Source organism: Ursus americanus, chromosome 7 (genome assembly GCF_024610735.1).
Source record: "Ursus americanus isolate L20-20 chromosome 7, mUrsAme1.1.p, whole genome shotgun sequence".
Lineage (NCBI taxonomy): Eukaryota > Metazoa > Chordata > Mammalia > Carnivora > Ursidae > Ursus > Ursus americanus.
The window spans coordinates 65,423,384-65,482,979 of record NC_142133.1 but is presented as its reverse complement, the minus strand read 5'-3'; the positions used below and the strand labels follow the sequence as shown (position 1 = coordinate 65,482,979).

General features: G+C 47.4%; 1 protein-coding gene across 2 annotated transcripts; it reads left to right on the top strand.

The window, feature by feature from the left end:
- The first annotated feature begins 7,531 nt into the window (after positions 1-7,531).
- MAPRE3 (microtubule associated protein RP/EB family member 3) lies at positions 7,532-58,386 on the top strand. 2 transcript variants are annotated; one of them, XM_045809235.2, is made up of 7 exons: positions 7,532-7,697; positions 53,732-53,859; positions 54,497-54,642; positions 55,241-55,397; positions 56,735-56,889; positions 57,011-57,163; positions 57,434-58,386. In XM_045809235.2, the coding sequence occupies exons 2-7, from the start codon at positions 53,739-53,741 to the stop codon at positions 57,500-57,502; spliced, it is 801 nt and encodes a 266-aa protein (XP_045665191.1). In that variant the 5' UTR covers positions 7,532-7,697; positions 53,732-53,738; the 3' UTR covers positions 57,503-58,386. The 2 variants fall into 2 exon arrangements, with proteins under 2 accessions (XP_045665191.1, XP_045665189.1); XM_045809233.2 differs by having other exon boundaries at positions 7,533-7,697; positions 55,241-55,442.
- Positions 58,387-59,596: the final 1,210 nt, after the last annotated feature.

Below are 59,596 nucleotides of genomic sequence, written 5' to 3'. Positions count from 1 at the left end.
TGCCCCTTTCCCCTAGCTCTTCCTCTTGGGGCACACAGAACAAACAGCCATCCCATTCATATTTGCTCATTGCTGTGGGCTTCTCCCCTGCCCACCCTACACATCTTTCTTCTAAGTGTTCTCAAATGTCAGCATGAGCCAGAATCACCTGGAAGCTTTATTTAAACACAGCTTGCCAGGCTTCATCCCCAGACTTTCTGACTCAGTAGGTCTGGTGTGGGGCCTGAGAGCGTGCATTTCTAACAACTTTTCAGGTGTGCTGAGAACCCCTGCGAAGCAAACAGCTCCCCTTTCCTCAGCTGTCGTCCCATGGCAGTTTCTCCATGCTGCTTACCCTCATCTTAAAAGGTGGCACCAAGCCTCCAGAGTGGAGGTAATGATCCTTCTCATAAGCCAAGGACTTCCAGCCTGGGGAGGAGCAAGGAAGAGCCGAAAAGGCGGAGGGTGGTGAGAAAGTGAATCTCTAAGCAATGGCCTCCTGTGGAGGGCAAGTGCCTCCAGTTCCTAGGCAGCCAGAGCAGCAGCCGCAAGCTGAAAATGCCAGGAAGGTATGTCTTCACCTGATCCTCTCCACTGCGAGACTGGCCTCTTTCTACCCTGTCTCTGCCTTGTTTGACCTTTCCCGGCTCCCTAAAATCCTGGGTCCATGGGATGACCCCTGACCACAGTAGTAGTACCCAAAAAGGCCTCCAGGTGGCGCTTTAAGCTCATTAGTGGCTGCTTTTTCCTCTTCAAGGTGCCAAGCGGACCTAACCTAGGAGAACAGGTAAACCGCCCCCCCCCCCCCCCCCCCCGGAAAGGCCGACCCATGAAGGTTACCATGGCCTCAATCCCAGCCCCCAGAGCAGCTGCGGATCAGGTCAGTCTTGTGTGTGAGTGAGGGGTCATAGCGGCCCTTCTGCCAGGAGAACCCCTGCGGCCAATCTCAGAGTTTAGGTTAAGGTCGCCAAATTTAGCAAATAAAAATACAGGATGCTCAATTACATTTGCATTTCAGATAACAAATAATTTTTGGGTTTTCCTTCATGTAGATGTGTCTCAAGGTGTGTGTGTGTGGCATACTTACGCTAAAAAAGTATTTGTTGCTTAACTGAAATTCACATTTAACTAGGCATCTTGCATTGATTTATCCGGCAACTCTAGTTTAGGTTTACTTACCCTTTTCCACCTACCACACCATGCACGCTTATGGAATACGTGTCAGGCACGTGTTAGACACTACAAGAGGGAAGCAAGTGTAAAGGAAGCATTTACAGATGAGTTTGAGGAAAAGACATATTGACAAATAATTATAGTACAGAAAGTATAGGAAGCAACGGGATAATGGAAGAAGTTCAGGTTTTGGTGTTGGCTTTAGGTTCAAACCATGCTTCTGATGTTCACTAGCTGTGTGATCTTAAGCAAGTTCATTAACCTCTCTGGGCCTCAGTTGTTTATTGTGAAAATGGGAATGATCCCAACCTCAGGAGGTGATCAGGGAGGTTTTAGGAAATTAATCCAATGAGGCCCAGCCTTGATTACCCCTCTGATCGTTACGGTGGGCATTTTCCACAAAAAGCAGGGTAACATCTTGCAATCTAAGCCCCGGGTCTAGGGTTGCTGTTCATTCTGGATACAACATGTCATTCATGTTCACAGGTGTGTCTTAAGACCTTCGCAAATTCTACATTTGCACATTGGCTACTATACGATTTAATAGGATATAACTGAGGGGGGGATCAAGTGACCTCCTGACCCTCATGAAAGTTTGGTTATTACTCATAGTTACCATTTATTTGGGTATTTACTGTGTGTGAGGCACTGCTAGGCATTTTTATACATTATCTCATTTAACCATCACAACAATAGATGAGAAAAACCAAGGCCCAAGTCACATAGCCAGGAAGTATCAGCCCCAATGCTTATGCAACGCCCCCGGGGTAGAGGGCTAGAGTCACTCTCTAGATAAGGTCTCATCTGCTTCATGTCATGTGATTAGAATCCATCCCTCAGCAAACTTACATATTGCTTTACACAGTTGTAAATTTTAAAACCATGTCAAGGCTTTCCTATAGGTGGGAATCAGTCCTATTCGAGAACTTGTTGCACTTTTAGCAGGTTTCAAATGAATCATGAACATCGTTCCTAACACTTCACAGCATCAGAGCTCCCTGTCTCCACCTCATCACCAGGCAGAGCCGCCCTGCATGTTCACCCCTAACATCTAGCCCCCACCAGCCAGAGTTAACCCATTCACTTAGATTCCCGCCACCACTTGGCTTCCCAGTCACCCTGGGAAAAGTGCAGAAAGGTCAGATTGTTTTTAACTTGCTTGGCTGTTTTCAGTTTTGTGTTCGTTGCTAAGAATACAAAAGTAAATAAAAAGCGGTCTTTCAGTTGAGGACCTTCGGTGGGGCAAGAACTGAACGAGCATGGTAACACCAGGTGAGAGGGGACCATGATAAAGAATGTGCCTGGTCCCAAGGAGAATGTGTCAGCTCTCTGGGGGAGGTCCCCGTGTCCCAGGGGAGATGACACTAAAGCTTGTCTGGCAGAATAAGACTTTGCCTAACAAAGAGAAAGGAAAGACTCCAAGCAGGGGGAACCTCCTAACACAGGCTTGGCCACAAAGCACAACCACTTGCTTGGTTCACAGCAGGTGGCTTTGTGGCTGACATACAGGGCAAGAGGTGATGAGGCTGGGGTGCACAAAAGGAGAGGCAGGTGAAGTGCGAATGGCTGGTAAAGACCAGATTATAATACAGCTTGTCCACCATGTGAAGGAGACTGAACCCTATCATTTTATCCTCGCCAGCATTTCTTAAACTTTCTGCTAAAGTACAGACATGAAGGTATCTTGAGTTCAAACTCGTCTTTGGGACGCCTGGGGGGGCCTCAGTCCGTTAAGCATCTGCCTTCCACTCAGGTCACAATCCCAGGGTCCTGAGATCAATCACAACAGCAGGGCTCCCTGCTCAGTGGGGAATCTGCTTCTCCCTCTCCCTCTGCCCCTCCCTCTGGCTTGCACGCGCTCTCTCGATCTCTTTCAAATACATAAATAAAATCTTTTAAAAATAAAGTCGTGTGATTCTTACATTCTTGTTCATCATATGTCTGTCTTCACATTTGAAAATGTTTTACTGAATCTCCAAGTAAAAATTAAACCCAAGGAAGATGTAACTATTCTCTAGCTGCTCCCCTCCATTTCCTTACATGAATCCCCCATGGCCAGAGGTTGCTTCAGCCAATCTGAGAAGGGCAGCCATGAGGATTTAAGCAGAACATATGTGATAAGATTTATCTTCTAGAAAGAGCCTTCTAGCAGTGGTGTTGAGGATGGATCGGAGGTGGGAGAAGTTGGAAGCAGAGACAGCAGGGGGGAGACCCTGCAACCGTCCAGGCAAGAGATGGTAAAGGTGATGGAGAAAAAAGAAAGGTCATATCTGAAAGACATTCAGAAGTGGAACGGGTAGTGTTGGAAAACTGTTCTGGTACAAGGAGTTGGGGAGAAGGTGTGGGATAAGGTCATCCTCGGGTTTTTCTTAGTGATGCCATTAACAATAATAGGAAATACAGGAAGGGTGGGTTTGGTGGAGGAAGGGTAAAAAAGTTTAATTTAAGCCCACTGAATTTGAGGCGCCTATGGAACATAGGGTTGGAGATATCTAGAAGGCAATTCCATATAGGTCTGATAGCTGGGAGAGCTGCTTGGGTCGGAGATACAGCCCCAGAAGTCACGGGAATAGATGAGGCCACTCAGGGAGTATGTATAGAGGAAGGAGAGAGAAAAATGAGATGGGAACCCAGGGAATCATCAGTGTCTAAGGGCAGATTTAGGGAGCAAGGGAGCAAGGGAGCAAGGGAGCAAGGGAGCAAGGGAGAATGGAAAACGGAACGTCAAAAAGTCAGGAGGACCCATCGTTCCCTGGTGAATGGCCAATTCCAGGGGTGGGGCGGGAAAGGTACAAGATGAGCCCGGAACATCTTGTGTCAGAAAGCAAGGAAATGTTCAAAGAATGATGAAAACAAATCCAAAGGGCACATGAGCCAACTTGGAATTTCTTCCGCTGGCCAAATCTGTGACAAATTGTGTATCAAAACAAATAATTATAGGACAGGATTATAACCCACTGGGAGAAAAAGATCCATGTCAATGCTAACATAAGTAACTGGGAGTGGGTCTGAGCCCTAAACCAGGAACTGGCAACATGTGCCCGGCTGAACTTCAGAATTGCTATGAACTGCAACTAATGTGTTTGCCTTCTACTTTTCTCCTTTTTAAAAAAAGATTTTATTTATTTGACAGAGAGACAGCCAGCCAGATAGGGAACACAAGCAGGGGGAGTGGGAGAGGAAGAAGCAGTCTTCCAGCGGAGGAGCCTGATGTGGGGCTCGATCCCATAACGCCCTGAGCCGAAGGCAGACACTTAACGACTGTGCCACCCAGGCGCCCCTGCTTTTCTCCTTTTTGAGGTGATAACGTCCATAGCAATAATCCCACGCCCGTGCCACTAGTGTATGCTGGGCGTATACGAGGCACACGATGCGTTTCCTTACTTTGCAACGTCTTCAGATCAAGACGATTGATACTCAAGGAGCTATACCCAAGGAACTAGACCTGAGGAGCCATACCCACATGGGGACCTGATTTAGGTGATGAGATCCTGGACTTCAAGCTGGTGCTGTCATGGAATGAGACGTGGGGTCTCAGGGGTGGGGATGAATATATTCTGCGTTGAATGGGATGTGGATCGTGGTCATCAGAGGGTAGGGTGTGGCAGATCGTATTTTCCAAAGATGACTTCAACAGTCTCTCCCATCCATGTGCTCATCTTATATGACTTGGACATTCCTCCCATTGAGAGGTGGGGTCTATGCTCCTTCTCCTTCAAGTAGCCTTTTGTGACTTTTTTTCCCAAACAAAAAGATATGTCAAAAGTGATATCTGAGGCTAGGTTGTAAAAAGGGATGCACTGTTTCACTTAGTCACTGTCATGCTCCTCCTTGAAAACTTCAAGTACCATGTAAGTAGTCCAACTGCCCTGAAAGCTAGTTCTGAGACAGCAGGAGGAGAGGAGAGCGGACTGTCTAGCCGCCCCCCTGGCTGTTTAAGCTCCTGCCACCATCTGACTGCACTCACAGGAGAAACCCTCAGCCAGAACCACCCAGCTGAGCTCTTTTTGCACCCCCATCCCACAGAAATGGAGATGATGAAATGGTTATTGTTTTAAACCACTAAGTTGGAGAGTTTTGTTTCGGAGCGATAGATAACTGGCACATGGTGAAATGCTAACATGGAGAATCTGGGTGAAGGGTATGCAGGAAATCTTTGTTACGTGGTCCTCTATCCCATGTGTGGTGAACAGGTGGAGCTACAAGCACAGAGTCTCTTCTCAGGATTACTCAGTGCAGTCTATACCACCCCGGTCTATACCGACAACCATGGAGCTGAGCTGGAACTTCAGAATGGGGAAGCAAAATCAACTGAATCTGAAATTTTCCCCTCGTCTTTATAGCATCTAGATGCCCCATGGATACGGTGAGGAGCAGCTTCTGTTCTCCAACTCTGTAGCTAGGAAAACATATAGCCTGGGTTTTCACTCTCCTTACTCCTTGATTTGTCCTGGGAATTATCCTCCACAAGGAGCCCTCTCCTTTCTGAGTTACCTTGGATAGGAGGACAGGGTCTTGACAGTCTCTTTTCTTACTTTATTTGTGATAGCTGCCTCCTCCTTCTCCCCCAAGAAAATGGGTTCAGTCCGAGTCCTTTGACACCAATAGTCCTGGGATGGAATCTCTGGGAGCTAAACAGGGAGACTAGGAAGAATGAATTCTTACTTCTGAGTCATTCAGAGAGAATGCAGCATCTCCAGTATGCCAACAAGCTCAGCAGAATCCAGTGATGTTCACCTAGAGAGCTCGATCCACGCTGGGTCAGCAGATGATGGAATGGTAAGGTGTGAAGAGCTTACACTGATTATAGAGGGTGACAGGAGTCATGGAGGAGGTCAGTACCCAGTGAGGAAATTTACTCTAGTGGGTACATCTGGGATAGTATAGAAGGGGACTAGCTAGGGGCAAGGGTTCAGGAAATACAGAATGCCAGAGTCTCCGATAATAGATGACTAGAATTTTGGCATTAAGATGGAGAGCTAAGGGAGTGAGAGAGTTATAATAGTAGCAGTAGTATTAAAGATTAAATATGTGTAAAGATCATAGGGAAAAGGCTGAGACTCGGAGGCAGCCCAGTCAGAGAAAGCGAGAAAGAATGAAAAGAAAATTTTTTTCTGTTTACATTTTTACCTTTTGACTCCCTTCACCTATTTCTTTGGAGTCAAAAAAAAAATCTTGTAGAATCTTTGAAGAAAATCTTTGTCTTCACTTGATTCAATTACAGACACACGTACTGGAACTCGACATGTGTCACCTTCTGTGTCACATTCTGTGCTAGATGCTGAGGGAGCTGATGAATAAGATAGAATTCCTGTCCACAAGGGGCACATAGTCTGATTGGGCAGACAGACATGTAAACCAAAGACAATACTGTAGGATGTGTGTAATAAAAGAGATATGTATGTTCAAGGTGGGTACAGAGGTGACCTCAGACGTCTGTGGGAATGAGGGGTGAGGGAGGGAGAGCCAGAAACAGATCATCTGCGGGAAGAGAACCACGCCGATGAAATCACAAAGGGCGTGAGCATAGTAGAGCCCTGGGTAGAGCACTGAAGGACAAGGACAGTAGGTGTGGACAGGGAGAAGAGGAATCTAGAAGAACTAGGGAGAGCCATAAAAGCAGACTTGGTATATGGAATTTGGGAACACCAGTGAACAACATATCGAGGAGGGAACTAGTTATGAGAAGGCAGAATCTCAACCAGCTAATAGGCAAGATGAAGAAACAAGAATTGCCTACAAGTGCATCGGGAGACAGACAATAAGGTTGATAAAAACTCCAGTGATACGTGTATAGACGATTTTGTTAGCTCAGTTTGGGGGTAAAGGTATGGACCTGGTAAGAAATGAAAAGGTATATTTAACACAGGTAGGAAAAAATTGAATTTGGAGATTAGAGTAACGGGCTGTGATTAAAAACCATAAACCGCGAGGAGATCCTCAGCTCTCTCGTGTTGCTGGAAGAGAAGAAATATGCTCAGTTTTTCCTTTGCAGTAGCCCTGGGGCAGATAGGAATCCGTCATCTGGCTACTACGGAATCAGGTGTAAACGGTTGTTCCTTCTGTGATTAGTTAGGCAGGGTGGAGGAATTGTTACCGTGTTGCTAAGGAAAAAGGAAGGGGCTGTTCCCAGTTGCCATGGTGACAAGGTAAGAGAGTTCCCTCGGTACACCATAAATTTATGAGGCGGTTTCTTCTCCTTGTTGCTATGGCAATGTAGAGGGACTGTTCTCGTCGCCCCCCGCCTCCCCGCCGCCGTCGCTAAGATAAGGTGGAGGTTGGGGTTGTCCTTCCCTCGCCGCCCAGTTGCCGTGGAGACGGCGGGTGCCCTGGCCCCGCCCCGCTCGGACTGACAGCGGTGGCCGCATCGCGCCTGCGCAGTGCTCTCTTCCCCCGCAGTCCCTGTGCGTTGAAGCCGGAGACCGCGGCGGCCTCTGCTAGGACCCTTCGCCCAGAAGCCGCCGGCCGGAGCCGCAGCCTCAGCCGCAGCGCCCCCGCCGCCTGTCCCCCTCCCCGCCGCCTCCGCCGGAGCAGCCTCGCGCACTGTGAGTCCGGGCCGAGGCGACCGACGCCGTGGGGCTGAGTCAGCGGGAGGCCCGGGCCCGGGCTGGGGGAGGGGAACCGGGCTGCCCCCCTCGCCTCCCTACCGGCGTACCCGCCCCCCAACCGCGCCTCACCCCCGCCGCCTCTCTCCCTCCATCCCTCTCTCCTGGGGTCCCCGCGGCGGCCGTCAGGCCTTCGAGCCACTCCCCCTCCCTGCCCGCCCTCCGGACTCACCTCGGGGGCTCTTCCTCACTAGATGTGGCGCCACCGCACCTCCACCCCGGACTGATCTCCCCGCATCGCCCCAAACTGCCTCCGGTCCGCGCTTGTCGCTTCTCCGTACTCCTCTTGGGCCTGACACCTCCGGCCTCTCTGGTTTTCCCCAGTGATATGCCAGAAAAAGAGTGACAAGGGAGAGGGCGAGGGGAGACTTGGGGGAGGGGGGGGAACATTCTGCCTGGCCAAATCTTGGGGCCTCAGGTTTCTTACCCACACACTCCTGCCCTGGTTGGTGTGGGGAAGCAGGTCTGGACAGTTCTCACTGACTGCTGAGAGCTTGTGGGGCTTTCAGAATAGATTTTGCTGAGAAGGACTCAGCCCCATGATGATCAGCTAATGTTGAGTGAACACCCGCTAGTGCATGGTGGCCTTCTAGTGGGCTGGGCTATTGCCTTGGCTGGTGCCACGGAGGGGGACTAGAGGTAGTGGAGGGAGGGAGGGGGGAAGATTTCGTTGGGGAGCTGAAGTTCCTGCGCTTCCGCTGTGTTGTTGTGAATAAGCATCTTGCAGTACTCTTCAGTATGCATTTTATTTATTTATTTATTTATTTATTTATTTATTTATTTATTTATTTATTTTTGCAGTACAACCCTGGTATAATGTGAGGCCTGATACCATCCATAGCAAGAGCTTACTGTTTGTATGTTGAGGGGTTGCGGCAGGACTTAATCTCTGATACCTGTAAATTCCATGTAGTAACCAACTGGGTGACAGTGAGTTTTAACATAACACGTGCAGAGTGGAGAGGAAGGAGGAGAGCCAAGATTTCTCTATGGTATATAGGTCTGCGGCCTCTTCCCCCCGCCTCCTGCAGCTGTGAGTCTTTGTGGGGGCTGTCACCCGATAGGGGTTCTAGCACATTTGGACAATTCCCTGGGTTAGGTTTGCTGCCAGTCCACCTGCCCACCCCACGTTGCCTGATCTTGGAGGATCCCAAACTGTTTTCTTTTTCCAGCAGAAATTGAGCTGAAGTCAGAGTTGGTGCCCGCAGCCAGAAGCTCTCTTAATAAACGTGCCTCAACTTGAGGGCTCCTAGCTACTATGCATGTACCTCACTGCCAACTTCCTTTGATTCTTTTTTTTTTTTTTTTTTTGGCTTCCAGATTCCAGTGTCCTGTTAGCAAATATATGTAAATATCAGGCAGTTAAACCCTACGAGAGGCTTTGTATTTTTTTACTCCAGCTTGCCAAAGGAGTAGATAGTTTACTTCTAAAAATCATAGTGAAGGACCTACTAATTTGCAGTTTGGGGGATTGCAAACAATGAGAAATAATGATTTTGCTCCTTGACTTTGCTCAATCATGGCCTATTGGCAGCCTCCTCAGAGCCACTCCCCACCCCCATGCCCATCAGATTAGTTTACAGTAGCAAAGACGGCTGTCGCCCTAGTTTTAAACATAGAGATGAAGTTCAGGAAAACTACAGCCCCCATGTAGCAATTCAGTTTCTTCTGTTTCGAATGCCAGTCTGGGGTTTGGCGGGATGCACCTGCCGGTGGGGCGATGGGAGCTGTGGGGCTGAGAGTTACATTCCTTCTCTGTGGTCCTCTGTGTTGCATAGCTCACCGAAATACCCGGGCAGGGCAGGAGCAGACAGCTGTGCCGGAGAGCTGCTCCTCCTGGGTTGAGTGTATTTTGGGAATCAGCAATATTACAGGGGGTGGAGGGTTGTGAATTAAGAAGCAAGAAAATGTGTCAAGGCTAGATAGATGAGGAGGGTGTGAGTAAAATGTTCCCTTTCCAGTTTGCTCTGGGACAGAACATTTTCAGAGCATCACAGTGGTTTTTATATGGGTTAATTTGCCTTTGAAATCTGTACCAGTGTTTTATGAGATAATGATGGCATGCTTTTTAAATGGCTACTACTGGGAAACAGACTAATACCTGTGTCTCACACGTTGCCTATCCTGTTGTTACTGAATGTAATTGTTAAGATCTGGGAGAGGGACATGGTTTGAATGAAGTTAGACCTAAATCTATGTAATCTGTGTTGTGGTTTTGTAGCATTATATTCCTTTGATCCTAAGACACACCAGCAATTTACCAACAGTTTTTAGTAAAACAATTTAACACAACCAGACCAAAATATATCTGTTGATTCTAAGGCACATCCTAATTTCGGAAACAGTAAAACAGCCAGGAAGTGGCAAGACTTGAAGGAGGGATTTGTGTGTTTTAGAACCGAGAAAGGGTGATATTTATAATATTTCTGGCTACGTGATGATGCCATTACTGACCTACCATCCTGAGAGTGCGTGCACTATGCGGATGGATTTCTTCCAAGTCCTTCCTCCAAGCTAGCCCACTTTATGGGCTTATGTGTGTAAGACGATGGACTGCCATTAGGCACAGTAGTTGGCTATTGAACAGAGGAAAGTTCCTATGTGGGAATCCAACCCAAGGTCTTACTATGGTACCTTCCAGAAGCTGAGCCAACTAGCTGGCAGCAAATGTCTTATGAGCTATACATGAATTTGGCTGGGTCATATGTTTCAGAAGCTGAACAGAAAATATTATTTTTCTCAAGCAGAATGCATCTGCCCTGATTTGTTTACAGACACTTTTGTAAAGGTCCTAAAGTATATGCCCAACCCCTGTACAATGTGAGGAGTAGAGGGGACTTCAGATGATACAGCTCAGTGTTCTCATTTACAGATTTTTAGCATGAGACACCAAGAGTTCAGTGATTTGTCTAAAGTCACCCAACTAATGTAGAAAGTATGTGAAAACACTTTGTAAACTGTGTACACCATAGAAATGAGTGGTGGTAATTAGTGGCTGAGTCAGGATTAGGACCCGGATTTCTAGAGCCAGTCTACAATGCTACATTGTCTCATCCCTCATGTTTCATACTCCAGAGGGTTTTAATAAAAATAATTTAGTAGTCTGTAATTAGTCCTGTAGACAAGGACTTGTTTTATTGTCGGAGATGTTGCAGAGCTAGGTAAAATGTAGTGTCACACTGTCTAATTAAATATTTATTCTTGCCACCTTAAAAATAATAATTTTGCATCACACACTCTGACTTGAGGAAGGTTTTCCGTTCAAAACTTTGCATCATCTAATATAAAGCAAACGTGATGTTGGGTGTGTGTAGACCTCTCAGTTTGTCATCTGTGAGGCTGCCGCGTCCCAGGAGGCAGGGTGCAGAGGGCTGACAGGGGCCAAGAGGAGCAGTAAATTGGATTATCTTCCAGCTCCCAGACTGGAACCTTCTGTAGTTCCCGGAAGCCCCAGTGAGATTTCTAACCCTTCTCCCGGAGAAAGTGAAGCAGTCTGGCCTCCGAAAGCAGACAGACCCGAGTTCAAATCCTGGTCCTATCACCTCCTGGCCATGTGGCCTTGGGGGGGCTGTGGAACCCCTGCGTGCCGGTTGCTCCCCTACAAGCCTGGGATGATAACCATGTTTTGCCAGGTAATCATGAGGGTTAAATGAAAGAAAGTATGTAGCATGCCTGCTTACCAAGACGTAACAATCACTATTTCCTATTGCTAGGGTATCAAATTAAAAAATAAAAATACTTACAAATTTTTATCATGACTTAAGTCCATCTCGGACCCTCAATTCCCAGCAGCACACTCGTGGCGTCTGACACGCACAGAGATATCTGTCCCCTGAAGACCGGGCTCTTGCAGTGTTATTCCAACTGCCAAAATAGGAGTATATGAAATGCCTCTTTGTATCCGTGTATTCAGCTGACCTGGTTCTCTGAAAGTCTAGCAGGCCAGGAGCACTTGCCTGGGAGAGCACAGACTTGGTGTGTTTTTGCGTGTCTTGGGGGCGGTCCATCCTCCAGTTGCGGAGGCCAGTCTGGGGAGCGAGCTTAATTGGACATGAAAAAGCTGCTGAGCTCTCCCTTGTGACTAAAGCTTCCCTGGCCTTCATTCACTTTCGCTACTGTTAGAGGTGTAGCTCTGCTCCGTGACTTTGCTCGGATCGGCTTCTGCATCTGTCCAAGAAATCTGGAGGGCTAGGCGAAGGAGCCTTCCCTCTTAGCGGGGAAACCTCCTTTCTAGTGAAGAGAGGTAAAGGGAGATCATTTCGGATGGCAACATTTCCAGATGGGGTCAAGGCCGAGACTACCAAGTAATTAAGGAGCCAGGGCAAGCCATTCAGGAACACAAAGGAACCTAAATTCATATAAATTTCATTTGGGAAGAAAATACCCAGGTATAGGCAGCTAAAGACTGAAAAGATAAACACAGTTTTTACCTCTTGGAAGCAGAATTTGGCTGTAGAGGAGAGAAAGGGAGATGCAAAGGAGAACTTTTACTTTATGTGCCTCTGTATGTGAATTGTTATAAGCAGCATGTATGTTTTTGTAAATTCGTGCAGACCAACAGAGTTAGCTGTGGCTGTTTTTCAGTGAGTACATTTTGATACAAAAGAAGCCTTTGCCCTTGCTTGGAGCCTTCAATACGTGGGGCAGTTAAGGTCAGGCTGCTTCCCTCTGGCAGGCCACACCGGTTTGCACCAAGCCCGCCGCACGTGAGGGCAGGAGGCTCCAAAGTGGCCGCTTCCCTGGCAGCCCAGGCTGCTTCATTGACCTGCCACCTCCCCACTTCTTCCTCCTGTTTTCCTTTCCTTCTTAAGAACAGTCCCCTCCTCTTGCCCAGCTGAAGTCATCATTACTAGTCCAATATGCTAATTTAATTTACAACTGTTGATGAAATACCATCTGACCAGATGACCTTTATGAAAAATCCACGACCCTTACTTTACATCAAGGAGGTTTGAAGTTTAGGGGGCCTGGGTGGCTCAATTGGTTAGGCATCTGTCTTCTGCTCAGGTCATGATCCTGGGGTCCTGGGATTGAGCCCCAAGTCAGGCTCTCTGCTCAGCAGGGAGCCTGTTTCTCCCTCTGCCTGCCACTCCTCCTGCTTGTGCACACCCCCCCGCTCTCTCTGTCAAGTAAATAAATGAAAAATCTTAAAAAAAAAAAAAAAAAAGGAGGGCTCGAAGTTTAAAGGACCTCCAGCTAAAGTGCTGACAGACTCTATGGCATTAGCTGCGTTTTCGATAGAGCACAGCTTTCACACAGCTGATGTGCTACTGCTTCTAGGAAGTACCGATAAACACTGACCGAATACTCACGTACTATCGAGCTTTCATCTTCTCATAAGTTGGTCAGTTGTGTTTCCTGTCCTATTTATTATAGAAAGAAGACCTATCATTTGGACACGTGCTTTGGCTTGCTAACTAGGAGTGGGGATGGGTTATGCTGAGTAATCCACATTCCATCGCCTAATCTTCCCTTTGGCCAAGAGTACAAATTTGGGACAGTTGGCCAGGGCTGGTGAGGCATTCTGTTGCCAAGGATGGTTTTTCCTCTGTGTTGAGTTGACCAGCCAAGACTAGTCTAAGCCCCGTATCTTTCTCACTAGCATCGTGTCCCACCAACTTTGCTAAACAGGCATGATGGAACATTAGCATTTTGAGCTCTAGATGCTTCATTTGCCTGAAGTAAATAGGACCTGACCTATCTAAAATGTTTCGATTCCAAGTAAAATCATTTTTTTTCCTGAAGCTATTTCCTGTATATGGGAGATACATACCACTGTGTGATATGTTTAAAATAACCGAGCGAGAAGCATTGCTTCAAATCTGACGAGTAATTTTGACAACGTATATCATAAAGCTTTAAAAGGACATACATCCTTCAATCAGAAGCTGCGATTCTAAGAATATTTAGAAAATCGAGGGTGTTTATAAAAACACTGTATAAGGATTTTTATTAATGTAACTTTATTAATAATATCTAATAGTTAAAACAACGAAAGGGTCAACAATTAGGGATTGGTCAGGTTTACCCAGATACAATCCTGCGTGAGCGCACACACACACACACACACACACACACACACACAAACTGCACATACATTAAAAATCTTGTAGAAGAATATTTGTTGATACCAGAAACTTTTGATACAATAAGTGAAAAACAGATGCAAAATAGTCTGTTAAGAACAATACCATTTTAATAAAGAAAAATGTGAAAAAGTACCAGGGGAGCATCTGCCAACCATAAGTGATAATCTTGAAGTAAAGGGATTATAAATGAATAGGTTGTTTTGGTAGTGCTTTTCACTATTTCCCAAACTTTTCTGTGTTAAGCAATTATAACTTTTATTATAAAACTTTTTAAAAAGATTTTTCTTTATTGGAGAGAGAGAGAGAGCATGAGTGGTGGGGGTGGGGGCAGAGGGAGGAGGAGAAGCAGGCAAGCAGGCTCACCACTAAGCAGGGAGCTTGATTGGGGGGGGGACATAGGGAGGGGGTTCGACACAGGGCTCGATGCCAGGACCCCAGGATCATGACCTGAGCCAAAGGCAGATGCTTAACCGACTGAGCCACCCAGGTGCCCCATTATAAAACTTTTAAACCAGTGCTTTACAGATTCCATATAGTAGAGTAATCTCTAAGAAAATCACAAGATATTTAATTTACTTACTATTATTTTGTTTCACCGTTGTCAAGATTAATGAAAAACACATCTCTAGGGTGTTTCTTTAGATACTACTTTATATTCTTTGAAGGAGAACGTGCCTGGAGTAGTACTGTGTGGGTGTGTGACCTAAAACATGGCCTAGAAATGCCGGAGTCCATCATCCAGAGAAGTAATCTCTCTTGACTCAAATGAGATGTAAAAAAAATTTATGAAAAGAAAGTATCTTAAGATAGTCTTCTTTGCCTCTTACCTTTTGCTGTTTAAATTTATCAGAAGATTTCAGTAAAACCCTGTATATAGGGCTCTGTTTTGGGTGGGCTTTCTTCCTCCATTTCTATTCAGATTCTTTGGATTCCCAGTTCCCCTGTGTCTTGGGGACCTTATCCGAGGCTTGCTCTCATGTTTTGGTGGTTGTACACCTATCTGAACTCCTTTTTTTTTTTTTTTTACGATTGTTATTTGTTTGTCAGAGAAAGAGAGAGAGAGAGTACAAGGAAGAGGGGAGAAGCAGGCTTCCTGCTGAGCAAAGAGCCCAATGTGGGACTCGATCCCAGGACCCTGGGATCGTGACCTGAGCCGAAGGCAGCCGCTTAACCAACTGAGCCACCCAGGTGTCCCGATCTGAACTGAAAGACCGTGTTCCAGCCTCCTGCAGGCTCCTTCCTGCCTTTGCTTTTGGCCATATTCTGGTCAGCCATCAGCTCAGACGTCCTTTTTCCTCCAAGGCTAGAGAAGGTGGGATGCCCACCACTAGCCACCTGATGGGCAGAAGCCCTCTGCAGGGACAGACTGGGCAGTTCCCTCTTTGCTACACCAGGTCCATGGCTGTGAAGGGAGGGGTGGCCCAGTAGCTGTCCTCTCGCCTCTCTTCCCCATCCACACACACATCGCACCCTGCTTCCATGGCCCAGCCCAGAAGACTGACTCCTGCCTTCCCCCAGTGGTGGTGTCGGCTCACATCGGAGCCCTGGGGATCCAGGTTTTAGAGTTGAGGGACATATGGCCTGTCACACAGTTCGGCCTGTGCTGCCATAAATGTTTGCAGAGCAGACTCTGTCTTCTTCCAGATGGTTCTGACTACCCAAACATTTGTCCCAGATGGGGTGGAGGCCTTCCTACCCTCCTGGGGTTTTTAGTGAACAAGTCTTTGGGTATGGCTAGCAGGAGACACTCCCCACTTGGCGAGAGTGATTGTCAGAGAGGCATCCGTCTCCTCTGGAGGGTGTGGTTGTCCTGGTCACCTTGTCATTGAAATGGGGTTTCCTGATTGGTAGGAAATGAAATCTTAGCCGCTCTGAGTCAGCAAGATCGTAGTTGGACTAGCGTGTGTTGGGCCATGTGAACGGGGCAGGCCTTGCACCACTGGATGAAATTAAATCTCTCTTCCCATGTGAGGAGTGTTTCGCGGAAGGCTTATCTCCCCCAGGGTAATATGCGCTGTGTAGCCAGACTTTTCTACAGCACCAGACTCTTGGCAGATGACTGCCACCCCCAGCCCCTTCCCTGTGGATTATTGCCACTTACCAGGGACTCTGATTTAGTCTCTGATACGTTCTGATTTTAGACAGGTGGAGTTCACAGCTGAAAGCTCCCAGTTTGGGCATCCTATTAACACCTTTAAGTGACAGGACCACTGCTAAGTACAGAGATGTGTTATGCTGGCCCCAAAATAGCACGGTGCAGTGTTTCGAGACTTGACAAGACTTGTATTCCCCAGAAAGGACCATTTCCAGGTTTATAGGTTATTCATATACATTTACATATTTTCTTCTCAAGGCTTTATTCTAAGCACACCCTCAACAAGTACTCCCCAGGTCCTTTCTGTTTTGTATTCTTAGTCGCCATGGGATTTCAAAGAAACGAGACTTAACTCCTGTCTCCATGAGGAGATTGCAGTCTGGTTTGGAAGATAAGATGCATGTGTGGAACGACTCGTGTGTTTGACGACATCAGATGTCCGCAACACATCAGTGATGCTTTGTTGTGTAAGATGTGGTCTTTGCGCTTAAGGAACTTAGCTAACATTCTGCTGAGAGTTGGACGAAAATGATGTAAGTCACTACAATACAAGGGGATGGGCACTCCAGCAGCGATGGGACGGGGTGCTTGGGTAACCCAGGAGGAAGAGTGACCCTGAGCCTGTGAGAACTGGGAGGGCTTCAGAGAGGGAGATGCAGGAGCCTGCCCCCCAGACGACAGGTGGGTAAGAGAGTTCAGGTAAACGATGTGAAAAGAACATTGCATTGTGTGTCCTTAGTACTATAGAGTATTAATTCAACAAGGGTTCTGAGAGGAAAATAATCATTGTGAACTGAGGTAACTGGAAAAGACTTCACAAAGCAAGCAGAGCCTGAGCTTGCAGGCTTTCAGGAGACAGGACAGCGGAGAGGGCTCTCCAAGAGGCAAGGCATCCACCAAGGAATGACTGGAGTGAGTGTGATGAGGACCATAAGCAGGTCACCCTTACCACATTGAGGGTGTGACAGTTTGGGACAACATCGGTGACATTAGCCAGAAGTTAGGTAGTTGAAGAGACAATTTGGAGAGAAGTTTCATTTCAGACGTGAAGAATGAGAGGTGACGGTTGGAGGCCTCCAAGTGGAGTGATCCCATAGAACCAGAAGCCGAGGGTGCGGCTGGGACGGAGCCACAGACCTGACAGTCAGTGACACAGGAGAGATGCCCTCCCTGAAAGGGGCTCTGTTCAGAGGGCTGGGTACAGAGCACGGCAACCAGCGCCCCAAGTAATAGGCTTCAAGAATTGTCCATGATGAGGAAAAAAGCAAAGAGGTGTGGGGAAGTTAGGATGCTTCAGCAGCAAGGGAGGAGAAGAGAAATGTCAAGAAGAGCACTTCAGTGCTGTTGGCTGAACTAGACTCAAGGATCTATCCAGAAGAAAATCATGATGATTGCTGAGGGTGCAAGTCCAGTAAAACACTGAAGATGGAAGCCAGGTTGGGGAGTGTGAAGGGGCAAATAGGATAGAGAGAAAACGAAGGCAATGGATGGTCACCAGAGAGCGGCAACAGGAAAAGGGAGAAAAGTAGTTGCCAGAAGAAGCAGCAAGATCAAATTGTTTGTTATTGTCATTCTCTCCTTTATCAGCAAATGTATATAAAAAATTAATAAGAGTGTATTTTTTGCTTATGTAATTTTTATGTATTAAAATGTGCTTCATCTGCAGATTTCTCTCTATCAACATAATCCACGTATTTGTCACTTCAAATATCCCATTCCAGTACGCTTATCTTGATGAGCACTGAGTAATTATATGGAAGTGTTGAATCACTCACTATATTGTACACCTGAAACTAATATAACACTGTATGTTAACTACACTGGCATTAAAGTTAAAAAATAAATAGTAAAAATAAAATAAACAGAAAACAGATATCCCATTCCTTCTGTGGTGTTCCATTGTACTGATAGCAAAGTATGCTGAACCATCAATCTATTATTGGGCAATTAGGGTGTTTCCAGCATTTTGCAAGTTGCAAGTATAAATATCTCTGCTGTGAACATCACTGTACAAGGCACTGTTTTTCTTTTGTGGGTTATTTTTTCAGAGTATATCCCATAGAGTGGAATACAGAGGCAAAGGGTACAAACAATGCTGGATTTTGTTTTGTTTTGTTTTGTTTATGATTTTCCCGTTTGGCCCATTACCCCACCCCTCTCCCTCTGGCGACCTCCAGTTGTTCTCTGTACTTGTGGGTCTTTTTCTTCAGGGGTTTTTTAACTGAGATCTAATTGACTCATAACATCGTAGTGGTTTCCGGTGTACAACATAGCGATTCGCTATTCACATGTATTGTGAAATGATCGCCACAGAAAGTCTGCTTAACATCCATCACCACACACACAGTTACAAATTGGTTTTTGTTGTGATGAGAACTTTTAAGATTTGCTTTCTTAGCAACTTTGAAATATACCATACAGTTGTAACTACAATTACGACGCTGTACATTATATCCCCAGGACTGGCTTCTTTTGTACTTTTTGACCTTCACTCATGTCCCCTAGCCCCTTACCCCATCCCTGGCTCCCATCTGTCCGTCTCTGTATCCATGGATTTGGTGTTTTTAGATTCCACATGTAAGTTTTTGTCTTTCTCTGTCTGACTTATTTCACTTGGCACAGTGCCCTCAAGGTCCATCCATGTTGTTGCAAATGGCAGGATGTCCTTGTGACAGTCCAGTCCGTATATTACCACATTTTCTTTATGCATTCGTCCGTCAGTGGATATTTAGGTTGCTTCCATGTTGTTGTTTTTATACTAGGCTTCTTATGCATTGTTCTCCATGGTGATCCAGCCAACTTACAATTAGAGTAAGAGTATGGCATTGACTTAGAATGCTTTGTGATAATAAGGAGATCTAAACATGTGTAATGGCAAAAGGAAAAGGAGTTATTTGAGGAAAATAATTTGAATGTAAGAGAGAAAGGGAGCAAATGGAGAAGATCTTGGGGACACCAGGGAAGGGGTAACTTTGCAGAGGAAGGTAGGGCTCCCTTCCACAGACTGGTAAGGGGAGAGGGTGTGGCTCTTTCTACCCATGACTTGGAGGGTGAACCCCAGGGGAGATGACTGGCATTCCTGCTAAGAAAAGACCTTTTCCTCAGTGAAATGGAGCCAAGGCCACTTGCTGAGGTAGGGGGTGAGGTCTTGAAGGTCTGAATTAACCGCTGTAAGAAATGAGCCTGGGCGTATGAGAGATGAATAAACGTCTTGTTCAGGGCCGAGGGCTGACTTGGACCCAGGGATTCCTAACGGGCTAAGTCTCTGAAGTCCTCTAGCCTGGGGAAGCAGCAGTGAGTGGCGAGCAGCAAGGGTGGGGGGCATGTTCGGCCCAAGGTTTCTGAGGAGGCAGGATCTAAGATGGCATTGAAGCAGCTGGCCCTAAGGTCAGAGGAGGAGGGAAGCCTACAAATATAAGAGAGGCCTTGGCTGTCAGCAGAAGGAGGGGGCAGAGTAGTTACCAGCTCAAGTGAGAACAGAAAGGTTTGGAATATGAGTGATGAGTGGTTAGGAGATTATTGACAGAAGATTTTAATTTTAAATTTTGGAAGAGACCACTTTTACTTTTCATTATTTACCTTTGTGTAATGTTTGCTGTCTTCTTACATGAGCACGTATTACCAGTAACATTTTTTAAAAAGATTTGTTTATTTATTTGAAAGAGAGAGAAAGTGAGCAGGGGTTGCGGCAGAAGAAGAGGGAGAGAAAACCTCAAGCAGACGGCACACTAAGCGGGGAGCCCGATGGAGGGCTCGGTACCACGACCCGAGATCATGACCTGAGCTGAAACCAGGAGTCAGATGCTTAGCTGACTGAGCCCCCCAGGTGTCCCATCAGTGACATTTTTTTTAAACTAATTTAGATCTCAGGAGTAGAGCTGTGCCTCTGGAGTGTCGCTGGACTAGTCTGAGATTGATGAAGGAGAAATAAAGACGCAGGAGGATCCCAGAGTCTGGCTTGATGAGTGTTAAAACTGCAGGGTGTCTCTACTTGTCAACCAAGAGCTCCTGTGGTCACAGCTCATCACTGCAGAGCGGCACCAGCCACCAGCCTGTAAACACCCACATGCCAGTAGTGTTTCAAACCTGAGGACGTCGACCTTCCCTAGGCTTGGCAGCATTTTCAATGTGATGTCGTGTGGTTCTGGCTGTTTCCAACCCTCTGACCAGGTGCCCTACAGAGCCATTCCTCTCTGGCCTCTGTCAGTGAGGGTTCTTCCTTCAGGCAGATCCAGCCCCTTGCCAGGAACACGGTTTTGTGAGTGGAGTGTGGGCTCCATGTCAACCTCACAAATCCCCTCCCTGGGTGCTTGGTGCAGTGTACAAACTCTACGTCCGTATACAGCAGCCCTGTTTCTCTTCTTGCCTGTTTTGAAAGAGGCCCTTCCCTCCTGACCCCTCTTCTTCTCATGCGCTCCTGGATCACCCACTTTGACCCTGACCCTGACCGACACCCATGGCTGTGGCCTGTATTTCACTTGCCTGATTCACATTACCTCCAGGCTGCATAACTGAGCCATTTATACAGCTCACTGTTCACAGCAGTCACAGGGGCTGATAGCAGGGAGCTGAGCAAGGTGGAAACACGTGGAAAGTCAGGTGCCGGCATCAACATGGGGAGGTGGAAAAGTGGGGACCAGTGCTCAGCATTCTTTCCAGGGCTTCAGCTAAGACTAAACTTTGCCTGGCCATTTTGTAAATGCTGTTCCGGTAAAGCCAGGACTGAGCAGGAGTATGGCTCCCTGCCAGTCCCTACCAGGAAGGAACAAACAGCTTTCAGGGCAGGCCTCAAGCCAGGTGGGGTAGGAGCTAACGTGCATTGTTTTGCATGTAGAATTTAATGGAATCTTTGTAAACATAGCCTCCTGCCGTTGCTCTTTTCTCTTTTCTCCTAGGCAGCCTAGGTGAGAATAATTAGTCCTTGGCCCATAACTACTAAATGAAGAGGAAGAGGACAACTGATAGGCTGCAGTACACGAGAGAGCTTGAACCTAGAGTTGGGAGACCTGGGCTCGAAGTTATGTGACCTCAAACAAATCACAGCTCTCCTTGACCCCGTTTCCTTTTGTGTAAAATGATGGGTCTTTGCACATGCTGTCGTCCCCCCCCCAACATTCTTTCCTGGCCTTTTTGGGCTAACTCTCCTTAACCTCGAACATCCGGACCTAAGTGTCATTCCCTCAGGAAAGTGTTTCCAGACCTCCACCCCAGCTCCACTGCAGGCTGGGGCCCCCATGTCAGGCTTTTTCAAATTGTGGATCACAAACTTTAATTGGTTGTGAGATCAGTTTTTTGGGTTGTAACCAGCATTTTGTAAATGAGTAAACCAGAAAATGTCCGAGTGCAGAGTTCATAGTAAGAATAAGAATTGTTTAACGAAACTTTTGTTTTATTCAACGTGTCCATATGTGTACATATATCTCTCAGATTATAATGTAAAATGTATTTTTTACTAAAAGGTTGAAAGCCATTGCTTTCAAAACGCTCTAGTCCTGCATTTTTCCCCTGTAGCACTTAATGTGATCATAATTATAGCGTTACTTGTATGATTATTATATTACTATTTGTCCATTTCACTAGACAACAAGCTCTGTGAGTCAAGGACCAAGACTGACTTACTCATCCACAGCAGACCCAGAAATAATTGAGGCTCAAGAAATAGGTGCTGAACGAGCAGCTTTCTGAGGGGTGTTTTTTTTGCCCTCGGTTCTCTGTAGTCATTCCTAGGAGAGAGGAGACAGGGACTGTAATGGTAAACTAACGAGCCCGCACACTCCTCCCTAATAGACAAGAGGGCGGGAAAGAGCAGATCTCTGACTGCTCCTGTCACGGTTGGGAGTGGCGGTGGAAACCAAGAAGGCTCAAACCAGCTCCTCTCAGACAGAGCTAGGAAGCAGATACCACCTCCACCACTCTATTCAATAAGGCCTCACTTGGGCTGAGTCAGCTTTCCAGTAACGTTGAGACCGAGACATGCTGGGAGCAAAACCCACCACGTAATTTGTGCTTACGTTAGAAGAACGTGGGCTGGTCTAGCGCTGCCCTCTCCCAAGGGCGCGTTTCTGGCTCTCGGGGGTTTGGGTGATGGGACCCTGACCTGGGAGCCCACCAGGTGCCCAGGGTAGACTTCAGCAAGCCTTTTCTCCCCACAACCCCGCCACCCTGCCCACCAGCACTTCCGGAGAACTGATCTACTTCCCGGGGCATCTTTCCGAAGCGAGCCCGTCTAACAGCAGACAGACTGTGCCTTCCCTGATACAACGAGCCTCTGACTGTAGCCCAGAGACCTTCCTATGGCCGGGAAGGCTCCATTAGCAAGACCCAGCCAGGCACCCCTCTGCCCAGAGCTGTTCTGGGATGTGCTAAAGGTCCTAACTCAAGAGGACTTGTCACTCCTGAGGGCACTAGGAACCCAGTGATAACCAGGCCCTCTGAGGAGTATTTAAGAAGGCCCAATTCGCCCGTTTATCTTTAAAGCTTATCCTTTGAACTCAGATGGTCCTGCCAGCATCTAGCCGTTTTGTGGAAATTATGTTGCCTGCTGCCTGGAGCAGATGACCTCTTTTCGGGCAACAAGGGAATAAATAGTTGTTTTAGAGCTCCCAGAACTGTTAGCTGAAACGCCTTAATGTGTACATTGTGTTCAGCTTGGTTTTCTGGAATTGGCAGCCTTTCTAACTGTCTCTCCAAATAGGCTGCCTGTCGGCTTCTCTCAGAAGCTTTCCCAGGTATCTGAGGCGCAGTTGGGTTGCTGAAGGGAGGAAGCCAGCTGAGAGAAACAACTGAAAACCTCTCACCCCACCCCACCCCGTCCCTTCCCCATACGGGCTGGGGGCTTGGACAGGCATTTCTCCACAACTGCCCGCCACCCGTCGGCTCGCCAGCTATTTCTCTGAAGGACACTCTTGGGAGTTTTGGGTCGCTCGTCCCACTCTCACCCTGGTAATCCATGCATTCTCGCTTGGATCCATGCATTAGCTTCCCGATGAATTAAAAAGAATTCTTGAAAATCACTATTAACTTGCCCATATTTGAGAGAAACTTCTAAGAGTAATGTGTGTTTAACTAATAACTTGAGTGTACAGTAGTCATCAAAACCCCCTTTTTGGATAGCAAGTGTAAGTCAAAATTGTCTTTAAAAGTATTTTAAAATTAAAGCATTATGGGGGCACCTGGGTGGCTTAGTTGGTTAAGCGTCCAGGTCTTGATCTCAGAGTTGTGAGACCAAGCCCCACGCGGGGCTCCACACCCTGGAGCCTACTTAAAAAAAAAAAAAATTAAGGCATTATAGAAACACATTAATCAGGAAGTGGACATCTTCCATGACTTTGTCCCCCAAAAAGATTCACTGCTGCTGTTTTGTTGAATATTTCAACTTTTTTCTACACACATACTATTCCTTTAAAAAAAAAAAAAACATGGGATCTTACTATTTTTCATATACAGAACATTGGAAAAGAGAAACAAGTAATTGAAACATGAAAGCCATTTATAATTGTACCACTCAGGCGGTAATAGTATCACAGAGTGGCTTGGGCGCTGCCCCTGTCCCGGAGCCACCCCAGGGAAACCTACAACCCCAATGCAAAGGTGTGCAAAGGCAGCTTTAAAGACCCTCTTCTAGCTCCCCCTTCCCACCAGACCGCCAGCCCTAAGCCCCCCTACAGAAAACCTGGTGCTGTCATTGCTATTTACTACAGTGACCGTATTATTGCTTTTTCTCCCCGTTTTTAACTAAATTAGATTCCTATCCATTTACCGTTTTTCTAGCAGTCATTTTCAAATCCCAGTGCAGGACACATGGGCAAAGCACTTCCCATTGCTCCAGATAGCATCGCATTTTGTTTTGTCCCCAGTAGCGCTATTTCCAAGACACTGACATAACATGTTGGGGGACTTTGTTTTGAACTCTCCCCTGGAAGACACTGTCACTGTGCTCGTGGAGAAGAGGAAACATAGGGGCGATGACTTGTCTTAGAGCAAAATAAAACTCTGGCTTATTTCAACGTACTTACAGGTGTCTAAATGCCCAGTATCACTGGTTGAACTGCCTACGTTTGCTGAAACTTCTGGAAAGAAGTAGAAGGGACATCCCTAAGTCCTGAATTCTTCCTTTCCTAGCCTGGGTATCAGCTGCTTAGTACCATTTAGGTAGACGTGCTTCAGCCCTGAGACATGTCGGTAAGACATGTGCCATTGAAACCCTTTTCCTCCCTTTGGGGAAGGATCCTGGCCTTTCCCCAGTCAGTCAGAATCCCACCTGGCCCATCCTCCCAGTTCATGACATGTTCCACAATATTCTCGTTCTCGATTCTCTTCTGTACATCTCGTTTCTTCATGTGCAAACACAGCCAGGGAGAGTTCTGACAGTGTGGATCTGAGCGGGCGAAGCCATTCTCATAGGACGAACCTGGCAGAAGTAGGCTCTGGAGACCCACTCCACCACCTCAGGTTTGGCCCAGAGCAGTGCTAAGACCACCGAGCAATCACCATAACCCCTAACCACCTCCGCAAGTGAGAGCAAAGAGGGACTCACAGCTGAGAGTGCAGGTGAGGGCAGGTAGGATCGGTCTGCGGTTCCTACAGCTGCTGGAACAAATTGCCATGTATTTAGTGGCTGTAGAACAACTCATATCTTTTGTACAGTTCTGGAGCTCCCAAGTCCAAAATCAGTGTCCGTGAGCATAGCGGGCTGAATGGTAGCTCCCCAAAAGTCCCATTCCCCAGAACCTGCGAGTGTTACCTGATATGATGAAAGAATGATTACCTTCTCTGACAAAAGGTGTGGTTAAGGATCTGGAGAGGAGGAGTTTATCCTGGATTATCTGGGTGGGCCCTAAATGCAATCACGTGCATCTTTATAAGAGGGAGACAGAAGAAGTTCTGAGAGAGAAGAGGAGGAGATGGTGTGACCAGAAGCGGAGATTGGAGTGATGTGGTCACGAGCCAAGGAGTGCCTGGACAACTAGAAGAGGCACAAACAGATTTCCCCCAAGAGCCTTCGGAGGGAGTGCAGCCTTGCGGACACCTTGCTTTTGGACTCCTGGTCTCCAGAGCAGTGGGACAATACATTCCTGTTGTGTTAAGCCAGTCAGTTTGTGGTAATTCGTTACAGCACCATAGGAAACTACTATAGTCGGCTAAAATCACGGTGCTGGCAGGGCTGTGTTCCTTCTGGAGGCTCTAGGAGAAAATTTATTTCCTTGCCTTTTTCAGCTTTTAGAAACTGCCTACACTCCTTGGCTTGTGGCCCTGCATCCCTCTGACCTCCACTGCCATCATCACATCTTCTCTCTTACAAAGACCCTCGTGATTATATTAGGCCTACCTATAATCCAAAATAATCTTCCCGTCACAAAACCCTTAACTTAACTACATCTGCAAAGCCCTTTTGCCATTTAAGGTAACCTCTTCCCAGGTTCCAGGGATTAGGACATGGACATCTTTGAGGGCCTACCGCAGTCTATACAATCCTCAAGGGCGTGAATAGGAATGGTGGGTCTGTTCACCACATCCCCATGTGTTCAAATTAGATGAACTCATTCAAGTGAGAAAGTATCAAAGGAAAACTTCTTTGAGCAGAGATAGGAAACTGGGAATGCGTTACCCCCACAGGTTCTTCTAGGCAGGAATTATAGAAAGGATGAGGTCAGCTGTGGTAGAAAGAAGGGGTATGGATGTGAGCTAGGCAATGTGAAGTTCTCCCCTTAAGTTTTCAAAGTGATGATGTGTGTGTTGGGGGGTGGTCTTCTATAGCTCTCACCTCTGGTGCTTCTCAGGCAGACTAAGCTGAAGGGGTCTGCAGGCATTTCATGCGGCCATCGGTCATAAAGCTGGTGCCTGTAGAGACACAGCTCCCTGAAGATGATTCGAAGGATGAGTCACCAGAAGTGTACCTGGTACTGGGATTAGAGGTAATGGGGCAAGGTGGTTGTACTGGGAGAGTGACAGCCCATGTGAGAAATATATGGGTCCGTCGTAAAAGATGGAAGCCTTTCATGCAGGGTGCTTACTGGTCAGAAGGGAGAGTGAGAAGCTGAAGAGCCACCATGTGGGACATGTTTCCATCTAGAGGCAAGAACTCAGGAGAGAGCAATCCATAATAGCTACTCTTGAAGGCAGGTGGGGTGACTTGAGGGGGTTTGAATCTACATCAAGACCGTCAAAAGCAAAGTTTCATTCTGCTTCTGCCTGTCTCTCCAGCTCTGAGAAAGAATACTTTCTTCCTCAGAAGTAACTAAAACTTCCTACTTGGAAAGGAGAAGGAGGCATTAATTATTAATGTTTATTTTCATATTTACAGATGAAAGGCATGCCAACTTCAAAGAAATAGAGTTGGGACTGGGGAAGAGAACTAATTCTCAGCATTAAAATTATCTACTAGAAAACACTTGTGAATATTTTGAAAGTTTTTCGTGACTGAATATAAAGTTGGAGAATTTTTTAAAGAAATTTGACAACCAATAAAGAGACCGGAGCAGAGTCTCTTAAGACAGAAGTGTTTGTGTTCCTAATCACTCAAACTCATCTCTAGGACAAGGCATTAGACAGAGGTGTCCTGCATGCTTGCAAAACATGATAAGAAGTTATGGTGAAATCCTTGGAACCTTGCCAAATAATTAATGGCTTAAGTCTCCTTCAGCTCCTCTTTTTATAACACAGAGGTCTGAGACTCCAGTTAATGAATTTCACTGCAAAAAGCAGCAGCCTGTTGGATACTTGCTCCAGTTTAGAGCATAAAACTCAAGGTAGGAGACAAAAAGAACCCAGCATCCTGGGGCATCTCTCTGTGGTCAACCCTACTCCCACATTGTGGGCAGGTGGGCCAGATGGAAGCTGGGTTCTAATGACCAAGGCCATTGTTATATGGTGTGTCTCTTGGCCCACTGGTCTGTGGTCAGCCATAGCGATGGGGCACCAGTGTCTTTCATGGGACCAGCATGCTGACTTGATGGAAAGGGAGGCTCCTCCTGGATGGTTCTTTAATACAAGGACTTCAGTGTCTCAGCATTGTGGGATGCTGTGAGGTAATATCTGTCCCAATATCTAGCTGTGTGTGTGTGTGTGTGTGTGTGTGTGTGTGTGTGTGTGTGTTTAATTTGCATATGTGATCTTCGAGAAAGAACACTGTGTACATTTAGCTTCTTTTCAAATGTTGGCAAAAGAAACCAATTAGCTAAATGAACATTAATAGCTGTGACCCTACCCTGAAATTTTTTTCAGCATCCATATAGGAAGTCAGCACATTTCTTTATATTTGTTTCCAAGTTGCTTTACTCCATCGCAACATTCTAGAATCCAACCAGAAAGAAGACTGAAGCTTTTGGAGACGAGGGGAAACTGCAGTATAAAAATTCATGCTTTTCCATGACTCAGCTTAATGCTGCTCAGGCCACTGATGGTTCACAGTGACAGGAGCCTCAGCTCTGCCTCAGAGCTGGTAAATGGAAAAATCTTGCACGTGCTTTCTAGAGCAGGGTGGTCTCTAGTGTTGTCCTGCTGCTGCCTCATGAGGAAAGCCTGTGAAAAAATGCAGACTTCTGAGCCCTAGCCCACATCTGTCTCTCTCAGGGGACGGGCTCAGGAATCTGCATCAGTAATAGACCAGTCAGATGATCCTTGTGCGCCCTAAATTTGAGAACCTCTGCTCTAGAGAGTTTGGGGTTTGAAGGGGTGGGGTCAGTCTTGGTTTTCAGGGCTTCGTTCAAAGCCAGATGTGACCCTGGCACTCCTCTATCTCCTCCGACCTAGGAAGAGTTGTGCACTAGCTCGGCACTATGGCGTACTGTGAAGTCTCAGGTTTATTATTTATTCTTGCTGTGTGCCAGGCAGACAGCTTCACCTCCTTAACTGTTTTTATAAACAGCTCTGTAATTACAGCATCCTTGTCTCCCAAACTGACACAGAAGTGGAGCCTTAAGATGCAACTTTCTTTGTCTTTTTCATTGTCTGGTAGCATTCTAAAGCTTTTCTTGACACCCTTAGAAGAAAAACTTATGTGGAGTCTCTGATGACTGTTTTGCAGAACACCAAGAAACATCCACTAAGCTCCAGAGCCCCTGGGCAGCTCCTGCTTGGTTGTGGTCAAGGAAAGAAAGGACTTTTCTCTGCTATGAGCTGGGCGCTGGATGCCTTCCATATTTTGCCTCAGTTAATGAGAAAGGTGATCCAGAGTCTGCATAATTCAAGGGAAAGGACAATAATATATGCACAGAACGAGAGGCAGGCTTGAATTCTGTTCTCAGCTTCAGTTTTGACTCAACATGGTGGGAGCCCCCCAGTGCCTCTGTTTATCCTTCTATAAAATGAGGTTATTACCAGTTTCCATTGTCCAATCATGAGGTTAGCGTTGGGAATACTTTGAACTTCTCAAATGAAAGAGGATATAAAACTACAAAGTGAAGAGTTGGTGTAGGAGAAGATGCCACAAGACTAAGAATGAGAGAACTATGTAAGGATATCAGAATCTTCTACTCTGCTACCATGGGTACTTTCTGGGCCTCCATTTCCCTTCCTTGCCTTAATGAAGGATGAGATGAATACACACTCATAGAAAGAAAGGCAGTCTAGTGTAGTGGGTAAGAGCAAAAACTCTGGGGACATCAACCTACCGAATCAGAATCCCAAGGTAGGGGGTGGGGCAGCTGCCCTTTAAAGAAATTCCCGAGGTGATTCTGATGCACACCAAAGTCTGAGGGACAACACGTCCTCACCAGACCACTGGCTGGTGGTCCCTAAGGAGACTGTGTATTTCCACACCTCTCTTACATGCTCAAGCTGTCCACATTCCCTGAACTACCTTTCATCCATCACAGACATTATCTCTTGGCTTTGCTTACTACTAAATGAACCCCAGCTCCTCCTTCAAGGCCCAGATTACAAATTACCTTTGGTCCAAAACTTTCCCTAACCTTTTCAAAGAAATTAACTATTCCTGAATACAAAAGACTATGTAACCATCCAGGAGAATGAGATGAATCACTATACACTTCATAGAAATGTAATCATGATATTTTTAGATGAAAAAAATCCCAACATTTTTATAATATTTTTCTTTAAACATGGAATAAATATGTGTATATGGTTATGTATATTAAAAGGTCTGAAGAATACATATTCCTGGTACCAGAAAACTCTACTTTTTAATTTTATACCCATCCGTGTTATTTGAATTTGATCACCATTAATGTAATTTTTCAAATTCAATAACAATTGAAGTAATGACTAAGAGAGTAATTGCTCAAATAATTACCAGGGAAGAATTGATTGATGCTAAAGCTCTTGTATCTGAGGTTATCTTTGTGTGCATCTCTCTGCACAGTTTAGCTGTGAGTTCCCTGATAGCGGGGGACTCATTTGTTCATCTGCCTATCACCAGTGCCCAGCATAGTCCCTGACACTCAGTGGGTGCACAGTGCATACTTACTGAATTTCAGAGATCTCAAACACAGTCCGGGGATGCTTAGTTGATCAACCCCAGGGATGGTCAGGTCTGCAGCTGAGTTTCAGCCTATCCATCAGTTGGCATGTCTAGTCCTAGTAGGAGGACAATAGCAAAAAGGAAGTGGTAGTAGTGGTTGAGCCAATACTGCCTACAGCCTTGATCATTATAAATATAAAGAGCTTGGCAGTGATGGTAGGGAGAAGAGGACTTTGGAGGTAGTAATTGGCTACAAAAGGTCTGTGGGTCACTGAAATTCACTTTATTAAAAGTCACTACTCCATAGTTATGATCCATGTCTGCTTGTTTCAAAGTGGCACCTACTGTTTTTCAACACAGAATAAAACTCCCCATTCACTCTGTCGAACCTACAGAAGTAAAAGAAATGGGTTAATTTTTACACATTGTCCTTAGTATCTCCTTTCTACCTCTATCCCTCCAAAATCCTGCAATCGTGAGATTGCCTAAACCATCTCTCTGGGAGGCCCTGGCAACTTCTAGGCATCCACTCCCTGTCTTACATTTCTAGATCAGACTCTCAAACTCTAAATTAGGCCGAATGTAAACAGGTAACAAGTGTCTGTATTTTTTCCATTCCACTAAAATTAGTGGGCACTCCTCCCCTCCTTCCCTCGTTGAAACAACTCACTCTCATAAATCATGCTGGACTTTAACCTTGTGAGAATTGGTTCCCTGTCCTTCTTAGGCCACACTTGTGAGAATTGGTTCCCTGTCCTTCACTACCACCACCATCCCACACACATCCTTCCTTTATGCCAACTTCCTAAGAGAAAGTGGATATGAGTAATTGTTTAATCTCAATAGTTTGGGAAATCAGAAACTTATTCCTCCTATAATTAAGGGAGACAAATAAATGAGATATGATTGTATTTATTATAGTTACATCTAAAAGCTATAGCAATTCCTTTTCTGTCAAAAAATGTGATTTTAAAGTCATATTGTAGTCATTCTCATTGAGTAGTGTTCTCTGATACTTTAAAAAAAAATACTAACCTACTCTATGAGTTGGGGATGGGTTGTTTGAGGGGAAGAGAAGACAGGTTATTCAACAAACATTAAGCACCTACTTTGGGCCATGCTTTGGAATTAAAAATACAAATATAAGACACTGCCTCTGCCTCTGAGTTCCTGTTAATACATTCTGCTGTAGTTACTCAGTACACGTGGGTGTGAGTCCCTGGCTAGTGAGATGGTCAAGTTGAGGACCAGCTGGTAAGCCTTCTGTTTTCTTCTCCACCTTACCAACTCTGTTTGCTGGTTTTAGGAGATAGGGTAGTTCCTGCCCTTTATGCTACTACTGTAGGTCCTAGCCACTGGTCAGGTTTAAAAGGTTAGGTCTGGCAGGAAAGCCAGGACTATAATGGACACCTTGAAAACCATGCTCTTCTGAGTAGGAGGTGGGCTTCTCCCAAAAGACAGAGACTTATTGGGAACATTGACTCTAAGGAACACTCCCAGGATACCCCCAGGATTTGGCTGCAGCCCTAATCTTTGTGGGTGGGAGCTGTCCAACATTTCAGCATACTTTTGTGTCAGCCCACTTTGAAGAAATATAATAATGATCTGGCTGTTTGACTGTTTTATTGTGTGCCATGTTCTAAGGGAATTGACACAGTTCAAGATCTAGCCTTTCAGGTACTTTTTAAAAGATTTTACTTTTAAGTTATCTCTACACCCAACATGGGGCTCAAACTTACAACCCCAAGATCAAGAGTCACACACTTCACCCACTGAGCCAGCCAGGCACCCCCGTCAGTTCTTTAGATCTGATACTTTAATGATCAGTTCTCCTTAAGGCCACTGAGCCCTGAAAAAAAAAAAAAACTTACTTGCTCAGGCACATTTGTACCAGAACGTAAATTTAATATAGAAAGGGATATACTTGTTTCCTGTCATGGTGACTTGACAATCAGAAAGGTAATCAAAGCTTGCTTTGTGAACATGAAATCAGAACAGGTAGAATTGGAAAATGTTAAGAAATGATGTGTCATCCACACTATGGTCAAGCTTGATTAATTCTCCCCTCTCCACTAGAAGGCACGCTGTCCTAGTGACCAGAGTACCAATGTCAGTGAAACAGAGTGCCACTTCATTGGACGGTGTTAAAATTGCACTAACATAGTTTCACTTTCCAGCCGTCATTTTTTTTCTAGATTCCATAATAGCCAACCCTGATGTTTATAATTGACTTTACAACCAGATTCTACAACATGCCATATGACAGCTTTTCCAACTTTGTATTTTATTTTTGCATTGATAAAGGTGACATCTAGAGAGACATAGGGAGAGATATTAATCTTTTTACAATTAATCCCAGTCACACTATTCCTCTTGATAGGTGTCCTGTCTATAGTATGTAAATACTTGTTAGCAAAGATCAGCAGACATTTTCTGCAAGGGCCAAATAGCAAATATTTTACACTTTGCAAGCCATACAGTCTTAGTCAAAATTACTCAACTCTGCTGTTGTAATATGAAAGCAGCCATAGATAATAATAGGTGAATGCACATGGCTGGTGTTCCAGTGAAACTTTCCTTACAAAGATATTTCCTTACAATTTGAAATTGCTGACCCCTGCTTATTAGTCATAATCACAGAGGGGGCTCTTTCTTGTCCTTTCCTGTCTTGCTTTGGTCCTCTTTTATCATAAATATTAATATGATGCTTAAGTCTTCAAAAGCGGTTTTCACTCTTCCCTCAAAGGACCAGGAATCCTTAGAGAAATGGCTTCTTTCAGACTGAGGCAGGGAAAGTACAAGTTGAGCCTGGAACATCTTATCCCACCAGAAAGTAAGGAACTTTAAGAATGATGAGAATGTGTCAAAAAGACATGGGAAGGGGCTCCCAGTGGCCAGTACCAGGAAAAGGTGAGCATTAAAACAAATGATCATAATGTATTATAACTCATTAAATAAAATAATCTGGAATGCTGATCTAAAGAGATAAATGCAAAAATTAACAGGGTAGGAAGGGAAAGCTCTTCCTTAATGATAGGGTAACAAGAAAAAAGTGTTTCTCAAACAGGTTGGAGAGCAATCAGAACCACTTGGGGAGCTTCCCCACATACCTGCATCTTTTTTGAGAGGGGTGTGTGTGTGTGTGTGTGTGTGTGTGTGTGTGTGTGTGTTAGAAAAGCTACCCTAGAGACAGTGCTGGGCCTTCCCTGTTTGGGGACCACTGATATGTGATATGTGTTGGGTCTTGAGCTTGCCTGGCCCAATCATGGCTGCTTCTCACCTCTAGTCCTTCTGTTAGTTATCCTTTTCAGTGTGTTTGGTCCTTTTGGAACCTGGTGGGTCCAAAAGGAGGAGCTCCTGCCTTGAGGGTCCTTGGGCAGCCATGGGAAACAAATGAGACATTAAAAGACAGGCGTTTCCTTAACTAGCAGAGACTGCCTCCTCCAGTGTTTCCTTTTTAAGCTCTTGAAAGGAATAACAAAATACCGGGAGGAAAAGTATCTAATGAAGAATTAATTCTTACTTTCCAGGGAATTTTCAGGAGATAAAAGATAAGCCTATTAACAGACAAATTAAAGTCAAGTTGCAAAGTGAGAATTTAAAACATTTGTTTTCTATTTTGAACAAGTAGTAGATATGTGGGACCAAAGAGCTGTAGTACATGATATGTGATGCCTGACTTCGAGGCATGTATCTGTTTGGGAATTTGTTGGGGAAAAATTAAATGACAATATAAAGGATTGGTAATTTAAATATTGTGCAGCAGGCTACATATATACTTAACCACCAAATGAACTATGTAAACTCATAAAATTCACTAAATATAGAGGAGTAAGGGATTGCCAAGGGCTAAGGAGGGCAAAGAAAACAGAGTAATAGAGTCAGCATCTATTGGAAGAGACCTGAAAATAAAAGCTCACCTAATTCAGCCTTCAGGCTGGTTCTTGACACTACTAGAACATCCCCACGGGGTGTCACCCAGCTTAAAAACTTGCCATGATGGGACCTCACCCCTTCCTGGGATAGGCTTGCTGCCTTTAGCCCTGCTGGGTACGTTTTTCTTCAATGGATCAAAATCTGTCTTTCTGTACCTTCAACACTTGGATCAGTGTTTTACCCCTTGTGACCACAGAGAAGTCTAATCCTTACTTGTCCATTCTAGCCCTTCACGTAATTAAAGATAGTTCTTCGGTCACACTGTTTTTCTTCTGTCTCTAAGCTAAACCCCCACCTTCTCCAGCAGTTCCTCACAGGACCTAGTAGGAGTATATTTGCTACATTCACCATCATGGTTACTTTGTTATTCTAAAGGTATGCTACCCCTGAACTGAATTCAGAATTCCAAGGGGGAATATTATCACCTTCCCATGCTAGCAGGACTTTAAAATCAGTTATCTGGCTTCAAACCAGTTCTAACCAGTTGTGTTACTTTGGACAAGTTACTTAAACTCTCTGAGCCCCAGTTCTGCTCTGCTAATATCCAAGAACATAGCGTGTGCTGGGCACCATACTAGATGTCAAGGATGCAAAGACTTAATGCCAGCCCTCGAGACACTCATAGAGAAGTAGAAGAAATAACTATGGTAAGTGCTGTCTGCATCAGATGTATGCTCACACAGTGTTACAGAAATACCTAGAAGGCCAACCTAACCCAGACCGGTAGAAGGGGGTAGGAATCAAGGGAAACTTTTCAGGTGAGGTGACACTTGAGATGAATCTTGAGATTAGGTGGCCCTTTTCCAGGTGAAGATTAGTGGCAAGGAAGTACAGGCATTTCCAAAGAAGAAAAGTATGAACAAAAAGCTTCCAAGTTTGACTCCGCTGGTATGGTGTCTTATAGCTGGAACATGCAGTGGGAAGGGGGAGAGGTGATGGGAGGTGAGGCTGGAAAGGCAGACAGGTGCCAGTCACAGGGAGTTTAATGAGGGGCAATGGGAAGACATTGAATCAGGGGTGGCTTTAATGGTAGTCTGCAGAGAAGTAGACATAAAGCCTGTAAAACGGGGCTAATGAGACCTCCCCCCATTGTGAAGAGCAGATGAGATCAATAAAATGTCCAGGAGGGGCAGGCGCATGCCAGGGGCTCAGTCAGTGGTAGCCCCTTCCCCAGCTTCTGTCAGCTCCGTCACAAAGATAACTCATGTCAAGCTCCTATCTGCCTAAAAGCCTTCTGTACTTTGCACACTCCATTGCAAAGCCTTATGTCTTCTGCCACATCTCTTCCTTCCATTTGGTTTTTAAGATCCAGGTGCAGAGCCTCATGTGTATTTCTTTTGAGTGGTTTAGCCTCTTGCCATGGCCTGTCACAGCAGTTTGGGATCCTGATTCCATCAGCCAGAACTCCTGGAAATGGTGGGGTAGGAGTTCCACCTTAAAAGGAGGAGGGCATCCAGGAACAAGTCAGGGAGGGCATGGAGGGAGTCAATATTAAGAAGACTGGAAGAAGGAGGGCGCCTGGGTGCCTCGGGTGGTTAAGCTTCTGCCTTTGCCTCGGGTCATGATCTCAGGGTCCTGGGATCGAGTCCAGCATCAGGCTCCCTGCTCAGTGAGGAACCTGCTTCTGCCTCTCCCTCTACCTGCCGCTCCCTCTGCTTGTACTCTTGCTTGCTTACTCTCAAATAAATAAATAAAATCTTAAAAAAGAAGAAGAATACTGGAAGGAGAACAGTCCGAAGCTGAGGGCTTAAAGGATGGAGAAGTCACAGAAAGAATGGGGGTGCTGTGGAGTGAAATTGTGAATACCAGTCCAAGACATTGGTCTTTATCCTATAGGATCTGCATAGACGTAAAGGGCCCCTGGAGCTTTGGGGGAGTTGGATTAAAGCAGCATTTTTGTAAAGTTTATCTTACAGTGAAAGGCAACAAAGTTAAAAGGAGACTAAGAGAAGAAATACTGTTTGGTCATAGAATGGCAACAATCTGGACCAGGATGAGGTCAGCAAGAATGGAAGGGAACGGGAGGGATGCGAAAAACCAATGATTTGACAACTTGGCCGAAGTGGGAGAGGCAGGATTAGGTTCCAGCGTTCCACTTTCAATGCTCCGTTTCACAGATCCTCACAGACTCTTTTTTAAAGCATTTTCGTAGATAATACAGATTTAAAATATAATTTAGTTCTAATATTTTACTGTTAAAATTTTGTTTCCACATTATCATTATTAATGTTCCCATTCCCCAATATTTTTAAACTGCAGTTTGGAAGAAAAAATTCATTTTTCAGGGGCATCTGGGTGGTTCAGTCGGCTAAGCATCTGACTCTTGATTTTGGCTCAGGTCGTCTCAGAGTCACGAGATCCAGCCCTGCGTCAGGCTCTGCTGGGAGTGGAGACTGCTTAAGATTCTCTCTCCCACTGCTTCTCCCCCCACCTCTCTCCCCCTCTCTTAAAAAAAATTTGTTTTTCCAACCTACTAATCTTTCTGCCAATTCTCAGTTATTGGTTCATAAAAATAAAAGTTCCACAAGACTTTAATTTTTAGGATGCAAATAACACATTGCCACTCATTTATATGGATGGCTGATTTTACACCTGAGTGTGTATGTCTGTGTCAGTATTGTGCTTTATCCAAATAACAAAACAATCGAAAACGTGTATTTCACGGTGTCAGGCAAACTTTCGCCACAGTACACAGGAGTGTACTGTGAGTCAGGTGTTATGAAAGGTTCTTGAGAGTCGAACGTCGCGGTGGCTGCTCAGTTTGCTCACTGCTGAGCAAGGGCAAGAGTCCCGTGAACAGAGGAGGACAGTGCAAGGTCATGTGGAATGTGACCGAAGCACAGGTCCAGGGCCGTGGAGGCCGGTCATGCCCATTACGCCATGGCCAGAGGAGGCAGGAGGGGGATTGGAAAAAGGAAGGAGGGAAGACAAGGAAGGAGAAGAGTGAAAGATTTTAAAACAGGGAGGGGAAAGAGGGAGGGAGAGCAAAGTATAAACACGAAGTACAAAGGAAAATACCTTACCCTTTGTTCCAGTTTGTAACGGATGAAGACTTTCAGATAGGTTATCTCATTTGATTCCACCAAGAAGCTCATGAGAAAGCACAAAATGAGCAATGGAGGGGAAGAGATGGGAAGCGAGGCGTACAGTGGAGAGGGGAGAGGAGCTGGGAAGAGCTAGGAGCCCCTTGTGGCCTCCTGGCCATCCCAGAGGCTGCACCCCACTGCTGGGTCCAGACTTCAGCCGGCTTGGTTAGCAGCTAGTGTGGACCTTTTAAAAAACCAAACCAACTAGCCAGGAAGGGCTTGAACCACTTCAAAGAAGTCTGAACCACCCAGACAAAGAACAACAGAAGCCTCTAAGTGGTTCTTTTGTCAAGAACTACTTGCTGCCTGACGACAGCTTTCTTCCACACTTCTCTCCCCTGTTTTTTAAAAATATTTTTGAGTTTTTTCTTCTCACAAAAGTTATACATGTCATTTTTAAAAAATTTAGAAAGTCCAGACAAACCCGAAGAAGAAAATAAAAATCCCCTGTGACCATATCATCAGGTAGAGCCACGATTACTATTTTAGAACACATCCTCACAGGTGTATTTCTGCTCCGTAATACCTTCCCTTCACCTAATATATTGTAAATGTCTTTCCATGTCTTTAGCAGTTGGGATTGTGTTTTGATACAAGTAAACTCTAAGGACAACTAGCAGTGTTAGTTGACAGCAGACCCCAATCCAAACTAACAGTATTCGTTTAAACGAATAATAGGGGTAATTTTCTCACATGATGGGAGTCTGAAAGTAGGAGGTACAGGCTGGTAGAACAGCTCAAGGACGTCATCAAGGACACTCCAGCCCCTTAGCCAGTTGGGTGTTACCTCATGTCTCCAGGTGGCTCTGAGCCATAAGGGAAGCGGGAAGCAAGTACTTCACTTTTCTTCCCCCTCCGGTGGAGACGGGCGAGGGGGAAGGGTGCGGGGCGTGGGTGCTGAGTCCGCCGGCCGGCGGTGCCCGCAGCATCACACAGTCCTACAGCGGCGCTCTCTTAAGCAGCTACGCGGTTTAGATGTCCCGTGATTTATTGAACTGTTCATTATTGTTGATCATTTCAGTTTTTCCCAGTTTTTCATTATTATACATCTATTTTACACATACCCATAATTACTGCTTTAGTACAAAATTCGTAGAAGTAGAAATAAGGTCAAAGAATGTACAAAGTGTAAAGGCTTTTAATATCTTTTTTTTTTTTTTAACCAAATTGCCCTCCCGAAAGACTGCTGAATGACACTCTCACCACCCATGTCTAAAAGAGTACGTTCCTCTGGACTCCCAACAGCAGGTTTTTGTTTGTTCATCATTAAGCTATTATCCTCTGACCATTATGTGGATTTCACTGTGAGCCAGCCCTGACCAGATTCTGAAGTGCCCAGCAGCTCGTGGGGACCCCGAGCAGGGACCCCGAGCGCTTCGGCCAGCCCTTCACCCTTCTCCATTGCTGCCTGGACGTGTGGGTGGGCGGGGCGTTCTGTGCCCCCAGGCAGCCAGTGTGGGTCCTCGTGTTGACAGGCGTCGCGGGGACTCGTGAGGTCTCTGGCGAGCATGTACCTCACTCTGCCGCCACGAAGTCATCCTCTGTCCCCTCTGTCCTAATTCAACACCACCGTGGCTTATTTGGAATTGAGGTGCCCCTGGTACCTGGCCGCTTTTGAAACAGCCCTCCCATACTCTCCCACATCCTCACACCTCACTCTTACCTGATGTACCTCTAGGGTAGCCCCGCAGGCCTGCTTCATAATCTGTGACACAGAGAAGGTGACAGAACAGTATCCGTAGATTCGTGGGCAATGTTCATCCTATTAAGCTGCTTTTGTGACAGGCCGCGGTTTCCTGGGGAGGTGGTCGAAGGGCATCACTACCCTTTGAAATGGTTATTAACTTGTCAGCAGTTGGCCACGATGTACAGTCCTACTCATTAAACAAGGAGCGATCCAAGGACGAGAGCAGCATTCCTCTGGCCCAGCCGTCTCTCTGTACGGAGTAGGCGCTTCCGTGCTCTTGTGTGTGGGCATATGTTCACGTGCGAACACAAGTGAATGGGGAATCCAAGCAAGCCTTGTGCTTAGTGCAGGAACGTAGGCCAGCTCTCAGCACCACACCATGACCCCTCTAAAAGAAAAAAGAAAATTCCAGAATTCTGGTTCCAGGAAGGAAATGAAAAGGATTCTATTTTGGTGGTCGCCTCGGGACCTTACCCTGACCTCCGGAGAGGTGACACCTGAAACGTGAGAAGCGCTCTCTGAAGGAAATGGAAAAAAGCTCTCTGTGAGCTTTCCTCCCAGGGCACGGTTTGGAGCTACTCTTAGTTATTAGCACAAGGGAAAAGGAAGGAAGAGAAACTAAAATGTATGAAGCACCTATTACAAATCCAGGATCATGACACCCTGGCCAGTCACTGCTGCCAAAGGCCCAGCTCAGGGCCCTCTACCCAGGCCCCTCACTTTTCCCAGCTGTGGAATGCTGCCTTCTAAGAGACCCACAGCATAGATCCCACTCACAACTTACTGTATTTACCAGCATAATAGTCTCCAATCTCCTCTCCCTACCAAATTACATTGTTACTGGCTCTATGTCAAAGACTGAAAAATTCCGTCAGAATTGCATTACCAACCTCTCAGCAATAGCCGTGACTATACAGGTTCTGTGGGAGAGCCCCACTTAGGGTAGCCTCAACCGTCATGCCAGCCCAGCGACGTAGCTACTGAACAGTCATGCATAGAGTTGAACCTTTTCCCTATTTCATGCTTGCCGGCGTTTGTACTTCTTCCATGAATTGTCTGTTCAGAGCATCTGTGTTTTGGGTGCTCACGAGCCGTCCACAGAGTGAGTGACGTCCAAGAGGCATTTTTTTTTTAAAGATTTTATTTATTTATTCGGCAGAGATAGAGACAGCCAGCGAGAAAGGGAACACAAGCAGGGGGAGTGGGAGAGGAAGAAGCAGGCTCATAGCGGAGGAGCCTGATGTGGGGCTCGATCCCATAACGCCGGGATCACGCCCTGAGCCGAAGGCAGACGCTTAACCGCTGTGCCACCCAGGCGCCCCCCAAGAGGCATTTTTGTTGCACCAGAACAAACCAAGGCCTAGAGAGGCTGCCTTTGCCCAGAGCCCAGAAGATCATGAGAGGCCGGGCTGGAGCTGGGTTCTTTGGGGTCTGTTTTCCTGTACCATGCTGCCGGACCCCACCGCCAAATGTGCGCATCTGTTTCCTAGGAAATACACCATAAGGCTGCCCATTTTGGACGTGTAGTTAAAGTGGGTGCCTAATTCTCTATTTTTCCTACTTTCAGCAGACTGGTGAAACCCTAAGTTATTTTCCCATTCTTAACCTCTTTCCCCAAAACACTAGGCAAAAATAGGAGAGGCACATATCTTGGTAATGTCTGGCTTTCTCTTGGTTCCCTGGTGATGTGCATTTTTCTCCATTGTTACCAAACTTCCACTTTTTCCAAATCAAAATACATTTTAGCGTAAGTGCAATATAGCAACAGTATTTTTTTTTCATTTTTTAATTTCCTTAAGTGAATCTTCAAAACCTTCATATAAGGACATTTTCTAGTATCTCGTGCTCAGAATAAATTACATGGACTATCAGGCATTTACTAAAAAAGTAACTGTGTCTGGGGCCAGTACAAATTCATCCCAGGACCTTAGATCTTCAGTAAAGATGTGAATAGTGAGAATTTACTATCAGAATTTCCAGATGTTTGTTAGACCACATGGATGACTTGTGAGTTCCTCAAATTCTACAACCCAAATAGTTCATAGACCGATACATTTATATGGGCAATAAACGTAGAACTAATGTTCTCCTTCACTAGTAATCAAAGCAATTTTTTAAAAGAACAAAAAAGTTTTTTTATTAAATCAACACATTTTTTAAAATACTAACATTCTTGTTGGTGAGAGTATGTTGAAATGGGCTCTCAAACTTCTGGAGGAAAAATAAAAGATACCATCTTTTTGGAAAGCTGTTTGGCTTTAAAATACACCAGGCCCTTTGACATAGTAATTCCCTCCCCAGAGGGTAATATTACATTTAGACAAAACTTGAATGTTCAAAGATATTAATTCTAGCACTATCTCAATATCAAAAATGTCCCACTACTGAAGATTGATTTAATTAAACATGGGATATTATGCCCCATTAAATATGACGTTTCTGAATACCCTTACATATTCTTCGTATTCTTCGCAATGTATGATATGAAGTGAGCTCCTGGTCTAACCCCGTCCTCAGACCTGGTTCTCCTGTACTTTTCTCCATCCTTCCAGTGCTGCGGCCAGCAGCTGTGGGGCCATCCTGGACCTCTCTCTTTCGCGTCCCACAGCTGGCCTGCAGCACATTCTGTCGGTCCCACCTTCCGTACGATCTGCCCTACTTTTCAGGCCTCTTGTAAAGCATGAACTGAAAAGGCTTGAGGAGAAAAGAAAGCAACCCTGAGTGCCCTTGAGTGGCTACGGTTTTGGTTCTTAAATAGAGGCCCAGTTTTTCTCCTTCTTGAATTATCTCATGATCTCTTTTTCCTAGAACAGAAACCGTTGGGCCAAAATCACCTCATTGAAAAGATGACATCTGGAAGTAGGATAGCAGGATTCAATGTATTAGCGCAATGAATAGAAAAAGACGTGAGGGAGAAAATAATAGGATTTCACTGGTGCTAAGCCTACTTACTGAGAAAGGTTGTGTATTTTCAGTGAGCTACAAATACTGTACCGTCTGACAGACCATCCGCTGTAAAGGAGACCCTAGGACCAAGTATACAGAAGCCTCCACTAGCCGAGCTGCTGGGCTGTTGCCCTTAGGACAGGTGTGTAGGCTTTGCCACGGGGAAGAGACACTGCCGTAGACTGTTGATGTCTGATGATTCCCATGAGGTTGAGTCATAACACCAACGGTTCGTCCAGACCTCACATGTACAAATATGTAGAGAGGTTTGTGATAATTAGGTAAGCCCAGACTGGGAAGATGTTGAAGGGCTATTTTAGTTCACAAAAGGCCTCATCATGTTTAAATTCCTAAGGAAGAGGTCTGCATACCGAGGACTTAGGTAACTTGTAAGTGTGATGATTTAGAAATGTTGGAAAGTTGTGAATGGCCTGCAGTCTGTTGAAAGTTTAGGATTTACTTCCTTGGGATGAATCCTGTCCTAGGCAATGAACTTCACTTTGACCACACTGTAACTTCTCTTTGAAAACACTGTGCCCTTTCTGAAAGAAAACAGTAGATCACTGAAATCAGTCTTGGAGTTTACCTGTCTTTAGAGCACAACCCAAGGTCATCCACATGAAGAATCAGGCGGAAATTTAAGATCCTTGAGGTTGTGGTTGAGGTCTTGTGAACAGGAGGTGAGGCCTCAGGAAATCTTTAGGGCGTAACAGTCCAGGTATATTGTTGATTTTCCCAGAAGAAGGCAAAAAAATGTTGACTCTTAGAATCTAAAGGAACACTAAAGAAAGCAGAACATATATTTGCAACTGTAAAATACGCCACCTTGGGAGGCACTAGAGATAAAAGAGTATTTGGTTCTGGGGGCCCCTGGGTGGCTCAGTTGTTTAAGTGTCCGACTCTTGATTTTGGCTCAAGTCATGATCTCAGGGTTCTGAGATTGAGCCCTGTGTCAGGCTCTGCACTCAGCATGGACTCTGCTTGTCCCTCGGCGTCTGCTCCTCCCCCCACACACACTCTCTCTCAAATAAATAAATAAAATCTAAAAGAAAAAAAAAAGAAAAAGAAGGGTGCCTGGGTGGCACAGTTGGTTAAGCATCTAATTCTTGGTTTCAGCTCAGGTCATGATCTCAGGGTCCGGGGATCAAGCCCCACATTGGGTTCCGCACTGGGCGTGGAGTCTGCTTGAGATTCTCTTTCTCTGCCCCTCCTGCTTGTGCTGTCTCTCTCTCTCTCTCTAAAATAAATAAATAAAATCTTTTTAAAAATAAGAAAAAATTTTAAAAAGAGTATTTAGTTCTGGTCAGGGAATGACTATTCTGTTATGGCCCCAAGGTCCTGAGTAAATCCATATCCCCTTCCACTGGGTTTTTTGTCTGAAGGGTAAGGGTGTTACAAGGACTGTTCAAGGTATGATGAGTCCTTTCTGTATTATGCTTTTGACTGTTTTAGTCCTCCTTTGGTTTTAAGAGGGTATTGTGCAAGTTTGGGTAGAAATTTAGACAGGCCATTCTGAACCTTAACAGATTCATCCCTAATAATCTTGCTAATAATTGAATGTTTGAAACATTGTTCCCTTTTTGTTCTAAAGCACTTCTCAATTTTGTTCATATTGAAGGCTCCCCAAATCAACTGCTATACCTCTAAATTATCCTTGATAAAATTGTGCCATAATAAGTTCACAAATTTGGGTTATAGAGTGAATACATGTAGGAAACAAGAATCTGGTCTACAGGGGCAGACCTGGGTTTAGATTGAGCAAACCCATAATTTGGGGAACAGTCAGTCCTCAAAGAGTTGCTTGTGCCCCTGTGTCTCAGCCTCTCCCCCAAACCCAATGCCTGGGCCTCCCAACTACAAACCCCAACCAGCTTTGTAGTTCCAGAGGACAGAAAAACATGGAGAGATCTCTCCCAGGGCCAGACCTTCATGGACAAAGCAAAAGAACACTGAGGAAAGTTCTCATGGGATTTTTTGTAATCACCAAATACTGGAAGCACCCATATATCCTTCAGTGCGTGAATGGATAAACTCTGGTATATCCATATGTGTACCATTGTTTTGGGAATACTACTCAGCAGCAAAAAAGGATTATTAATCTATGCAACAACTTGGATAGAACCCAAAGGGATTATGCTGAGGGGGAGAAAAGCTAATCTCAAAAGGTTACTATATAATTCCATTTATATAGCATTCTCAAAATTACAAAATTACAGCAATGGAAAACATCTATGCTTGCCAGGGGTTAGAGTTGAGGACAAGGCATGGCTGTAGAGGGGCCACACTGGGGAGTTTCCTCGAGGTTATAGAACAATTCTGCATCCGAGTAGGGTGGTGATTATATCAATCTACACATGTGATAAAATTTCGTAGACTGCACACCAAAAAAAAAAAGTGCACATAAAAACAGATTAAATCCAAATAATGTCTGTAGCTTAGTTAATAATGTACCAGTGTCAACTTCCCGGGCTTCACAGTTGTTATGTAAGCTGTTATTGGGGAAGCTGGATGAGGATACATGCGAATTCTTTGTCCTATTTTGCAATTGTGAGTCCAAAATTATTTCAAAATAAAGAGTTTCCAAAAATTTGGAAGGCACTGATTTCCACAAAGCAGCACTTGGGGATCTCTTCAGTTTTTACTAGAAAAGATAATATAAAATAAAGCCTCAAGAATTATAAATTTAATACAGCTTCTAATCACTGTAACTTCATTTGCTGTAATTTTGATTTGGAAACTATGCTCAGTTTTTTAACTCTAGTATGGTTACAAATATTTTTGTGGTGTTATAAATATATTGTATCCAGGAGGGGAAAAAAATCCCTCCTTGAGTTTCCCCCAGGATGAAATACCCGCTAACCTCTTTACGGAACTCCTGGCGTGTGGCTTCTGTCTACCTTCTTAACCTCATCTCCTGCTCCCAGCATGCATTCTGGTGTGAACTATTTGTAATCCTCTCCCTCTTCCCAGCCTATTCTTCTCTCCTCTTAACACTCTGTTTGATGACCTTCTCCTTCAACACCCACATCAAACTATGCTTCCTCTACAAAGCCGTCCCTGGCCCAGGAAGCAGAGTTGCTCCAACAGCATGCCTTCCTGCCTGTGGGATTGTAGCATAATGTGGAGCCCTTGGATTATTTGTTCAATGGCCTAGCTCTGACCCTGGTCCAGGAACGCCTTAAGGGCCCCGACCAGGTCCCATTCCTTCCTACAGGCCCTGCACCTGGCTCAGTGCCTAGAGCACACACTCCGTAAATGGCGATAAGCAAGTGAGTGAATCGGAGGCTCTGAAAAGTCCTTAGTAATAAATTTTGTGCATTCCATCCTGCCTTAATAGAGTACTTTTCAACAAGATTTTCAATGAAACTAAAGATCGAAAGGGGTTCTGATTAACTACAGTTAAGCACCATGGCAAAGGAATATTTAAAGTATTTTCCAAATGTTCATCTTAGTTAAGACTTTATTATATTTAAAATTCTTCCCATTCTTTCTTTTCATTCATGACACAGTGTTGTAAGCAGCTTTAGAAAGACCATGAGGTTGCACTTGTGAGTCCCCTTGGACAGATAAGACCTAGAACTTAAGAACAGTATATGGATTCTGAAGGAGGAAGGGTGGGATGTCAAGATGAAGAGCGCAAGCCTACCTTCAACCTTGCCTACTGCTTCCAGCTTTGACGAAGAGCAGCACGGTGTCCCCACCTTGTGGGCAAGCCGCTTGCTACTTCGCCCGCCTTGGCAGCAGGCACAAATGCCTTGGGTGACAAACTCCCGATTTCCCCCCTCAGCATCCTCATGGGCAAATGATCTGGGACTCCGTAACTGTCTTTGGGTCCAGCTTCTGTCTCCAGCCTCCAGCAAGATGACTCAAACTTTCACCACTTCTTGCACAATCTAATGACCATTTCTCCACCAGAGGTCTGGTAACTTCATTAAACAGGGCAGATAACCTCCTCCTTGAAACCAGCCCCTCCCTTGGCTCCTGACTCATCACCTGCCTCTCCTATCTCCTCTCATGATCACATCCCTAAGAAATCTCCTCAAAGACTCAATCACTGGTCTTCAGCTCATTTTATTAAAAAATAAAAAGAACAACAAACTTCTTTCCCATGTCTCTAATTTCCCATTTTCTCTTCACTGCTTTCTGATATCCTATCATCTTTAAAGGCCCAAGTTAGGTGCCCCCCTTCTCCCAGACGTCATCTAACGGAGCCCACGCTCACCCTTTACGCTCTCTTGGAGCACTCGGAAGCCAAATGTACTTTCACTGTTGAGCACTTCTTATGTTCTGTTTTTTTGAGTTACTCTTATTTCTTCAGTCAAACAAAGGTCCTTAAGGACAAGATCCATGTCTTAAAATGACCCCATGTCCCCGTGCTGCCTCGCAAGGTGTTCAGCACCTTATGTCAGCAGTCAGTACGTACTTGGTGATGGAGATTAAGACAACATTGCGGTAGTTTGGAAAAAGAAACCCAAAGAAGAAAACCTTTGAAATTTCTTTTCCCTTCTCCTAATGCTCGGGGGCCTAAATCGGAGCAGGTCATCGCACACTGGAGCTGTGCGAGATCAAATAGCTTTTCCGCCACAGCGTCGGGGTGTAGCAAGAGTGTGGGGTCTAGATGGGTTCACACTGTCGTCTTGCCAGTGGGTGAGCTTGAGCAAGTCCCCTGAACCCAGAGCCTTCATTTCCTCATATTCAAAATTGAGGTAATTACTAAGGCTTTTTGGAGATGAAGGCTATACACCATGAGAGTGTCATTTGTGGTGGGAATTTCAGGAACCATGGTAGACCAGGGGAGAAGCTATTTGAAAGTAGGCAGGCCTTCCTGTACCCTCCTCCCCCAGTGCATAGCCCCATGGAGGGGGGCCCACTGTGTCCTGCAGGGCAGGCTGCTAGAGTCTCAGGGACCTGAAGAATGACAGTCTGCGTGAGAAGACAGAAAACCAAACACTGAAACATGCCAAGTTTGTTCTAGACATCACCAGGGTATTCCTTCTGGTGGCAAGGTTAGAGGATTAAATGAGCAGTCCATCAAAAAGGCAAGGAAATAAAGCCGGAGAATTCTGAGAGGGACTGGCTGTGGGGCAGGAGGAGCTGTGAGAGCAGAGGAGGGCTGAGCTGGGGATCAAGGCAAAGAAGGCTAAACAACCGGTCAGACCCACTCATTCCAGACGTAGGGAGACCATGTCACTGGGCCCAATGACAACGGCAAGCCACAAAGTCTAAAGAAACATCGTTTTAAAGGAAGATAAAGTGACAGGGCTTATATGTGCCCCCTGAGACACAGACCGGCCTTTGAAGCGTGAAGGATCATTACGGAAACATCAGGCGCACTAGGGCTGCGGAAACAAATGTACTGTCCTCAATGCGTCACAGCAGCCGCTGCAGCCCTTCCCTGTCTGTCCTCAGGCTAGCCACCCATGGGCCAGCAGCCCGCCCCTCAGAGCAGGCCAGGGAGAAGCGGGCTGAACAGCAGCTGCGGGCGTATGGCAGCATTACCCAGACCAGCCTGGGGATGCCTCTTTAACAGTTGAGATCATTGTTCAATAGGACATGTCCAGGACCCTGGTAGCAGGACCTCGGCAGGGTTCGGGACCTTAGAGAACAGCCACGTGACCTCAAAGTGTTGTGAGAACAGAATCCTGGAGAGGCTCCAGTCCCTACCTGAACCAATACCATCCAGGTCCCTGGCCTAGATCTGCTGGAGTGGGCGTGTGCTGGTTCCCCACCAGCCCCGGAGCTAGTCCACCTGCCTCCTCTCTACCTTTGACTAATTCAGCTCTGAGAGGCTGAGCCTCCCTGTGAGTCAGGTCCTTGCCCCGCCGTGAGAAGGTGATTGGCTGGGCCTGCCAGGGCTTTGTGACCCGCCGGCAGGGCCCCTCCAGCCCCTCAGAACCCTTCGTGCCTGCCTGCACAAATTGCCTCCATGCAACCCCAGAATAACCTGGATGTGTGACCCAAGGGCACAAGGGGTAGCAATTTTGCAGATTTTCCAAACAGGTGACTTCAGCCCCCCTGGGCCTGGGCAGGAAGGGTTAGCCCAGTGACAATGGGCATAGCCCTACGTCAGGAGCGGGAAACGTTTTGGCAGACTCCTGAGTCATCCTCTGATCCCACAGTGCCTGTTCCAGTTCTCCTGGCCGGTAGGATGGCGTCGACAAAGCCGAATAGATGGGGAATCTGGAGTTGGGGAGGGATTGTGGTCAGAGGCCCAGCTTCAGGAAGCCCAGATGGCTGTCCCCAGGCAGAAAGGGTGGAGTTCTGTAGTCTGTCTCCCCCCTGGACTGGCCTTCCTTGGGCTCGGAGACCTGAAGCTGGATACATGTTGGGCACCTGCCTCCTCAAACAAGGGCCCTTGGATTCTCGCTGTCTGTCCCAGTGATGCTGGTAACACTTACTGAAACTGTACCGTGTGCTAGGCTCTGCTCAGTGCTTGGTATGTGTGGTTCACTTAACCCTCATAAAGGCTCTATGAAGTGGGAACTGTCTCCATTTTATAGATGAGGAAATTGAGGTCCAAAGCCAAACTGCTAGGAAATGTTAGAGCCGGGATTTGAATCCAAGTATTCTTAAAGCAGCACCTTTTTGGAGGCTGCTGAAGGCCTGCCCAGTACCCATACGCAGAACTGACAGGCCTGTTCTTTCATAGCCATGCTGGATAGAGGGTAGAGTCCTGGGAACTGCAGGGGCTTCTCCTAGGGACCAAAGAACTGGGGACCCTAGAATTATCTTCAAGACATATTTGTAGAAGATGGATTCCCACTGAAGACTTGGAAACGAAAAGCCAAAATCAGATTTAAACTCGTGATACCGTTCTTAAATATTGAAATGTGAGTTTTCAGAGTTATATAGACTTATTTATGATTTAGGAATATACATACCTAGAGCTAATGTCATCCTAGGTATCTGGGAAGGAATTGGATGGTTTCTAGAAACTCTTCTGACCATGGGAGATTGAGATTTAGTCTTGCCTGTTTCCAAGGCCTTAGGCCACAGAATGGCCAGCAGGTTCACGTCTCCTGATGAGAACTGTAACTGCCTTTCCCATCGCCAGTAAATGCACCCCGAACCTTATGGGCCTAGCATAGGAAATGATTTCGCAAAATCACCAGATTAAACCTCATCACCTTGTCCTTCCCATGACTCCAGACCTGGTAGCCAGAGTCAAGGTCCTGAAGAGCAGGCTTTTCCCAAGGCCACATTCTCAGTCTGATCCTGGAATGGGGTTTCCAGCTGACTTGGTGGGTGACACGCCACAACCCAATCAGGGACTGTTTCCCTTGACAGTCACCATGTGCCAAAGATGATGGTAGAAACCAAGGGACAGGGAAGACCCCACATGGTAGCTTTTGGAACAGAGCCTGACCCCTGGTGTGGTTGCCTACCATTCTCTCCGAAGAGGGAAAGTAACCCTTGGTAACAAGTGTGTTAACTTAAAGAGTTTAGTCAGACCTTTTCTCTGCTGTAATTGGAGGCAATTGGACCACACAGAGCCAGATGCTTGGGTAAATGCTTTATAAAATATCTTTGCCGCCAGAAGCTGGTCTGGTTTAAGTCTAGGTCTGAGTTAACACCCAATACAAAAAGTCATCAGAAGTGGGACCAATTGATGCGTTTAATGTGTGGCATGGGGAGGTCGGTGTAGTTCAGTCCAGAATCTTAGACCCAATGTTCCAGGCCACTCCAGCTGGTCCAGTTCTTAGAGGACATCCAGGTCAGAACGAAGCACTCCATTCAACCACGCCCTGTGCCCTGATACCACGAGCTTTTGACAGAACCAGGCTTCCTCTTTGGGGGACCAGATCAAAGTTAGAGGCTCTCTTTTTCTAAATGGAGCTAGGGAGAGGAGGATTTGGGGCGGGGGGAATGTTTAGGGGAGGTTTTGCTCAGGACCTGGGTGCCCCCTGCTGGCCATAATTCAGTTGTATGTACAGGGCCAAATCTAGGAGAGGAAAATAAAATCCTGCCCTCCCTATCAGAATGAGAGATAAGAGAACTAGGGGGCTGTTTCTTTGTGACCATCTGGCAAGTGTGACAGAAAATCTTTGCAGAGACCCCTGGGTGCCTTAGATGAGTCCTCCTGAGCTAAAATGGACCCCGACCAAGGCAGAGAGTAAGCCAGTCCTGAGTGGAGGTAACGGCTCTGTTCCTAGTATCATCCTCCCACCTCACTCCACCCCACCCCCACCCACTTTCCCAAAAGCCCCATAGGAGGTAACAACAGGATTGTTGGCCCTGAAAAGAGATTTTTTTTTTTCCAACTTCCTTCTTACACGCCCTGTTGCCACTTTGGGCACCCTAGATGCAGACTGATGAAAGTTGTGGAAAATGCCCTCCCACCATGAGGCACAGACAGAACTGGGGATTTCTGGCCCAGAAGACTTTGGCATTTTTCAAGTACCTGTGTAGCTCTTGGTGACTCTTGGAGCAAGGTCTTTAGTTGTATTCTGAAAGAAAAATTGGAAGTTTTTCCTGTGCATCCAGGAGGAAGATGTCTAACACTTTCCGCCCAGGGAGGTAACAGAACGTGCCAACATCCCAGCCGATCCCACTGCAATGCCGGCCAGTCAGTCCGAGGCACGCACCTGCGTCAGATGAGGACGGCGTTCTAGCACCTGGTTGTGCACCAGAATCACCTGGAGTGTGTGTGTGGGTGTGCGTTTATGTGTGTGTGTGTTACTGTAGACAGTTGACTCTTGAACAACACAGGTTTGAACTACACAGGTCCACTTATGTAGATTTTTTCCAGAAATACAGTATGGTACTGTCAATGTATTTTTCTCTTCCTTGTGATTTTCTTAATAACATTTTCTACTCTCTAGCTTTCTTTATTGTAAGAATACAGTATATAATACATATAACATAGAAAATATGTGTCGATCAACTGTTTATGTCATCAGTAAGGCTTTTGGTCAACAGTAGACCATTAGTTCAGTTTTTGAGGGAGCCGAAAGTTATACAGATTTTCAACTGTGCAGGGGATCAATTCCCCTGACCCCTGTATTGTTCAAGGATCAACTGTATACAGTACACTATATATGTCATATATTATATATAAATATATACTAATTTTATATGTAGTACATTATATATATACATAATAGATATCATGTAATTGTATATAATACATATATAGTTATACACACACACATATGCACTTGGGCTTTACTCTGACCTACTAGAAAATCTCTGCAGGAAAATCTGATGTGCCCTTCTAGTAAAGAATGTGAACCATCCCCTGTTCAGTCCCATGGAACCCCAAGAAGGCTGCCTTCAGGCTGGAAGACCCTCGAAGCTCAAATGCTTTCAGTCAAAACCTGGAGAACGAAACCTGGACCAATGCCTCTGCTTTTATTCAGTAGTCAGCCCTTGAAGCTCATATACGCTCAACAGAAAAAAAATCCCTAAAGTGGCTCAGGAACTCCCATGGCCAACCTAAGACCTCCCCCTTTACCTCCCTGAACCAGTCCTGACCAGCCCACACCCTGTGAGGTCTAGCAGAGTGAAGAGCCAGAGCCCCCCCAGTCCCCTGAATCACCCTGCCCCAGGGGCCTTGGGGAGAAATAATCCCACCGAGCTCATGGAAAGCCAGTATTCGCAACAGCTCATCCCCTCTGCACTCAGCTTGGCAGGGCTCTGCAAGGCCCCTGGAGGCCTGGCAGGGTCTGACCACTCCTGTGGGGGCCGTTCAAGCCCATTTCTCTCTAACTCTACATGCTCTCCTTCCTGACTTTCTGTCACACCTACTGTTTCACCACACTTAGGGGGCATTTGGTAATACTCTTCTCCTTTGTGTTTGTCTTCCCAGTAAGACTACAAACTCCCTAAGGAGAGGAGCAAATCTTTCCTATTTCTCATAGTCCCTAACTAAACACTCATCAAAATAAAATGCAATTTCCTCGACCCTACCCATTGCCCCTTTATCAAGTTTGATGTCCATCCATTCCCACTAGCTTACTGATTCAGGTTAGGTGAGTTTCCTAGAAACTCAGAAGCACTCTCCTAAATCCAGTCTCTGCAATTATCGTTCACGGGGAATTGGTCTGGAACCCACAAGTGAATGGAATACAGCCTGGCCATTGAGGAGCTTACATTTAGGTGGAAAGGACAGACATACGAGTGATTTCAAGAGAACTGACATGCTGTGACTGAGCATGCTCAGAGTACTATAGAAACAGAGCGGGGCAGGGCATGTCTCCAGGCACAGGACACAGAGACAGCGTCCTGGAGGACATGATGCCAACATCCCAGCCAACATAAGGTTGAGTGGGGGGAGGGGGCCAGGCCGGAAGTTGATGAAAGATGATCAGAAAGAGGAGAGGCCATGAGGAGGCATCACTCAATCATTCAAACAATTTGCTGAATACCTTGCCTGTGACAGGCCTGGAAACCCCACTTCTGGCTTCAAGGCTCTTACTAACAAGGGGGCATGCATTTAAACAAGTCTTGTGGTTAGAACAAGGGTCAGAATGCAGGGCACTGGGCTCAAAACCATTGTGTAAGAGGAGAAGCAAGTGTAGTCAAAATTACCCTCGGAAATCTCTCGAATTCCTAGCTTCTGAGTCCTTAGAAGCTCCCAAGACAATAATTTTTGTTTGTGTTGGCTTTTTGGCCTGCCTGGCCTCCCTTCCCCTGGGCAATGAAGGGCAAAACAAGAGGGTTTCTCTCTTGATTTTTCTCGAAAACGTCACTGAAGTTAAATGTGCATCTGCTGAGGTTCTATTATGTATACTTGGGGTGGGGGGCGCAAGGGAGCACAGCCTAGTGGATGCCAACTGAGTCTCCTCTCTAAAGCAGCTTCTCCAGTTTGCACCCACAGACTCTCTGGCATCATGGTCAGGTGCAGATTCTGACTCAGTAGGTCTGGGGTGGGACTCAAGAATCAGAATTTCTAGCAAGCCAAAGCCCATACAGCACCACTGCTGGGGCTCCAGGGACCACAGTTTGAGAACCATGGGAGCAGAGAATGAGTGGACTTTGGAGTGGGGGCAGCATTCCAGACAGGGTAAGTAAGCATCTGCTGGTGGCTCCCAACTTGGGGGGCAAAGTGAGAGATAGGGCTGGAGAGGCGGGGCCCATTTAGGAGTGTGATAAGTGGTGGGGAGGGTCCCATGATAAGGGCAGATGCCTACAGGGCACAGGGGAGTGATCTGGGCATAGTTCTCCTTCACAGAGACACTTTGTGTATTAAACCTAGAGAAATATTCTTCACTCCGGAAATAAGCACTCTCACAATTCTCAAAATACGCCATGCCTTTGTCTATTTTCTGTTTCTCCACTTCTTATAAAGACCTAGTTACAAGATATATTTCCCTCTTAACAGTGCAAGTCAGTGATAAACAGCAGCTGACACTGGCCCCCCTGAGCGGCTGGGGGTGGCTGGGGAGGTTAAGGAGGAGCTCACATCCACTGGCCAGAAGGGGGCGCCCCTGCCCAGCTCCCACCAATGGTGGCTGTGCAGGAACAAAGGCCCAGGGTTGCCAAAAGAAGCCAGAAACCTCAAGTCGTTTGTGTGAAATGTCCCAACGTTAAAATACTGGGCACTAATTCAAAAATGTTTCCAACACTGCGAGTGCTGAACAGTTGGAGTCTGCAAGGCAAATTCAGCCAGTGGGTGTCTTGTTCATGACGGCTGTGCAGAGCGGTGTGGTTCAGGCTGCTTTTACATAGACTGTGATGGCAGCAGCGTCAGGGACGTGCTGGGAGAGAGACTGGAGGCTGGGTGGCCTTCAGGAAGCTACTGCTGGCCTTGGCCAGAGAGCGCGCATGCGTAACCCCCAGCGCAGCAGGAGAGGTGGGAAGAGCAGGGCACACTGAGACCGCAGAGCTGCGGGACTGGATATGAGGATGCGAGGGAGGAGGGCTATGGAGGGTAACCCCCAGGTTTCTAACGTGCGTGACCGAGTGACTGGTGGTGACGTTCTCTGGGATAATGAATACAAGAGCAGAAGCATGTATTGAGGGGAGGTTCTCGATAAGCAGAATTAAGTCCCTATGGGTCAGCCAGCAGGCCACCTGATGCCGAAATGTGGGGTTTGAAGTCAAAGGAGAGGCAAAGGCTAGTCAGCTTTCTACAACACAAATCTGGTCAGGTTACCGCCTGCTTAAAATCCTCTAATGGCTTCCCGTTGTCTGAACAGAAAGTCCAGACTCCTCATGGAAAACAAAGCCCTTTGCAGTCTGTCCCTGCCAACCTCACTGTACCACACCCCAACACAAAAACCTGCTCCCCAGGGAACAAGCCGTGCCTTTGTTCTTGCTAGCTGCGGTCCCCTTCTACCCCTTCCCTTGTATGTTTGGAAAATTCCTAGTTCTCTCAGGCTCTAGCAGCTCTGCCCTGAAGCCTTCGCTGACCTTGTCAAGCAGGAGAGATCACTCCCACCTTTGTGCCTCCTCGAAACTTTGTGTGTGCTGCTTTTTCTGCCCTGCCACTCCCTTCTGGAAGGATGTGCCTGTGTGTAAACTCCTTGAAGGCAGAGAGCACATCTTACTGCGTCGCCAGTCCCTTAGCACACGTCTGGCACGTAGTAGACACTCAGGAAATGGCTGAAGAGTGAAATGGCTGAAGAGTTTTCCAGGAGGGAGAACTGCAAGGCTGGTCTCGAGGAAGATGCCTTTCACTCCCCCAGGGATTATCTGGCTCTTTCTCTCCTTACAGTTAAAGAACAGTACGAGGACCCCGGGGGCTGACCTTGCCCGTCTTCTTTCTTTGCAGCTGGGGTATGGCCGTCAATGTGTACTCCACATCCGTGACCAGTGAAAATCTGAGTCGCCATGATATGCTTGCATGGGTCAATGACTCCCTGCACCTCAATTATACCAAGATAGAACAGCTCTGTTCAGGTAGGAGCCTGGGAGTGGGGAGAGTGGGCCCTGCTGGAGGCAAGGGGAGGGAAGGTGGGAGGCAGAACGGCCCCAGGAGACAATGGAGTTTGTAATCAGGATTAAGGAGGAGAGCTGCAGAGCCCTAAACTAGTCAGAGTGTTTGGAGGTGATGGAAATGAGGGTCTCATGGAATGGAAAGGGTCAAAAGTGAAGAGCAGGAGAGGCTCAGGGAAGGGCTGCAGGAACGGGCGGGAGCCCCGTATCAAGAGCTAGGACAGGCAGTGAGGCCGGAGGGAAACAGCCTGAGGTCCGGTCTTTCCACTCGGGGCCCAAAGCTCGGCTCTTCTTGCAGCCTAACCCTGGGCAAATCACTAGGTCTCAGTTTTCCCGTCTGTAAAATGGAGAGCACATGCCCTATCAAAGCAGGGCTGCCGGTAGGATGGAGTGCCGTATATGCGGTGTTTGGTGTGGTGCTAGGACGGGACCGCATCAGTCCAGAGTGATTGCTTTTATTCCTGGAATCTGGCCGGGACAAGGAGAGGGAAGAGACGGGGTAGTTTGGGGGAGTGGCCAGCAGAGGGCCTGGGGAAGGGAAGGCGAGGAGCCCAGGCAGGGGAGCGGCCGGACCCGCTCACGGAGCCGAGCTTCCCCACAGGGGCAGCCTACTGCCAGTTCATGGACATGCTCTTCCCGGGCTGTGTGCACTTGAGGAAGGTGAAGTTCCAGGCCAAACTGGAGCACGAGTACATCCACAACTTCAAGGTGCTGCAAGCCGCTTTCAAGAAGATGGGTGTTGACAAAGTAGGTGCCTGCGCTCCGGGGCCCTGAGGAGCTGTGTGACCCTGGGGAAGAAGATGGCCCGCCAGCCGGGCGGCAGGGGCCGCTGGGGTCATTCCAGCTCTCACGCCTCTCTCCACCCCCCTACTTTCCAGAGGGAATGTTCCCCCAGCTCAAGGCATGGTGGAAAACCCCACACTTGACATCCCATCCTGAAGACATTCCTGCCCCTTCCTTCTCTCTGGACCCTATCCAGCTCAGCAACCGAGGCTCAGTCTACCGCTCCTATTAAGTTCCTTCTCTGTAGGGCCTATGAAAAGTCTCTGGGCTCACTCTGCTGCCTCAATGGCCCACAGCCCCTGGTTCCAGCAGCCCCCAGCCCACATGCACACGTCAGCGCCAAGGGACACATCCTCACACGGTGCCTCCCGCGCCGGGAGGAGCGGGCCGTCTCTGGATCGCAGGCCCGGGCCACAACCGGGCCGTGGGCTCCGGGGCCGCGGGAGGGGCCCCCCCGCTGTGGAGGAGGCTCAGGCCGCTGCAGCCCCGGGGGCTGGCTTTCCTGAGAGCAGCGGCCGGCTCACAGGTGGCTAAAGTTCTCTGCTTGTGTGGTCTATTTCAGATAATTCCCGTAGAGAAATTAGTGAAAGGAAAATTCCAAGATAATTTTGAGTTTATTCAGTGGTTTAAGAAATTCTTTGACGCAAACTATGATGGAAAGGATTACAACCCTCTGCTGGCGCGGCAGGGCCAGGACGTAGCGCCACCTCCTAACCCAGGTGATCAGATCTTCAACAAATCCAAGAAACTCATTGGCACAGCAGGTAACGTGCCCGAGCTGGGGGAGGGAGTGTGGGGGGCCGGGCCGGCAGGGCTCCACAGCCAGGAGCGCCCCCTGGGCCACCGGCCCGGCCCTGCCAGCCTAGAGGAGACTGTTATCACGGAGTTCAGATGACGCCGCCTGCTGCCCGCCTAGACCAGGGGGAGTCACAGTAGGGAGGACAGGGCCGCAAAGATTGCTGCAGATGGAGAGCCACCGGCACCAGCCATGGGGGCAGTGGCGGTGGGAGGCCCAGGACCCTTGCTTTGGTAGCGTGAGCTAACTTGTTTGCCTCGAGATGACGGGGCGGCATGTGGCATGGTTCGTCTGTCCAGGTCCCCCCAGGCCAAGGGGGGGAGCAGCACACACTCTTCTTGCCCCCTGCCCACTGGATGCCCCGGGACGGGAGTTTGCCAAGCTTCCCCCATTGGGATCACATCTTCCCCTACTCCAAAGGCCCATAGCCCGAAGTCCTCAAGAGAGGAGTCTTTTGAAAGGAGGCTTTGTCTGGGTTCTAGAAGAGAAGGGAGAGAAGCAGTAGGGCCTTTGAGGGATGAGAGGGTTGGGGAGAGGAAGAGAGAGGGGCAGCCCCAGCATCTGAACCCGTCATAGCAGAGCTGCTCCTCCGTTTGCGCTGCTGCCCCGCCCGGGCCTGCCCCCATTCACCTGCTTGCTTTGCGTTAGAAGCAGCCAGCTCGGACTAGGGAGCGGCCATAGCTAGAAGACAAGTGGCCACAGCATGCCCGGCCTGTGGGGGAGGAGCCGGGGGCCCTGAGTCAGGCCCAGCAGAGAGCACAGAGCCCATCCTGAAGCGGGGAGCCTGGGAGCGGCCGGGGCCCTGAGACTCTGAGGTCACCGCAGGGAGGCTGGGGCTTCTGGTAGGAAGGACCCAGCAAGTGCCAGATTTGAGACCCTGCACCAGCTGCTCTGCCTCAGACTCTGGCTGACAGGACTAGAGGCCCAGCCCTCCCAGCCCCACTTCCCAAATTCGCCTTCCCAGTTCCCCTCACCTCCCCCTCAGGCCAGCTCTCCTCCCTCCCCACACCTCATACCTTCTTTACTCCCTGAAGTCCCAGCTCTCCCAGGCTTGCCAAAGAGCTGCCCAGCTGCTGTGGTGTCAGTGTGGCCATGGCTTGAGGCCTAGATGTAGACGGCCCTCCTGAGTGGGAAAAGAGGGAAGGGCTAGAGTGCCTGCCTTTCGCATGGGCCTGCCCCCGCAGCCGTCACACCAGGCCATCTCATGCCACGTGAGCTGTGGGCTCACGTGGCCCCATCCGACTTTTCTCCCCTGGGCAGTTCCACAGAGGACGTCCCCCACAGGCCCCAAAAATATGCAGACCTCTGGTCGGCTGAGCAATGTGGCCCCACCCTGCATCCTCCGGAAGAATCCCCCATCAGCCCGGAATGGCGGCCATGAGACTGATGCCCAGATTCTTGAACTCAACCAGCAGGTGAGTAGGGTGGGCGCGGGTCGCTGAGAGAGCCCTCAACAAAAGCTAGGCCCCTGTCAGTTCAGGAAGGGGAGTCTGAGGCCGGGATCTCTGGCCTGAACACTACCTTGTCCCCGAGCAGCTATTGGATTTGAAGCTGACCGTGGATGGGCTGGAGAAGGAGCGCGACTTCTACTTCAGCAAACTTCGAGACATCGAGCTCATCTGCCAGGAACACGAAAGTGAGAACAGCCCGGTTATCTCGGGCATCATTGGCATTCTCTATGCCACTGAGGTGAGCTCTTCCTGCACCCGCTCCCGTCCCAGGCCCACGGGGCCCTGCCCCATCCTGCCCCATGAAGACCCCAAGGGGTAGCCCTGAGGGGCCTGAGGGAACACGGTGAGGAGAGCCAGAGCCGGCTGAAGTCCGAGCCCAAGGCCACACGGAGATTAGCGGGGGAGGTGGGACTAGAACTCGGCCCTCTCTCCGGAGCCCCAGGCAGCCGTCTCCCTCCCTGCCTGGCCGGCCTGGCTCACCGCTTCCCTCTCCTCTCCCGCCCTCCAGGAAGGATTTGCACCCCCCGAGGACGATGAGATTGAGGAACATCAACAGGAAGACCAGGACGAGTACTGAGGGCGGCCGCAGCCCGGGCTGACTGCACGGCTTCCCGTGCCTCCCCACCCCGCTCCCACCCCACATTATAATCCTTTCCTTGCAGCCTGTCAGCCGGGTGCTTTGCGTCAGTGCCACGGCGCTGGGGAGTCAGGCAAGGAGCGGGGCTCGCGGGGATGGGCCAGGTGAGCAGACAGAGGCCCCGTGCTGCGGGCACCGGCCCAGCGGGCGAGGCCTCTGTCCACTCCTCCATATCCCTATTTATTTCCGTTGTCTCTACGATGTGTCGGCCAACACTTCCCGGGGCGGGGGGCGCTGCTGCCCCCTGCCCCCGCCCCAGCCAGCCGCCTGCTCCCCTGACAGCCAGCAGCTGTATATTTGACAAAGTCATTGGTATATTTTTACTTACTGGATTTTCCTTGCACTTTACCTGTTCTTTTCCCAGGGCTGACAGCACGGGGCTCCAGGGCAGTGTGCCTGGCGTGGCTTCCCTTCCCTGTTGCTGGGAGCCATGGCAGGACTCACCCGTGCTTATTTATTTTGTCTTTTGACTTCCCAGTAGTTGAGGGGAAGGCTGATGTCAGGAGAGGGATGAGGGGACTGGGGAGGGGGTGCCTTAGGCCCCGGTGGTCAGGGAGAGGGAGGGGAGCATGTGAGGGATGATAATGACCTCCTGGCACCAGGCGCCCCCACCCTCAGCCCCCGGCCTCCAGCACTGAAGCCCAGCACTGCCCCGAGGCCCCCAGCCACTCCTCCCGCGGCTCGGTTCATACCACACAGACTCTGCCTGGACCCTCCTGTATGTCTGCCTCCCATCTGCCCTCCTCCCCGACCTCCATCCCCTCGGGCCACCCAGCCTGCATCTGTGTTCACTTTTATTTAAATAAACTTGTGTGGTAAAAGTCCATGCCCTGTCTCCCTCACCGGGGCGACAGCCTGGGTCTCAATGCTTCTCTCTTCTTGAGCACTCCCCTCTCCAGAAGTGGTGGCCCTGGAGCACAGCACCACTGCCACCCTGTGTCAGGCCTGGAAACTGCCATGGGCACTTGGCCTCAGAGCCCAACTCTGACCTCGTCCCCATCGCTCAATACTGGTCCCCAGGCTCTAAGGGAAGGAAGACATGGAGGCCATGACCCCCAGTCCCTGGGGAGGAACAAAGTGTGGGGCCATGGCTGTGACAACGGGCAGCCCAGTCAGGTGGCTGGGGTTGGGGGAGTAACAGAGTGGCCTCCCAAAAGGTGCTTTGTTTCAGTCTCCTTCTGGCCAGTCAGGCCACATGTTGTCTCCCACCCCGGGGTCAAAGTGCACAGCCCTCCCAACAGCAATCCAGCTGGGGACAAGGAGAGAGTGGAGTGGGTTACAAAGAGCTAGCAGCTCTGAGTGCTGAAGCCCAGAAGGACAGCAAGGCCTGAGTGGTTCCTTTTGCGGAACAAGCTCTAATGGGAACCAGGAGTCAGCAAGCCTTTCTCATCATCCATACAGCCCTACCTTCCTGGTGTGTGCCCCAGCAAAGGGCCATAGTAAGAATGTCCTGGAAGCCCAACAGGGACCGAGGGTGCTGAAATGAATGTGCGAACCAGGCCCGCTCAAAGAAACCATCATCTAGATTGGCCCCCTCACTTACTGATGAAGGGACTGAGGCCTGGACGTGACACGACTTGCTCAAGGTGGTAAAAATCTGGATTAGAATTCAGACCTCCTGGCTCATGATTCAGCACTCATCCCCAAAGACCACAGAGGTGTGACCTCTAGAATGTTCTGTAGTTGCACGCTGGTAGTCCTGGTAGGTGTTTCCTCACCATCCTGAATATGATCAAATTAGGGCCATGTTTCTTCCTTGACCCTGCTCCATGCACTTCCTCCAGACCACCGCCCTTTCTCTGACAACTCCAGATAGAAGCCTTAAAGAAGCAATTTGTGTCTGTTCATCCCTCATTCACTTCACCTCCTCCTTTTGACTCCCACCCCAACATAGATACTTCTGGCCCTATTCTATCTGTTTTTCTCCCCCAACAATTCCTTGCCTGCTTTTATTGATTTTTATGATTTTTAATTCGCTTGCCTTTTTTTTTTTAAGATTTATCCATTTATTTAAAAGAGAGAGAAAGAAGGGCA

Bases quoted from the DNA above. Each gene is read 5' to 3' on its own strand.
- MAPRE3 (XM_045809233.2), top strand. From the start codon at position 53,739: ATGGCCGTCAATGTGTACTCCACATCCGTGACCAGTGAAAATCTGAGT. The intron at 54,643-55,240 runs GTAGGTGCCTGC...GGTCTATTTCAG, and splicing joins AGAAGATGGGTGTTGACAAA to ATAATTCCCGTAGAGAAATT. The intron at 57,164-57,433 runs GTGAGCTCTTCC...CCCGCCCTCCAG, and splicing joins GCATTCTCTATGCCACTGAG to GAAGGATTTGCACCCCCCGA.